General features: G+C 40.4%; 3 protein-coding genes and 1 pseudogene across 3 annotated transcripts; 1 reads left to right on the plus strand and 3 right to left on the minus strand.

The window, feature by feature from the left end:
- Positions 1-24,180: 24,180 nt before the first annotated feature.
- On the minus strand, positions 24,181-25,150 carry LOC121973046 (LOB domain-containing protein 15-like). Its single transcript, XM_042524644.1, has 3 exons — positions 25,006-25,150; positions 24,673-24,913; positions 24,181-24,576 (listed from the first exon to the last, which is right to left on the minus strand). The coding sequence occupies exons 1-3, from the start codon at positions 25,017-25,019 to the stop codon at positions 24,190-24,192; spliced, it is 642 nt and encodes a 213-aa protein (XP_042380578.1). The 5' UTR covers positions 25,020-25,150; the 3' UTR covers positions 24,181-24,189.
- A 1,880-nt stretch (positions 25,151-27,030) lies between these two features.
- On the minus strand, positions 27,031-28,494 carry LOC121969219 (peroxidase 4-like). Its single transcript, XM_042519185.1, has 4 exons — positions 28,252-28,494; positions 27,986-28,177; positions 27,732-27,897; positions 27,031-27,656 (listed from the first exon to the last, which is right to left on the minus strand). The coding sequence occupies exons 1-4, from the start codon at positions 28,459-28,461 to the stop codon at positions 27,262-27,264; spliced, it is 963 nt and encodes a 320-aa protein (XP_042375119.1). The 5' UTR covers positions 28,462-28,494; the 3' UTR covers positions 27,031-27,261.
- A 16,186-nt stretch (positions 28,495-44,680) lies between these two features.
- LOC121969097 (probable methionine--tRNA ligase) lies at positions 44,681-45,710 on the plus strand. The gene is made up of 3 exons (XM_042519022.1): positions 44,681-45,151; positions 45,228-45,329; positions 45,486-45,710. Exons 1-3 carry the CDS (start codon positions 45,146-45,148, stop codon positions 45,708-45,710), a joined length of 333 nt encoding a protein of 110 aa, XP_042374956.1. The 5' UTR covers positions 44,681-45,145.
- Positions 45,711-65,467: 19,757 nt separating this feature from the next.
- The window catches only part of LOC121969098, a 14,290-nt pseudogene continuing 7,668 nt past the window's right edge, over positions 65,468-72,089 (minus strand).

Consider the following 72,089-nt stretch of genomic DNA (forward strand, 5'->3'; position numbering starts at 1 on the left):
CTGATCTCTGACTAATTTTAGTTTAAAACACCTCAGATGACTTGAGGCATTTAGAAGCTCATAAAAGCTTTTGATTCAAATGTAAATCCATTTGATTACCTCTCCTTCAAATGCAAAAATTGATGGAGAAATTCTAATATAGAAAAAAAGGATCATATTTGGAGCTGTTTTTCTAGCAAAAAGGTTTTCTATTGACCAAATTTACTTGGATTCCGACAGCTGCTCATCACTGTGCTTGGCACTATCTTCCTTATCCTAACAGTCAAAATGAACAATATGGCAATTCCAAACTACTTTTCTTGTTTTATCCAGAAAGATTTGTACATTGCCAGGATCATTAAAGACACCAAGCATCCACAAAGGCTTCATTGTTTGACTTCTTTTAATTGATGGGTAACAACTTTTCCTATAAGTGCAAACTAAGTGGCAAGTGGTGGAATTGATTATATCAACTCACACCAAAGACTTAAAAATACAATACCAAGTCAAAGTTCAAGATAATAAATTATAACTACAAGTGCCAAATTATAGGTAAACTGATTAGTGCTTGCTTGAAGATTGTGGTGGCTAGCTAGGCATGCATTTGTCACCACAATGGACTAAAGAAACAATTAAAATCAAATTTCCAATATCACACGCCTAAAAATCCAAATTTACTTTCAGCATCTTTTGGTTGGGGCACTAAGAGTATTATGGGAAAATAAATTTGAAACACTTTTCAGCAAAAGATATTATGGGAAAATATTACATGGGAGAGTGTAATATGTAGTTTATCTCTAGAACCAGCATCACATTATTCAGAATTTAAGTTACTGCTATAGATTTGAACTAGAAGATGAGTTGTGTGCATTTCTTTGAGTAGATTAATCTGTCTGCATCCTAGTTTAGTTAGTGCTAAAGAACTTAGTAACAATCAGTAAACAAATCACTGACAGCTTCATTGTGCAGTGGTTTCACTCTATCAACTTTAAACATCTCAACTTGAAGAATGGCATTGTTTTAGCTACTGAAACACAAATTGAGATCAATAGAAAGTCTACAGGAGATGTCTTATGCGCAATCTCTGTCTACAGATCCAACCAAACCACTGCAGCTGAACAAATAAACCTCCAATAATAACTTTTGAAATGATGCTAATAGGATAACACAAACTTGAAATCACAAACTTTTAGTTGTAACAGAGATTGTTAAAGGACCATTTTGATACGGTAAACTTGAAATCAGTTTTTTCATATACTTGAAACCAGATAACAACAAACAGCAATGATACATTTGAAATGATAGATTTAAGTAATGATTTGCTCCTTATTTTTTCAGATCAATCAGTTTGCAACACATAAACTTTGGGTTGTAAATGTAATAAAGAGTGCTAAAGGACAGTTTTGATATGGTAAACAACATAACAAGTGTATATAATCCACATATTCCAATCTTTTCCTTTTCCTAACAAAGCGGGGAAAGAAAAATGATAAGATGCAGACAACAACCACCTGACCCCATGTAGAAGACGATTAAGCGTTCTTCTCCTGGGCAGCAGCAGGAGCTATGATCCTCCACAGGTACCTCCCACTCGCCATATCGACGCATGTCCAGAAGGCCGAGCAGATCGTCGAGCGCACCTGGTTCGCCGAAAATCATCATCAAAAAGGAATTTTGGAAACTAAATTAGCAACATTGAAACAAAAAATGTGATCTTTAGGTGACCTTGTTGGAAAGGGTAAGCTTCTCTTTAGGGGGTTCTTCTTCCTGGGGCAGTTCGTTGAGGTCAGGCTGGGCCTTGATGTTTCTGAGGAGAAAGAAAGCAGCCAAAGTGGCCGAGAGGAAGATCAGAAGCACTCTTAAGGGGCACATTCCTCTTATTACTCCAGATCACTCCAAGCAGCTGCGCGGCGAGCAAAGATCGAAGAACCGAGGAACTCCGATTGCAAAAGGAGAGATTTGGGGATGAATTAGGGAAAATAAAAGAAAAGAAAAGAAAAGCGGAAGGTAGCCGCCTCCCAAAGTTAGCTCGCCCGTCTTTGTTGACTACTCTGGATAAGGGAAAACGACAATGAATCACATACCGCGCTATATAGTGGAAAAGGATTGAAGCGATCGTTGTATTTGGTGGCAGTAATTGTAGGATGGAAATAAATCGATTTGGATCGGATTTTATTTTATTTTATTTTTTACCCATCTTTATATCCAATTTCACATTCTTATTCTTCCTACGTATTCAATATTTAGCTTTATCCTTATTATTATCTACAATTTTTTTTTTAATTATTCTAATAAACTTATGAATATTTATTAAATTCTTGTATACGTTATTTTTTTTTATCTCGCTCTTTTTGATCCGCTGACAATTTTTCATAGAAAAAAGTTGAAATACTTATTGATGGCCAAGTAAAAATATAAACTAAATTTTTTTTAATCAAAACTAAGTTAAAAAAATTTCTTTCTAAATAAAAAATGAGTAGAATTTTATCACATCTATCTTATATCCAAATTTAAAAATACTCATACTCAAATACTTGATTAATTAATCGGATTTAAAATTTTCTTCTATAACTTTCTCCATTTAGATGTTGTCATCCCTAAGTGGTTGAGTTTAAGGTGATTAAGATTTTTTTTTAAAACTATTACAAGTATCTAGTTAAGGAGAATTCTAAAATAGAGATGTGTTAACTTAATATATATTGAACTAATTAAGGATATATATATATATGAGGATATAACGACTAGAGTATAGACTTCAAGATGAGTAACTAAAATATTTCTAATGAATATAGGGTTATATTAAGGATCAACCCTAAGTCTCTATCTTTTTATACTAATTATAGATGAATTCACTGCACATATTTAATACACAATATCGTGGTGCATGTTGTTTCGGATGATATTATTTTGGTAGATGAAACATCTGAAAAAGTAAATGCTAAACTAGAATCTTGACGGGAAATACTAAAAGAAAAATGTTTTACGTTTAGTAAAATAAAGATCGAATATATGGAATTTAAATTTATCAATATTAGATATAATGAGACAATTGTTAAGATGGAAGATGACGAGTTATCCGAAATCGAGAGCTTTAGATATTTAGGATCATTTTTTCAAAATAATGAAAAAATTGAGAGATATGTCTTACATATAATACAAGTAGGATGATTGAAATAAAGGAGAGCATCGGGTGTTTTATGTGACTATAAAGTACTTCTAAAATTTAAAGAAAATTTTTACAAAACTACAGCTAGACTTGCTATGTTATATAGAGTTGAATGTTGAGCTATGATTTGAGTACATAAGCAGAAGATAATATTTGCAAAGATAATTAAGGATGTTAAGATGGATGTGTGAACACATGAGAATGGACAGAATAAGAAATGAAAATATTAGAGAGAAAGCTGGAATTGCATCTATTGAGAAAAAATTCTGAGAGACACATTTAAGATAGTATGAACATGTACTTAGACGATCAATAAATACTCTAGTTAGACAATGTGAAATTGTGACAAACACGCATATCAAATGAGTAATAGGAAGATGAAAAAAAAACTTGGTTAGCAACAATAAAACAAGATAAAATTTATTTAAATATAGATGTTGAGATAATTGAAAATAGAGCTCAATGGCGTAAAAAGATCTATATAGCCAACCTCATCTAGTGAGATAAGGCTTGGTTGTTATTATTGTTATAGTACAAGTATATAGTTCTTCGAACTAATTAATTCTGGAATGATCGATCTAGTTTTATAGAAGTTTTTTATTGACCATTAAAGTAAATATATAACTGCTCGAAATAGATGATCTATCAATCTAAGTCATCTTATTGGTGGAAAGTACTCTATAGTGCATTATAGATGAGAATTAAATCATGAGTACTTAAAAAATTATATGAGCGATGTTCTTGTTCGAAAGCGGAGAAGATGGCAAGCTGGGGATATAGGTTGAAGGTTGATGAAGTGAAGACTCCACGTGGTTCTGCATCACAAGAGGTGTTAGTATCGAGCCGAGAAGGAGTTCTCGGCGTTGGCCCTCCAACCTCAAGTCAGTTTCCGACAAGTGAAAAATAGTAGAGAATGAATTATAGCTAGAGCATGTGGAATAACAAAGTTGCGCATACCTCCATATGTAGATAGGAACCCCTTCTTTTATAGTATCACTGTAGTGTCTGCGCACGCATCTCAAAGTGAGCACACGTTTTTCCAAACGTCTTAGGAAAAACTAAATTCAAAAAGTGTCTCTAACATCTTTCCTTGAGGCAAATCCCTGATGTGATAAGCTGGAAGTTTCTATCGTAAGATTTGCAAACTGAACATATTTTGTTGTCAGTGGCACAAACCTCCAAAAGGATACAGGGAGGTACATAGGTAGTGTTAGAGTGTATCACTACTAGAAAAGTCATTTTTAACGACGAATATTAACGACGGTATCAAATACCGTCGTTATTGGTGGTTCAATAACGACGGAATTTAGTGACCGTCGTTGATGTATATGCATTAACAATGGTATTTTATCCCGTCGTTAATGCTTTATCATTAACGACCGTATTTTTTGTTTTAGTCGTTAATGTCGTACCTTTAACGACAGGATTTCCTCCCGTCGTTATTGCAAGACCTTCAACGATGATTTTTTTTCTCCTGACGTTATTACTTTTTCAATTTTTCATTTACCTTCAATGATATTTTTTTAATGACACTTATTTTAAAATGTAATTATAAATACTCTATTAAAATATTTATTAAATTTAATTATTTTTTAAAAAATAATATCAAATTAATATCAAAGGTAATCCTAGTTATTTTTTTATTTATTTTCCTATTATAAATATGATCTATTATTATATTTTCTGAATGACATTTAATTTTAAATATCATTATTAATATTTTTTAATAATATTTATTAAAATAAATTATTTTAAATATTAAAAGAATCATATTAGATAATTTATGATGACAAACTTAATTAATGTTCACCATATTATAACATATCCTAACCTAATTACCTCTAGTGCCGATCCTTATTTTTTCTCCTTACACGCCGATTTCCTTCCTAGCTAACACATGCCGCTGATTCTTTCTGCTCTCGCCGATTCTACTTTTGCCTTCGTCGTTATTCTCACCGACGCTTACATCCTTGTCGCTGATCCTCTCACTTTCTCCTCCCTAACCTGCTCTCACCCGTCGCCGCTCCTCTCACACATGCTCACGCATCTCTGTCCATGTCGCCACCACTGCCAGCCGCCGGCCTCCATCGTGCGTCTCCACCACGATTCAGCATCACTCCCTGAAGCTTTAAAGGTCTTTCCTTGTTACCTTTCGTTTTCTTCTTTAAAGGTCTTGCTTAATTCCTGCACAAGATTAATTAGGTAATATGAAGTGAATCATAGAAAAACAGAATTGGTAGTTAAATTCCAACTATTTTTGTTACCTTTTGTTTTCTTCTTTAAAGGTCTTGCTTTTACCTACTGCATTCTCTCAAATGTCTCTCTTTTTGTTTCTACTATGTACTTATTTATTACTATTTATTGGTTGAAATTGGTAATTTGAACATAAATGTTCATAGAATAGCACAGATTACCATCTTCGAGCATGAAGCTAAGGTAGTAGCTTTACTAGAAGTTTTGGAAAGTATACTTTCTTTGTGGATTCACATATTTATTGAAATAGTAGATTGTATTTTTTTTATACTTGAATTTGTAGCCTACAGTTCTTATTATACTTGAATTTCACTTGTGGCACAATTCTTTATTTATGAGTGTTAAATTCAGTATACATACATTTTAAAATTCAACAGGGTTGGATTATTCATTATTCTTGAAAATCAAATGCTTAGAATTGTCAATGCTTGTTGTTAAATTGAAGGTTTGATTAGTTTGTAACGGATTCTCTTACCAATTTTGGGGCACTATTTTATAAACTATCAAGTTTAACTATCTTGCAGAAAGAACGTAACTAATATCTGGTGATCAAAATGGTAACATTAGAGTATGGGATCTCACTGCAAATTCATGCAGTTGTGAGTTAGTAAGTACATTTGTTTTGATATGAGATTTGATTGAAAAAAAATATTCAGATGTTAACTTGAAATGCTATTATTTAGTAATAAATTAAAAGGGATATGTCCCAAATTCACTTGCCCATATTACATAGTTGCAGGTTCAGTCTGATTGTGATGTGGGATGGAAGCATAGTTGTTGCTGCAAATAATCATGGAACATGTTATGTCTGACGCTTACTAAAAGAGGTATCAAGTTTTGTTTGTTTCAATAATTGATATCATTTTTGTCATTTAATTTACCAATCTAGGATTTCTTTTGTATTACAAGCACATAATGGCTACATCTTAAAGTGTTTGCTTTCTCCAGAATTTTGTGGTTCAAATGAGTAACTATTAGTTGTCATTACTCTGTTATTAACTATTAAATAAATCTGTGGTGGTTGTTTATTATTACTCTTATTGGATTTGATAATTATCCTGTTTGAAATAGTTGCCTCGTTTACCAATTGTCAATTTAAGTACCATTTCTAAGAGATTCATGATTTTAAATCTTGACATGTGATGTGTTAGATTACTTTTAAGCATCTTGCTACTGCTAATCACACTGTACAAATATGGAATGTAGATAGCTTTACCTTGGATAAGACTTTAACAGGCATGCAAATCGTTATCTAGTGTAGTGGATCTTTGGTATACAATACTAGTGGTATTTTACTTTAAACTAAGGCTTTTGTTAAATTGGTTGATAATCCTTATAGAGACCTTTATTTTGCAAACCTTTATATTAGTCAAAAAATGTTTGTGCTAAATGCTGTTTAATATTTATGATCCTGTCCGAATCAGGAGTCAAGGGACGCTGGGCACGTGGCGTTTCCTGCGGAATCCTCGAATGCTCCGGTGAACCTGCAACAAAACCGGGCCGGGAGGGGTGTCCCGGCGACGGCCCTCCGACGCTCAAGTCAGGCGAGGAATAACAAAAAGGTGGTTCCCAAATCAAGATTTTTTTTTTCATACCTCCGGTGAAGAAATGGAGGCCTTATATAGACCTTTGGAGGAGACCCGAATGCCCCGGTCAAATCAACAACATGCCTTTGACCATGCTCAAGTATGGGTCTGTCAGAAGGGCCATGCCCAAATATGGATCTATCAGGAAGATGTTCATGAGACCATACTGCTACTGTACCGACCATTTCACGATGTGACGGCGAGATCCTCCATCGTGCGATTTTGTGTACGGCCTAATCATCAGACATGCTCCTGCTAACATCCCAGATCCAGGGCCGAGCGGATGAGCCGCTCGGCTACCTTTTACCCTCGCCCATATTTCTGCCGAGCGAACTCCCGCTCGGCCCTTATGCTTCTGCCGAGCGGACTACCGCTCGGCCCTTCGATCTCCCAGCCTTGACGTCGGAAACCCAAGCCCTTGGATGGGTTAACTCTAGCTCCGCTCGGACCTACCCCAGCTGCTCGGCTCGCTTAGTTAGCCTACCCTGGGTCTACTGCCGGATCACTTGCCTTCCCTTCAAGTCTAGTCGAAGGAGGCAGTAAGTCCGACTGACTGGACTGCGTGTCCGAGCGGGTAGTCGTCGCCTATAATATTCTTTGAGCCGTTCGGTCCTTACATCAGGTTAGGCCGTTCGGCTATTCAATTGGGATGCCTTGTCGTTCCAGATAGATGTTTATTCGCCTGCATTTCCCGAAAATCGCGCAAAATCTTTCTCATTAAATCACAGCATGCGCGGTATGACGCGCATTAATTGCACTCGGTGACAGAGCGCCACGTGTCGATCCTGGTGTGGCGGCGACGTCATTTACGAGGGGATGCGCCCGTTTGAAATGGACGGCCCGATGGCGTCCTTGTTTCTCGTGCCTTGGATCGGACGGTGGAGGCTGACCTGCCTCTGCAGTATAAAGTCTTCCTCTCCTTCCTTCGCCGCACGCTTGTTTGCGTGTTGCCTTCTGTTCCATTCCATTGCTGCGGCCTCCGGCGATCTAGTGTCTGGGTTTAGGCGGCGATCCCCTCATCGGTGATTCTTCCGACCTCTTTCCTTCCCCGTGAGTCCTCTGCCTTCACTTATTAGGTTTTTCCTGCTCCTTTCGCCCCTTTCCTTCCCCTTTCTTCAATTTCTCGCCATTCTTCCACTTTTCTGAGATGGCAAGCTCCTCCGCACCCGCTGGTAGCGCTCTGGGCCCTTGGTACTTGACCATGGAGAGCCGATTCGATGAGGAGCACGCCCGGCGCCTCATCCGGACATATGAGCTTCCTGATGACCACGAAATAATCCTAGCCGACGCGACCGATCGGCCACATGACCCGCCGACCGGCTCTATTTGTCTCTTTTTAGACCAATTCCAGGGCGGCCTCAGATTTCCCACTCATTCTTTTATTTTGGAAGTTTGCAACTACTTCCGCATCCCGCTCGGCCAGCTTGTGCCGAATTCCTTTAGGTTGCTGAGCGGGATGGTCGTCCTCTTTAAGTTGCACAGCATTCCTCTCGACCCTAAGATATTCCATTTCTTCTTCTACCCCAAACAATCAGAACCGGGCACTTTTATCTTCCAAAGCAGAATAGGCTTCAAGTTTTTTGATAACATGCCGACCTCCAACAAGCATTGGAAGGAGTTCTTCTTTTACATTCGACTCCCCGATCGGCCAGCATTCCGAACTAAATGGCAAACTGCTGTGCCGACCCAGCCGGAGCTCGGCAAATTCAGAAGCAACCCGGCCTACCTTCATGCGGCCAACTGGTTATCTGGTCAGCGGTACAAAATTGACCAGCTGCTGCTCAAAGGGGTCTTGTACATTTTTGGGTTGTCTCCCGTTCGGGCCAATCTCCCATACCGCATGGGTAAGGATTCTTCATTCCCTTCGCTTTTTTTGTCTAACTGATTTTAATTTTTTCCCCTGCAGCTGAAGTCATGTGGCGCTCTAAGGCTACTGCTCATTTGAAACTGAAGTCCAATGAGATTGAAGCGGCCACCAAAAAGGAGCTCGCCGAGCGGGGTCTTATCCCTAGCCGCCCGGCAGGTACAGGAGAGGGAGGGGCACAGTCCGCCCCTGAAACAGAAGCTGCCTCTTCCGATTCTGCGGCGGTTGAGGCGGAAATCGATCCTGTTTCCTCGGCTCCCGCCGAGTTGGGCGTTCCGCATGTCGAGGATCCCCCATTGGAGATGCGGCGGAAACGTCGAAGAGACCTGAACCCTCCGCCGACCCAGGAGGAGGGACTACAAGCGCCGATCGGCGTGACTTCGCCCGACCGCACGCCATCACAGATCGGGACCCCTATGGCGTCGCCACCGGCACAGCCTTCTGGTTCTCCTCCCCGGACTCGTCGTCGCCTGCGACGGTTCGGCGAAACTTCCACTATAGGGGAGTCTTCGGGCCAGGCTACCGCAGCTGCCGAAGCGGCGTCCGGCCATCCAACCATCAAGACCACCCTCCGATTCCCATCGGAGGAGTATTTGCTATCCGCCGATCGGCCGTCGAGCCCTGTTCACGAAATAACCTTGACGGGTCCGCTCGCCAAGCTCTTCGAGGACGCCCAGATTCAGGCGGCCCTGATGACGCCTAAGCTACTGCGATAATTGAAGATCTAAACTGGTACTAAACCCATCTTCGCTATTGTTTGATTCACGATATATTTTATTTTACTGAACAAATTGCCACTAGCCGTCGGTAGCCGAGTTAGAGGGCCTTCTGGAAAAACTTCAAGTGTCGGAAGGTTCCACGGCCGAGCGGGAGAAACGAATCCTCGAGGCCGAACAGAAAAAGGCTGCCGACCTGGCTAATGAGGTGGCCAGGCTAGAGGCCTTGGTGAAGAAGCGCGACAAAGAGGTGAAGCGCGCTGGTAGCCGGAAGAGGCAGGCGATCGCTGACCTGGACAAAATGAAAGTGGAGGTCCGTGCGCTAGGTCAACAATCCAAGGATCTGGAGGCCCAGCTGAACGCCGAACAGGAGGCCCGTTCGGCCGAACGCACAAAGGCTGAAGCAAACTTGAAGGCCCTCCAAGATTCTTTAACTGGCTCCCGGGCGGTCCTCAAAAAATATAAGGAGGAAGAACCGAGTCGCCTGGCTGCAGCGCGCCAAGAATACCTTCAGTCAGAGAGGTTCGGCGTAAAGTTTGGGGGCCACATCTCTTCTACTTTCGCCGAGGCGGTTAAGGTCACCGTGGCGTATCTGAAGAAGAGCGGCCACCTTCCTGAAGGCATGCATATTCCCGCCTCCGACCTGACGGCCCTGCTTGATGATATCCCCGATGCTTTCTTTAATTTCGAGGACCCGGAGTGATGTGCGTCATTTAAGCACTCTTTGTATTTCATCCGCTGGGCGGATGTTAAATTTTTGTAATTGCCGCTCGGCGCAACGGCCTTTGTTAAAATTGTTTACCCTTCATTGCCTTTGTATTCTTGGTGCTCGTTCGTAGAGTCAGTTAAGCTCTATTCGTTTAAATCGCTTAGAGGATTCACACTGCTTGTATTCAGCAAATGCCAAGTGTTGGCAAACTGAAAACCGGTCGGTGAGGCTCTCGATGTCTAACGACAGTTTGTCGGTCTCGAGACTACACTCCCGACGGCACGGGGTCTTCCCATCGAGCGTTTGGCTCGGTCCACATCCTCCCGGCCGAACAGCTCGGGGGTCTTCGGCATCGAGCCCGTGGCTCGGACATAATCCTCCCGGCCGATCGGCTCGGGGGTCTTCGGCATCGAGCCTGTGGCTCGGACATAATCCTCCCGGCCGATCGGCTCGGGGGTCATCGGCATCGAGCCCGTGGCTCGGACATAATCTTCCCGGCCGATCGGCTCGGGGATCTTCGGCATCGAGCCCGTGGCTCGGACATAATCCTCCCGGCCGAACGGCTCGAGGGCCTTCGGTGATAACGCGACCTCGAACGGGGGAGAGAATATATGATATGCTGGTCCGTGCAGAGGTCCAGCCCGGGAGGTTTATAGTCGCCGGTCCGACTCTTGGTCGTCGCCATTTGTCGCCGGTCCGACTGCGTCCCGACTCTTGGTCGGTCGCCCGTGATTTATAGTCGCCGGTCCGATTCGTTCCGACTCTTGGTCGGTCGCCCGGTGATTTATCGGCCCGTCTGCGTCCCGACTCTTGGTCGATCGCCCGTGATTTATAATCGCGGTCATTGCGTCGACTCTTGGTGGTCGCCCGTGATTTATAGTCGCCGTTCATTGCGTCCGACTCTTGGTCGATCGCCCGTGATTTATAGTCGCTGGTCCATTGCGTCCGACTCTTGGTCGATCGCCGTGATTTATAGTCGCCGGTCATTGCGTCCGACTCTTGGTCGGTCGCCCGGCGGTTTATAGTCGCCCGATCGCGTCCGACTCTTGGTCGTTGCCGCCCGGTTTATAGTCGCCGATCGGCGTCCGACTCTTGGTCGATCGCCGGCGGTTTATAGTCGCTGGTCCGGCTTGCGTCCGACCGGGTGGTTTATAGTCGCCGGTCCGATTCTAGCTCTTCCGCTCGGGTGATTTATAGTCGCCGGTCCGATTCTGGATGGTCTTCCGCTCGGGTGATTTATAGTCGCCGGTCCGACTCGATTTTAACGACGGTGCTCGTCGGTCTTGTGATCGGATACCCGGCCGAACGGCTCGGGCCTTCACATCGCGCTGGGCTTGCATATAATCCTCCCCGAGGTAGTCTCGGCTATAATGTACCTTGCCGAGCGGCTCAGGCATTCGCTCCTAGGCAATAACCTCCCTCTATCACCCTGAACAGCGCAGGGTTTTAGTTTCCCATCCTGCCATAATAGTATGCAGCCCGGCCGAGCGGCCTGGGGTCTACAAGGCAACGATGCTTATGTTCTATACGCAGCCCGGCCGAGCGGCCTGGGGTCTTCTAGTGCTGATGATCTGGTCTTATTTTTGCTCCTCGGATTTTTCATTTCTGCATTTTCAATAATCAGTCGAAAAATGTACACGTAGTGGTTTACAGTGATACCCCTTTCACCCCGCCCGGTAAGGCTGGAGGTGGTTCGCGCTCCACGGCCTATCTAGTTGTCGACCGCCCTCATCTTCCAGATAATACGCGCCCGAGCGGAGCTTTTCGATGATTTTGAAAGGACCTGCCCATGGAGCCTCCAGCTTACCGACGTCGCCGACCGGCTTGGCCTTTTTCCAGACAAGATCGCCGACTTGGAATGATCTGGGAATGACGCGTCGGTTGTAGTTTTGTTTCATCCGCTGACGATATGCCATCAGCCGAACTGACGCCTTTGCCCTTTCCTCTTCGACCAAATCTAGCTCCATGTTTCTCCGCTCGGCGTTGCCCTCATCGTAGCATTGTATCCGAGCGGATTCAACGCCGACTTCAACCGGGATGACGGCCTCACCGCCATATACCAAATGGAACGGTGTGACTCCCGTCCCTTCTTTCGGCGTCGTCCGGATGGCCCACAAGACGCTCGGCACTTCATCTGGCCAACTTCCTCCCAAATGATCGAGCCGAGCGCGCAGAATACGAAGGATTTCCCGGTTGGCGACTTCAGCTTGACCATTGCTCTGAGGATAGGCCACGGATGTGAAATGTTGCTCAATGCCGTAGCTATTGCACCAATCTTCTAACATTTTCCCTGTGAACTGCCGCCCGTTGTCAGACACTAGTCGGCGAGGGATGCCGAACCGACAAATGATGTGTTGCCAGATGAATTTTTTCACCATTTGTTCCGTAATCTTTGCGAGCGGCTCGGCCTCCACCCACTTGGAGAAGTAATCTACCGCCACTAGTAAAAATTTCCTCTGCCCGGGCGCCAGCGGCCATGGACCTACAATGTCCATACCCTACGGATCGAACGGACATGTGATGGTGGATGCCTGCATCTCCCCTGCAGGTCGGTGGTAGAAGTTGTGATACTTCTGACATGAAAGGCAGGTAGATACTGTCCGAGCGGCGTCTGCTTGCAAGGTTGGCCAAAAGTACCCGGCCAAGAGGATCTTCTTGGCCAACGAGCGCCCTCCCGGATGACCGCCACATGATCCTTGGTGTACTTCCCGAAGGATGTACGCTGAGTCTTCTGAGCTCACACATTTCAACAAAGGGCGCGAGAAAGCTTTCTTGTACAGTTGATCTCCGATGAGTGTAAACCGACCGGCCCTCCTCCTGAGAAGTTGGGCTTCATCCCGATCGGCAGGTGTTTTTTCCGAGCGGAGGAACTCTATGATGGATGTCCTCCAGTCGTCTGGAAATGAGAGCCCCTCCATCCGATCGACGTGCGCCACCAGCAGCGTTTTTTCAATCGGCTGTTGAATGGCGATCGGCGTTATTGAGCTCGCAAGTTTGGCTAATTCATCGGCCGCCTGGTTCTCCGTTCGGGGAATCTTCTGAATAAGCACTTCTCGAAAAGTAGCTTTGAGTTTTTCAAAGGCTTCAGCGTAGAGCTTAAGCCGAACGCTATTGATTTCAAAGGTGCCAGAAAGTTGTTGAGCGGCCAACTGTGAATCGGAATAGAGGATCACCCGACCGGCACCCACATGCCGTGCTGCCTGTAATCCGGCTATAATGGCCTCGTACTCTGCTTCATTGTTGGTGGTCTTGTAGTCCAGCCGGACTGATAGGTGCATCTTTTCTTCTTGCGGTGAGATGAGCAATATCCCAATCCCACTTCCGAGCCGAGTGGAAGACCCATCCACATATATCCTCCATAGAGCTTCCAGTTCCGGCCTCTGTACCTCGGTCACAAAATCAGCCAAGGATTGGGCTTTAATCGCCGGGCGGGGCTGGTACTGGATATCAAATTCGCTTAACTCTGTTGTCCACTTGATAAGTCGTCCGGACGCTTCTGGATTCAACAGGACTCTTCCGAGTGGACTGTTCGTCCGGACAATGATTGTGTGGGCTAAGAAATACGGTCGAAGGCGCCGAGCGGCTAGAACCAGAGCAAAGGCCAACTTCTCGAGTCCGGTGTAGCTTTCAAAATATGGCTCAGAAAATACACCGGCTGCTCTTCGTCACCTGCCCTCACAAGTGCCGAGCCTACAGCATGCTCAGTTGATGACAGATACATATACAGTGATTCCCCGCCGATCGGCTTGGCAAGTATAGGCAGGGAATTTAGGTATGTCTTCAACTCTTCAAATGCTCGGTCACACTCCTCATCCCACTGGAACTTTGTAGCTTTTCGCAGGATCTTGAAGAAGGGCAGGCTCCGATCGGAGGTTCTAGAGATGAATCTGGATAAAGCAATTATCCGACCGGTCAACCTTTGCACTTCTCTTGTATTTCTTGGGGGCGGCATGTCTTGCAGGGCTTTCACCTTGTTGGGATTTGCTTCGATTCCCCGCTCAGTCACTATATACCCCAAGAAACGCCCTCCTTTAGCTCCGAACAGGCATTTTTGGGGATTTAGCTTGACTCCATATTTGCGCAGTGTTTGGAAGGTTTCTTCCATATCTTTGAAAAGATCAGCCGCTCGGACGGATTTGATAAGGATGTCGTCCACATAAACTTCTAGATTCCGCCCGATCTGCTCCTTGAACACCTTGTTCATCAGGCGTTGATAAGTGGCCCCGGCATTCTTTAATCCGAACGGCATCACGTTGTAGCAATATGTGCCGTCATTCGTTACAAAGCTTACTTTTTCTTGATCTTCCCGGGCGAGCGGCACTTGATGATACCCTTGGTAGGCATCAAGCATGCAAATTAATTCGCAGTAGAGTCCACCAAATGATCTATCCGGGAGAGGATAAAAATCCTTGGGGCATGCTTTGTTCGGTCTCGAAAGTCGATCACCCTCCACTTGCCGCGGCTTGGAGACCAAGACTCGTTGGCCCACCGGGAACCGTACCTCGCGTGTGTGGCCCCTTAGAAGTTTTCTACTTCCGCCGGATAATGGTATTACGCTTTCGTGAAGTCCCTTTTCTCTGTTTCATCGCCGAGGCGTCCGGTCGGACATGCAATTCATGCGTGCCAGGCTTGGCGAAATGCCGGGCAACTCATGTGTCGACGCAAAGACATCATGATTCTCCTTCTGTTTTTCCCCCAGATCCGCAGCGATGAAAGTGGTGGCTTCCGATCGGGTCGGATGGATCTGAACTTCCTCCTTTTCATCATAAATTAAAGCAGGGGGTTTCTCAGTTATGGCGTGTACCTCAATTCGGGGGACCTTCCGAGCGGAAGAAGCTTCTGCTCGGATCATCTCTATATAGCAACGTCGAGCTGCTAGTTGATCTCCCCGCACTTCTCCAACTTTGTCCTCCACGGGGAACTTTATCTTCTGGTGGAAGGTTGAGACAACCGCTCGGAATTCGCCGAGCGCCGGTCGTCCCAGAATGACATTGTAAGATGATGGAGAGTCGACCACCACGAAGTTTATTGTCCTGGTCCTCCGGAGCGGTTCTTCTCCCAGTGAGATGGCCAGCCGAATCTGTCCGACCGGCTGAACTTCATTGCCCGTAAACCCGTAGAGCGGGGTTATCATGGGCAGCAGCTCGGTTCGATCAATTTGCAACTGATCGAACGCCTTCTTGAATATGATGTTGACCGAGCTCCCTGTGTCAACAAATATGCGGTGAATGGTGTAATTTGCTATTACCGCTTTAATGAGCAACGCGTCGTCATGGGGTACTTCTACTCCTTCTAAATCCCCGGGCCCGAAAGTGATTTCTGGTCCGGTCGCCCGCTCTTGGCTACAGCCGACCGCGTGGATCTGCAGCTGCCGGACGCCCGCCTTTCTTGCTCGGTTGGAGTCTCCTCCGGTCGGCCCGCCAGCAATAACGTTGATTTCGCCCCGGGAAATATTGCTCCTGTTTTCTTCCTCCCGAGTGGATGGTCGGGACCGTTCCCTGACGCCCGACGATTCTCTTGTCTGGGTGATCGGTGCCGATCGGGCGTCTGGTGATGTTGCCTCTCCATGCGGGTCCGGTCGGCTTCCTGAGCCCTTTGCCCTCTGTCACGGGGAGGAGACCGGCGTTCGACCCTCCTGGGAACGTGATTAGTCACGAAAGGAAGATCCCGGCAATCTCTCGTGTTGTGCGTGTCGACTGGTGGAAGGAGCAGAACATTGGGGTCCATCTCTTCTTTGGCTTGGGCCGAGCAGCGGCTACCTCTTGCACATGTGACCTGACGTGGGGGGATCGGATCGCTTCAGCCCTTGGTCCTCTGGGCGGCTGATGAGCGGTATGTTGTTTCCGCTCGGACTGAGGAGGCCGCTCGGCTGGAGTTTCTTTTTTCCTGGCCGCCTGTGCTTCTTCCACGTTGATGTACTCGTTAGCCCGATGTAGCATGTGATCATAATCCCGGGGCGGCTTTCGGATGAGCGATCGGAAGAAATCTCCATCCACTAGGCCTTGTGTGAAGGCGTTCATCATGGTTTCCGAAGTGGCCGTTGGAATGTCCATCGCTACTTGGTTGAATCGCTGGATGTAAGCTCGAAGCGATTCCCGGGCCTCTTGCTTGATGGCGAACAGGCTCACGCTCGTTTTTTGATAGCGCCGACTGCTGGCGAAGTGGTGGAGGAAGGCCGTCCGGAAGTCCTTGAAGCTTGTGATGGATCCGTCCGGCAGCCTCTGGAACCATCGTTGAGCCGATCCCGAGAGAGTGGTGAGAAAAACTTGGCACTTTACTCCATCTGTGTATTGGAGCGTGGCGGTGATATCAAACTTACCCAAATGATCATCCGGGTCCGTTGTTCCATTATACTCGCCGATCGTAGGGGGCACGTAGTGCTTGGGCAAAGGATCTCGCAGAATGGCTTCCGAAAATTGGCGGTTGGTCCGCTCGGGAGATGAGTCCGTCCGGGGGGCTTTCCCTTTTCTATCATCCCGTCTTGGCATTTCGTCTGAGGAAGAGCCTCTATCTCTTCGAGCTGGTGCTGCTTCAGGGGTGCGAAATAGGGCCCGATGGAATGCGATGGTGGCTTGAGGTGCTTCCGCTCGGCCACCAGACGCAGATGTCGCTTGTTGTTCCGCTCGCTCGGCGGATGCTTTTTGTTTTTGCTCCACGAGTTTGGCGGCCCTTATCTCGACCAGAGCGTCGAGTTCCTCCCTTGAAAGCGTCACCGTGTGCTGTCGTCCAGCCTCGTCCATTGTTTCCGATCGGAAGCAGGAGCGTTCCCACAGACGGCGCCAATTTGATCCTGTCCGAATCAGGAGTCAAGGGACGCTGGGCACGTGGCGTTTCCTGCGGAATCCTCGAATGCTCCGGTGAACCTGCAACAAAACCGGGCCGGGAGGGGTGTCCCGGCGACGGCCCTCCGACGCTCAAGTCAGGCGAGGAATAACAAAAAGGTGGTTCCCAAATCAAGATTTTTTTTTTCATACCTCCGGTGAAGAAATGGAGGCCTTATATAGACCTTTGGAGGAGACCCGAATGCCCCGGTCAAATCAACAACATGCCTTTGACCATGCTCAAGTATGGGTCTGTCAGAAGGGCCATGCCCAAATATGGATCTATCAGGAAGATGTTCATGAGACCATACTGCTACTGTACCGACCATTTCACGATGTGACGGCGAGATCCTCCATCGTGCGATTTTGTGTACGGCCTAATCATCAGACATGCTCCTGCTAACATCCCAGATCCAGGGCCGAGCGGATGAGCCGCTCGGCTACCTTTTACCCTCGCCCATATTTCTGCCGAGCGAACTCCCGCTCGGCCCTTATGCTTCTGCCGAGCGGACTACCGCTCGGCCCTTCGATCTCCCAGCCTTGACGTCGGAAACCCAAGCCCTTGGATGGGTTAACTCTAGCTCCGCTCGGACCTACCCCAGCTGCTCGGCTCGCTTAGTTAGCCTACCCTGGGTTTACTGCCGGATCAATTTACTATTCATCTCTTATTCTTTTTATTATCTCTTTTGTTTGTTGAAATTAAATTGTAGGTCTAATATTTTGTATATCAAGATTTCTTTATTATTTTAAAGATCTTATTGTAATACTCATTTTTTGCATATTTTTTATAGGTATTGGAGGTTTGATGCGAAATGGATTTTTTTGGAGATCTTAAGAATGCCAAACATTTTTATATATGAAGACTTTAGAGGAATGAATACTCTTGATGTAAATGGATTTGAATTTTACAAGTTTAAGGATGTAAAGCATGAACTAATGGATGATATTTTAATAAATATGGTATTTTTATTTTTAATATATTGTGTTTTGACTTTTGTTAGCCTTATTTCATTAATTAATATTTTGACAGGTTCGGAAAAATAAATTGCGTATAGATAATAAGAATGAAACAAACACATATAACGACGGTATTTTTTATCGTCGTTATAGCTTTAACAATCATTAACCGTCGTTATTATTAACGGTTGTATTTCTGATCGTCGTTTTTGCCATTAACGACGGTATTTAAATCCGTCATTACTATCATTAACGACGGTAGTGAATACCATCATTAAGAGCTATTAACGACGGTAGTGAATACTGTCGTTAATAGCTATTAACGATGGTATTTTATTTCCCGTCGCTAATTAATTCCCGACGGGTACTTTTAGCTACAACTTCCTACGATATTTAATCCCGTCGTTGATGAGTTTTAACGACGGGAATTGCCCTTTTAACGATGGAAATCCCGTCGTTAAAGGGTCTTTTTTTAGTAGTATATATACTAAAAGTCTAGCTTTTGTAAATATTTAGATTGAAATAAAGAATCACATTGGTCAAATATCTACATTTATATGCTAAGTGTAGTTGTTCAATTAATTTATATTGTAGATAACATTGTGTGTGATGTCACACACAGAAGATCATGTTATCAGTTCCTTATAAGTTATAAAAAGTAGCTCACGACTAAGAAGGAAAGGAACAAACCATTGGAATAGTCGTAGTGTAATTTGGTATTAGTTTATCTTAACTATAAAATTATACTAGTACACTCTGAGTGTATTGAGTAGGACATTTGAGGTAGTTTCTTTTATACTAACTATATAAAAGAACAATGCCTCTATTATTATGGAAGTGTGTACTCTTAATCATGATATAATAACAACCACGTATATGTAATATTTATTTTTTTAATTTATCAAAGGGTGTGATTTAGCTCGTTAAATCAATAGGCCCGATAAGTCGAGAAATGATATTATTTATATGGTGTGTTGTTGATTATAGAATGAAATTGTGTCCTAGTAATCTAGGTCGATAATGTCCTCTTGAGGAGTTCATAAGGATTGTCATGTAAACTCTGCAGGTGGACTTAGTTCGACATGACGATAAGGTTGAGTAATACTACTCTTGGAGCTAGATATTAAATAAGTAAATTGTCAGTAACTCATTTAATTAGTGGGCATTCAATATATTAAACACAGGGAGATCAACACACTCATGATAAAAATGAGCTCATATAGTAATATGAGATTGGTGCGGTAGTGCAATAATAACTCTTTGGTGGAATGAGATATTATTGATGAACTCAAGTTGTGTGTTCGGGGCGAACACGGGAAGCTCAAGTTCATTGGGAGGCCAAAACCAATTCCTCCTCTCGGTCCCTGTCGTAGCCTCTTATTTATAAAGTTTTATACCCACCTTCTTACCCATCCATAGGTGGTCGGCCAAGTCAAGCTTGGAGCCCAAGCAAGGGCCGGCCAAGATAAGCCTTGGATGGATCAAGTGGTGACCGACCCTAGCTTGGAGCTCAAGCAAGGGTGGTCGGCCACAATTAAAATAAAAAGGATTTTATTTTAAAATCTTTCCTAATGTGGAAGACATGATTTTAAAATAGAGTTTTAAAATTAAATTTTACCTTTTATAGTTTCTACAAAGGATTAAGATAAATGTTTGATATCTTTCCTTATTTGTATATTGAAAGAAAGATTTTAATTTTGGAGAAAACTTTCCTTATTGTAATCATCCACATGTTTTAATAGAGAGATTTTAATTTATAAAAGTTTCCTTTTATAACCAACCACGAAGGGAATTTTTTAAAAGAAAAATTTTTATTTTAAAAATTTTCGGAAACAAATTAGGAAGTTTTAATTTTGTGTTTAAAACTTTCCTTGTTTAGAATATTTGAGGTGGTCGGCCATTGAAAGAATTATAAGGAAGGTTTTATTAAATTTTCCTTCTTAGACATTGGCAAGGAAAATAAGGAAATTTTAATTATATTTTAAAATTTTTCTTATTTGCCAAGACCAAGGAATATAAAAGAAAGGGTAGAGGTGTCTCACCTCATAACAATACATCTATTATTCCTCTCCTCAATTCCTTGGTGGTGGTCGGCCCTCGTCTTCTTCCTCATATCTTTTCTTCTTCTTTGGTGACCGACGGCATCAAGCCTTAGAGCTTGGTTGGTGGCCGGATTTTGCTTGGAGAAGAAGTAGAGAAATGATGCTTTGTTTCTTAGCATCCCTTGGAGCTTGGTTGGTGGCCAAAGTTCTTCATCTCAAGGAGATTGTTGGTGGTCGAAACTTGCAAGGAGAAGAAGGAGGCTTGGGTGGATTCTCATCTCGGTAGATCGTCGCCCACACGACGTCCGAGATAAGAAGAGAAATACGACAGAAAATCGTGAGATCTATAAGTTACAAAAGGTATAACTAGTTATTAGTTTCCGCATCATAACTAGTTTATTCTTTTGTTTAGATCTTAAAATATCAAACACAAGAGGCTAATGATTCTAGGTTATCGAATTTATGTTTCGATTTTGTATTTCTTTTATTTTTCGATCTTATGATTCGATTATTCTTAATGGTTAAACCTAGGGTTACTATAAGGAGATTAAATATTGAATTCCGTTGAAAGACTTTATCTAGGAAGTGGTGGATGATCTCATACCCAAGAAGGCCTAGTATCTCGCCATGTTTAACCTGGAAGCCGATCTTTGAAATAAATATTTAATCAAATTTGTAACATAGGTGGATTTGGATTAATAATGTTAAGCATCGTTTGCGATCCAAGTCTAAACATCTAAGAACAGATAAGTTAAATTTGGAATCAATAATGTTAAGTTCTGTTTGTGATTCCAAATTTAATTTCTAAAGAACACAATAGGTTGTTAGGAAAGGTTCAGGACTTGTACAAAATTTTTGTACAAGAGAACCGGTACGATATTGCGAATAGCAACCAATAGGTAGGCCCCATTGTAGGTCGATCGGCCGCTGCTCGACAGGGATGTGCCCTGCTAGACTATGCTGCCTAGAGCAATCTTCCTTAGCTTTTTCATAATTGGAGATCGGACAATAAGTCGGAGCAAGCTCAGCCAGGCAGAGACTAACACCCTGAAGTAGTGAAGGTGGGGAGCTTCTGCTTGTGTTACTGTGCCTATGATCACAGCCTCCTTATATAGGAGCTCAGATCAACGGCAATGTTAATGGTTGAACCATTACTTGTCCGGACCTTGGATTTGTACCTTCCTACGCATCCACGCGCGAGAGAGAACCTCTCCCCAGACATTTGTTCACATCTTTAATGCATGTGAATTAATATAAACCAACCAACATGCCATGAAACTCTCAATGTGAAACTAAAGTTTTATTCACAATGAAACTTCTATCCTCTTCCACCTCTTCTCCATTCACATATATTCAACATTTACTTCTATTTATTAATTTTGAAAAAAAAGAAGTTTTCTTCTAATTCATCGATAAATGCACAATTTTTGTATATTTAAAAATTTATCTTCAAAATATTCATCCTATTAATTCAAAATATTCATATAAACATTCTTATTGTATTATTCTTTCTCGAAGCTAACTGTGTTTTTGTAGTTGTATTTCTATAGTGGTGATTTTACAACTACCACAAACATATAGTCATTTGATGAACCACCTTAGCATGCATAAAATGAAAGAAAAATCTAAAAATTTATAAAATCCATGAATACTTTCAAAGAGTTTATATGAGTTATGTTCAAAAAAAAATAAAATTGGTAGATAAATTAGAGAAAGACTGTCTATCATCAAAAATGATCAAAAAAAAAATAGACAGAATTCTAAATTCCTCTTTGTGGCTAACAATGAAGAAGAAAATCTTACTAAACAACAGAATTCTTAGACACATGTGTCTAAGACAATTTGTCTTGTCCTAGTCTGGACATGGGCAGCACTCACTAGTGGCAATTGATGCTTCTATCTTATCCATCCTTAACGTCATGGGACTCAACTAGTTTTGACTATTCCTTCCGAGGAAATACAGTTGATGGATTAAAGAAGAAAACAAGAACAAAGTCAGCTATTCAAAATGAAAAACAACTCAATTGTTAATCTTAAATTGACTCTAATTAGCATTAATTACCCAACTATTCAAACTTTAAGGCCAACATGAACTATATATCCCACCAGGTTGTCTCGATCGTACGTTAATCATAATAAAAAAATGCTGATATTAAAAATATTAAAATTTAAGAAAATTTAGTGATGGTTGAATTAGATTTAGAAGTTTCACATGACCAGTCATGAGCTGATATAATAATAATAATAATAATAATAATACAAAGAACATTGGAGTTTTGATGCCACAAGTTAAAGCAACCCTGATGGCGGATCAAAAGGTCATTGCGGGTGTTTAGTTGATTAGAAGATGATCATTTTATTATAATAAAATAATGGATCAATTACTATTAGGCATATGCTCTCAGAAAAAAAAATTACTATCGTTCTTTAATCATTTGATAAGATATTTTATCGTAATTAGGAGATTAAAGTCATACGTGTTTCAAAAATATACATATTTTAGAGATTAAAGTCATATTAAATCTAATTAGGAGATTAAAGTCATGCGCTTTTCAAAAATATATATTGATTATGTTCGAAAGTCGAAGAGATAGAAAGTTGGAGTTGTGACGCTCCCACCGATCATCTATAGACTCCGCTCTGATCTGTAATACAGATGACGTCAGTATCGAGCCAGGGAAGGGGTCCCGGCGTTGGCCCTCCGACACTCAATTTAGTCATCGACTATGAAGAATAAGACGGAGCAACAAGAAAACTGTAGCGCAAATAGTGAATATCGCATACCTCCGTCGATACTTGGACCCTCTTTTATATAGAGCTCCTGTAGCGCATGTACACGCTCCCCAAGGTGAGCACGCTTCCCTGAGTTTTCCTGAAAATACTTGTTAGCAAAGTGTCTCTGACACGGTACCTTAACAGATCGAGCATATCTTTGAAGTGACGGTGGAAGTTTCTGTCGTACGATCTTTTGGCTGTCTATGCCCGGTGTTAGCGGCACTAACTCCCAAAGGGATATCAATGGATACCAGAGAGAGTATGTTGCTAGGCCGAGCGGACTGACCGCTCGGCCAGAACTTCACTGTTCCTGTATCTCGTCCGCTCGGTCAAAATCCGACCATGCTGCCAGGTCGAGCGGGGTAGTCGCTCGGCAGAAGTTTCACTCTGCCAATGCCAAGTCTCGTCGTCTCACCGAGTGGGATGACCGCTCAGCTCGGCTTCTGCACATCGTCTCCTCCATTGAGCGTCTGTCATTTGACTCCTCCTTGTGTCGAAGACGACAGCGGATCGGGACCTTCTCCCTCCGGTCGAGGTATGGTCGCCGGATCGACTGATGATATCTGAGTATTGACCATCTTGATTTTGACCTCCACAATAATATCTGTGTTATGTAGGGTGAGGCCTGAGGCCCCTCCATTATAGATATATATATATATATATATATATATACACTTCTCATGAGATTTTTTTTAATATCTATGCCATTTTAAATGACACTCTTTTCAACTCAAAATAAATAAGATAAAATTAAACTTTGATTTATTATTATTATTTTTAATGCTCGTTTACACATTGCATTGGGCATTTAAAAGTCCACTTTGCCTTGTCGCAACTTGGGCCCATTGGATTGCTAATTGGGCCGAACTAGCAGGATGGGCGGAGAATTGAAATGGGTTCGTGAGTGGATAAATAAAATTCATTATTTTAATAGAATTAATATATCTAACAATTATATATAAAAAATATTACAATAAAATATTTTAAGCATCCTCTGTGGTCCATCTTCTCAGGCTCAGTAAAATAAGTTCCAGTACCAATCAATGAAGTCATGGTTGTTGTGCAGATTCCGAAGTATCAATATAATATTTACACTAATTCTCACAAGCTTGCATTCTGTGTTAGTTTTTATTATTATTATTTCTAGTTTCCATCTCAAGGATTCTTTGTTCCCCTCTCGAGATTTGATTTCATGAGTTGAGGATTGATTAACTCCCTTCGATCCGATTGAAACTCCATTTTATTCAAGATAAAAAGGAAAAGAAAAGGAAATCAGAGCTAAACTCTAATGAACTATCTATCCATTCCACTGTAACTTAAATCAACCAAAATATGAAAGATTGTGGTCTCTGGCAATGGAGCTCGGAGAATTAATCGAACGGTAACCAGAAACGCCGTCAAGGAGGTGAACGGCCGGCGGGGGAACCACAGCGGGAGGCGGTGCAGCCACGTCCGGCGACGGACCGAGCAAGGCCGACGTCGGAATGACGACGACATTGTTAGCGGCGGCGGCGGCGGCGGCCTGTTGCCTATATTTATGCTTCAGGATCTCTGTTCTCACCGCCTTGAGCTCTGCTTCCAGAGCCTGCACCTGCTGCTGCAGCGCCGAGATCGCCCCCATGCACCCGTAGATCGGATCCCTCAGCCTCAGGTTCGCCTCGTACACGAGGCTGTTGGCGGCGTCCGCCCTCTGAGGCTCCGGCACCTCCTGTTTAATTTCCGACGTAGAAGAATTCAATACGCACAGAAAAAGGAGAAGAAAAGAAAAAAAAAATCAAGAGAGGATTGCATGCGACCGGCCGACCATCAGCATCTTGGAGACGTTGCTCGCGCCGAAGACTCTGTGGACGGAGGCGAACTTCTGGGGCTCGTGCGGGGAGAAGTAAGGCGAGAAAGGGCAGTCCTGCGCGCACCGCCGGCGTAGGAGCTTGCAGGCGGCGCAGGGGGTGATGGTGTTGAGGTTTGTCCCGGCCGCGCCTAGCTGCCGGCCGTTGTTAGCTCGGTCCGGGATGCTCAGGGCTTCGACTTCCCTCTTGACCTTCTCCCTGACCCAAAAACAAACATCGATTCCTTTAGGAAGAAAAGGTATAGCTAGATAATCTTAGATCGATCATAATAATTAACAGAATAATTGTACCTTGGGGAGGACATTGAGGCATGCTCCTCTCGTGGAGTCTATGGGAGAAGAAGGATTGAATTAAGTAGATGAGGTCGTATCATGGAAAGAGAAATTAAACAATATTGATGAGCAGAGTAGAAGCTTGGAGAAGAGGAAGAACAAATTTTTGGGATTGAGAGAGGAGGAGGAGGAGGAAGGAAGAGGAGGTGCTTTTATTGTATTGTATATATTTTTCTCAACTCTCATGGCAGCGATTGCTTGCTGCTCACGTGGATCTCTCTCTTCTCCGAGATGTTGACTTCTGCAGGAGAGTGATCAAAAAACTAGGGGCAATAACAACGCAGGTTACAGTTGTGTTATCTCTGTGTTGTGTATGTAATTTTATAGAAACATTTCTTCTTTCTTTCGAACAGAATAAAAAAGCATCTCGAGAAAAAGAGAAAAAGAGCAGGTCCAATAAAAGTCATTTAATGTGTTCTATAAAAAGATTTTAGGATTGTTTTTAAAAAAATTATTCAAATGCAAATTTAGACGCATCTACATATAAAGAGAGATCAAGGCTCTAATTAATTAACCTACTTCCATAAGCATGTTGTGAGGCTTTGAGTGTTCCCTCGGGATAAATAGTTTGTTAATATATATGGTGGTGTTGTCATTTTGAGATTTGGAGTCAAATCTTGAGTAGAAGTATGGTGTTTGTCTATCCCATATGTTATTTAATTGTTCAAGGTTAATAGTCATTTGTGTTTTATCTCTTTCGTGTTGGATGACTAAAATATTAGAGTGAGCGAATCTCCTTTTATACTAATGTGAGGTTTTAACGAATGTACTAAGAGCATCTCCAATACAAAGTTTTTAAAGAGGTTTATAAAATGGAAAAAACTAAATAAAAAAGTTCTAACCATTATGGATGTAAGGTTTGAAGTTTGTTGTTAAAGAGCCGTAGTGAAATTTCAAAGCTGTTTTTTTTGTTGAAATTGATGTAATATACATGTAATCATGTCATTACATATTATAAAATGGAGCACACAAAAATCATTTAAAGTTCTAACTTTTAGAGATGTTTCAATAAGTTTTTAGAATGTTGATGTGGCATATTGAGATCGTAAAAAAAACTTTTGTAAAACTCCAACTATTGGAGATGCCCTAAAGGTCAATTTACTTTTTCTCGAGGCTACGGTGGAGTGGAAGGGAGTCAAGTTGTCACCCAAGTATATACAATTTGATCTCTAGTTACGGTGCATTTATAGAGATTTTTCTTTCAAATAGGGCATGTAACTACGAGATGTTAGGCTTTTGGATAGGGGTGTAAATGAACAAAGCTGCTTATGAGTTATTCGAAACTCGATTCGATAAAAGTTCGTTTGAGTTCGTTTAATGAGACTCATTAAGATAAATAAACCAAGATCAAGCTTCACAGTACTCGGCTTGTTGGCTTGTGAACATGTTTGCTAGTAAACTCATGAATTAACTTTTAAATGAAAATAATAATAGTTTTAATATTAAATTTATAGATTTTATACTCTATTTATAAAAAATCTAGATAAATAAATTAAATTTATTTATTAGAATAAATTTATAAATTTTAATAAAAATATTATAATGTTCTCTAAATATATAATTTAGTTTTTAATGAATATTTAAATTTATAATTTATATTTATTAAGCTTGTTTAGACTCGATAAAAATTCGAGTTTGCTCATGAGTCATGGATATATTCATTAAATAAAGCTCGAGCTCGACTCATTATAAATGAGTCAAATTCAAAGATTCAAGAATTCAGATCGGTTTAATTACACCCGTACTTTCGGGACATCTATCTCAAATATTTTTTGATTTACCCTAATGATCTATAGAAAATTTCTACGGAGCTGGATCGATGGACCAGGTTCAATATTTCCTAGTTCAATATTTTGTTTATGGGGCTTTGACGAACTGAAGGTCAATTTACTTTTCTAAATTATAATTTGGCTCAAATACAATTTGATTCTAATGGCCTACTCTGCTTAGAGTTGCATGGGCTAAGTTGGTTGAGATAGCTCTCAATACAAAGTTCTCTCCTAATTACAATTTATTGTGAGCTAATTGCTTGAAATTAAAATAGACAAAGTTTGTCACTTTCAAATTCAACATGTATGTTATAGTTTACTCTTAATCTTCTTAATTAAGCTAGCTAGCTGCCATGTTTGACTTCAATCCCTGAAGCTTATTCTCATTGAAACAGAATTAAGAAGGAAGGAACATCAATGAGGACCCATGCACAATTGCAACAGCCTAGTTAACCTTCCTGCAGTTCTTCCTAATCTCACCATTGGAGCCCGTGAGGGGGCTGATGTCCCCCATCTTGATCATGGCGGCCGCGAAATCAGCGAAGAAGGAGCTCTGGCTGTTGCCGTAGGAGCTCACCTGCGAGTCGGTGGATCCGCCATTGTAGAGCTCTTGATCCGAGTGCAGCAGACCCTTCTTGCCAACAAGGTTCTTGTAGTAGTTGTTGTCGAAGCCCGCGGGAGTCTGGAGGTCCAGTGGCGCCAAACTGTTGTCCCCGGAGCCGCCTGATGCGCTCGGGCAATTCGACTGCCTTGTTTGCACGAAGGAGGGATCGACGTTGCTGTCATTGTAAATGTGTGCCCTGAAAGAGGTGCATCTTGCCTGCCCAATCGTGTGCGCACCTGCAATGTCCAAATTATACAAACCGTTGCTCGAATCACCGACGAGGAAGAAGAAGAAGTTCAATCCCTGCTTACCAGAGAGCGCCACCAAGTCCTTGGTCGAGAGGCCCTTGTTCGAGAAGGAGGACGCGAGGTTGGCAAGTGAAGAATTTGGCGGCGGAATGTTGCTGTTAGCAGCCGATAAGCTCGCTGTCTTCGAGTCTCTCCTCCCTAGTTTCACATCCCAAGTAGGTCCTCCGAGCTACAAATTAAACACACGCACTCGAATGATCAACCCTGTTCTTTCGAGTCATCGAGTGAAATTAAAGTCGGAACGTATGTATGCTTACGATCACGACAGAGTCCCTTGCAGCAATCGCCAATATGTCCGCGCAGGAGACAGCACCCGGGCACGCGTTCTCTACCGCAGTCTTTATGCCGTCGACGACGTCGAAGCCCCTCACCGAGTTAGTGTTCGGCTTGGCGGTTTTCTCCCCCGTAAAGCTCGAGGTGTCGTCCAACAAGATCGAACCGTCGCACCCCTGCGATGCCCCTGCTGCCGTATTAAGATCGATTCAAAAGCTTAATTGAATTTGGGCAAGAGGATTTTACGCACGTTCACGAAGCAATCGTGGAAGAAGAGGCGAAGCAGAGACGCGCCCATCCGTTTCTCGCTGTTAATGGCGGACTGGACCGCGCCTTTTACCGTGCTCGAGAGGCTGGGGCAGGAGTAGCTGTAGTAACTGGTAGAGAGTTGAGCAGAGGAGGTTCCCGAGAGGAGGACGAGTGCTGCAAGAACAGCGAAGGCCGCCGGAGAAGAAGCCATTGTTCCTTCGATCGGCCTCTGTGATGGATCGATCGATGTGGAACTTGAGAAGATCGAGCATGCTCTTTTATATACCAGCATGGCAGGGGGAGTGGGTGCGTGTGAACGTGTGAATCTGTGGGATTGTCAACTTGATAAATCTCATTGATTATCCAACTAATTTTTAATTTGAGGATTGATACGGTACACGATGGTGAGGTCCGATAAGACATGATAGTTCGGAGTCAAGGGGATATGACAATCAAAAGTCAAAGGAACGTGTCAATCAGAAGTCAAGAGGGTGTGACAATCAACAGGTATGGAAAAAGGAAGTAAAACCTAATGACGACGTTGGCCACCTGATTCCCGGTCGGGTTCTCATAGATCGAACCCCCAGGTTGAGGATACCTAGGTAGGTAGTCGAGGAAATACTTGGTCGAAATCTGACTGGTCGGACTTTCGCGACATTATTGTACCGGAGCCGGGTGCACTCGGCAAGCTAACTCCTAGGCAATCAACTCACGGTCAGCTCTTGGATGATCTCTCCACAGCTCCCGACCCTCACAGTTTTGGCCAGATGGTATACCCGACTGATCATCTCGAGCTGCTTTATTCATATCCAATCAGGACAGGAGGCGCTACAGGACAACAAGGTCAAAAAATCGTAACCGCATGTCAGAGAATAACTGCTGCGTGTCAGGGAATATTTCAACGGTTTGTAATCACCTGCAAATGGAACTTTCCTTCAGTCTATAGGAGGATGGCATGTGTCCTCCAGCACCCGACAAGTCCGGACACCCGATATTCTCTAACATCAGTCAGGCTCCAGAAGGTACGCACTGTCATATAAAAAGGGAGGTTTTCTCCCTTTTGCAGGTACGCTCTCTCGTACATTCGCACTTATCTTCTACTTTCTTTCTGCTTCGTACACTGTTATTTTGGAGAAAAAAATATTTGACTTGAGCGTTTGAGGGCTTGCTCCAGGGCCTTTTTCCCTGATTTCTCACCTCTAACGCTCGTGTGCCCGTCTGAGTGTGCGTAGAGCTTAGGTACCGCCGACACAAACATCACCGCCCATCAGTACCACGTGGAAGTCCACTTTTGGAAGCACATTAAAAAAAAGTGTCTCAGTCGTCCCTCCATCAACACTAATAACAATTCATCTAATCTTCATTTGACTTAGATTCCCGACAAAATCAAAAACTTTTAGTAAGTAGGTTCGGAAGCAATTATTGGATGCATGCCTTCTCGAGGAAGTCAATAGCTTTGATTGCAAAAGCAATGTCGCAATGCCGACCATTGAAGGTGCTGATTGGTACGAACAGATGGTGATTTTCTTCTGTTAATTGTGCTTGCCTATCTAGTTGACTCAGTCAGTATACAAACCCTAATCGCCATTCACACAGACTTGTGATTCAGTTTGTTGCATGAATGTGGAATCGAATGCCCCTAGGCAAAGTAAGCAAGAAGATCCAGCAAAGTAAAGAACTTGATGCATGAATCATCATTTCAGCTGGATGGTAATATAATCAGTAGTAATCAAAGTATCGTTTCTCTCATTGCTTTTAGAAAATGGCAAAAAAAAATTTAAAAAAAGTGGTTGTTAAAGAGTGGTCATCTAAGTCAAGTGTGGAGTCCTACATGTTTTGACAATTTGGCATGAATTCAATATGTGAGGCATGTGTTTCCCACTAGCTTTGAAAAAGTATAATCAGTATTAGTGATCAATTTCTCCTTTGCATCCCAATCAATCATTAATTATATTGAAGTCTACCTCTCCACAATCGTAAATTATTTACTCAATTTTTAAATATTTAAAGGCCACGTCTCAATTTTACTAAATTAACAGATAATTTTTTTTAATAAAAAAATTATTTTGATAAGCTATCTTTTGTGAATTAAATTGGTCATCTCAAAATTAATAAATGCAAACTCTATGCACGATGCCAACTAATATACAGTGCTTCAAATGGGAAGAGAAGAATTGTGCAACGTGGAAATGCGGCTCATGCAGCATGTTAAACCTTTCATCTAAGCTTCACTATAATCAAACAACTATATATGATTAATTTTATATGTGCACATTGTTGAAATTTCTTATGAAGTAAAGATTAACCTAAAACTGATTATCTTACATTTAAAAAAACCAATGCATTCATTTTTTATATGTTGTGTGACACAATGCGTAAAGGAGTGGTTGATAAGGTCAGGAGGTCAAAAGTCAAAGGAACGTGACAGTCAAAAGTTAAGGGGACATGACAATCAATAGTCAAAGGGACTTGACAGTCAATAGTCAACAATCAAGAGATCGTGATAGTCAACAGTCAAGGGAAGACGAGAGTTAGACCGCCTCGCGTCATCAACTGTAGAATTCTTGGTCGGTCATAGGCAAGGCAGGTCTCCAGATATGAGATGTAAGACGAAGTTTATGTAGGACCGTGATCGTTTGATAGAGGGGGGGTGAATATCGATTCGAAAACTCGAGTGTAAAGTACGCAGCGGAAAAGTAAATGAACACAATTGATTTTACTTCGTTCAGAGCCTGTGACGACTCCTACTCGAAGGCCCGTGGTCGTTGACCACTTTCGTTGGACAATCACTAGCAATTCGAATATGATTACAAAAAGAGTACAAGAAATGCTAATGAAACAAAGTGATACCGACAAGGAAATTAACCAAAGAAGAAGGAGCACTTTGTCGGAGCTTTGTTAGCGTCGCAGGAGCGTAGAGCAGCAGGGCAAGCAGTCGAAGAGTTCTCAGTTGTGTTTGAAGCTCCATCCCTGGGACTTCTTTTATATGCTGCTCCGAGCGCCTGGATCCCTTCCGGGCGCCCTGGTGCGACGTGGCAGGTCTAATCAGCGAACTCCACGTGGCGACGACTCGGCCTGGATAAAATTCACCTCCGGGCGCCCGGATCCCTTCCGAGCGCCCGGACCCCCGGACCCCCGGACCCCCTATTTCCAGAAACTTCCTTTTCTGCAAAACAGAGTTAGTCCGAGGCAAATATATATTCTGCAAAACAGATTGTTAGCACAACTAAAGTAATATGATTTAACAAGAAAAGAGTATGACTTAGATTCCGTCTTTCCGAGACCGGAATCTAGTCACGATCTCGACTTAGATATCCGAAATGGATCTAAGCCGGATCGACGCCTAATGTTCCCTTCCTGAGAACGCGTCCTCGCAGTCACTCCCCTCCAGTGACTTACCTCACTTACATGCCAAACGTCCGGTCAGCCCGTCGACCCGTCTGGACTTCGTGCCAGCTATCCGGTCAGCCCGTCGACCTAGCTGGGCTTCGTGCCTAAGCGCCCGGTCAGCCCATCGACCTGCTTGGACTTCATGCCAGCTATCTGGTCAGCCCGTCGACCTAGCTGGGCTTCGTGCCAGACATCCGGTCAGCCTGTCGACCTGTCTGGACTTATCCTGCACACTCGATCAGAGTGTTAGATCAACAATAAACCTAACTTAACCTATTTGTCATTCATCAAAACCTGGGTTAAATCGTTAGTGCTAACCGCACCAACAATCTCCCCCTTTTTGATGGAATGACAACCTGGTTAAGTTAGTGAAGACATTTGCAAGCTAACATCATTATGTGGAGGTTTTTTAAGTTAGTTTGTATGTTCAATTGGTTCGGCTAACTTAACCCACCTAACCCTCCCCCTTTGGCATTCATAAAAAATAAGCATGTTTAAAGTAATAAAAAAATATAGACTACAGACAAAGTAAGTAATCATGTCAAGTTAATCTGGGGGAGTTAAACTTAGTAATTTATCTTTTTGTAAAAGAGCTAAGTTTTGAGACAAGTTTAAAAGATCTATTTTTCAAAACTAGGTAAAAATGTTTTTCTAAAACTGAGTTGGTAAAGGATTCAACTTTCAAGACTTAAGTACATAAAAGATTTGATTTTTTAAAGCTAGTGTTCAAAAATAGGTGTATATAAAAAATCCAGATTTAAAGGCTAAGTTTTGTGAAAAAAATAGTTAATTTTTCAAGTATAGCTTTTAAGGTTAAGTTTTAAGAATAAGTTCTAAATTTCAAGAAAAATAATTTTTTTAAAACATGTTTCAACTCTTTTCGAACATAAGCAAAATTTCAAAACTAAGTTTTAAAATATATTTCAAGATTGATTGAAGTTTAATTTTCAATACTAAGTTTGTAAAAGATTAAAAACTTTAAAAAGACTTAGTTTATAAACTTACGCTTAGTTTACAAAAATTAATTTTTGTAGAATTAAGTAAAGTCAAGTTCTCAGAACTAGATTTTTAAATTCAATTTTCAAAACTACGTTAAATCTAATTTTGAAATTCAATAACTTAGTTTTCAAAAATAGGTTTAAGAAATTTTAATAAAAATGTTTTTTTAAAAAAAAAATTGAAAAAAATTTAATTGATTCCTCCCCCTGGACCTGACATTAAATCAAATGTCTAACCAGCTAGTTACTGACTGACTTATCAAAAGATAGCAGCTTTCACTTGGTTAGTCAAGTTAAGGTCAATCTTAACTTGATTAATATATATTTTGTTTTTAACGCCCAGACTTATGTCGATGCACTGAAATAAGCATCTTAAGTCTTAGGCAAGTGGCCTATGCATCTCACCCCATTCTATTTTTCGGCAAACACAAGCAAGGTAAGCCTAAGGTTTTGGTGAGATGCTCAAAACTAGTCCTATGGGTACATGTTCTTTAAGGATTTTGAATTAGTTTAAGGCTAAAAGTTTATTTCAAAATCTAAAAATTGGAAGGTTTTAAAAACTGACACATGTTTGAACTTATGAGTTAAAAACATTCATCTTTGAAAAAATTTCTGAAATTCAAAATTCCTAGGCTACTAAGATAGAACATAATCAATGCAGGTCTGAAATATCACTAGATAGATCCAAAATATTTTACAGGTAGTGTAGCTACAGAAGTGAGTCATAACTAGAGCTACTGAGATGATGAAGGGGGTGGTCCAGATCACAAGGATCGGAGAAGCGCCATCAGCTCAGTGTGTCGGGTCTCCCCGGCAGCTCGTAACTCGGCAACCTCTCGCCGTATGTCCCGATGAAAATCAGAGTTCTCCTGCTGGAGACTCGTCATAGCTCTCTCTAGTCCAGTCATACGGTCGGCTAGAGTGCGGGGAGCGTGACGTGGTGCTCGAGCTGGGGGCGGTGGTGGAGCCAGTGCGGCTTCCTCTGGAAACAGTGCAAGCATGAACTCGTCCACCTGTGCGTCTGGATCGGGCTGGTGTTGTGCCCCCCTCCGCCAAGACATAGTCCCGTCATCCCTATCTACGTGGATACCAGCTAGGGAGAAGTTCCGAGCTGCTATAACATCGAACTCGGTCATATAGGCAATGTCTCATCTAGTGACATCAATGTGCAACGAGGACATATAGGCTGTCAGAATGTGACAGAATGGCATGTGGACTCGTCTATCAGTCACGTATCCAGCCGAGTAGATAATGGTGGAGAAGATATGTAGGCTGATGTCAATATCTAACCTATGACTCAGGGCATAGAGTAAAAATGAATGGAATGGGCGCATCACAGCGATGTCCCGAGTAGTCAGTGGTAAAATGCAAAGGACTAAGACCCTATAAAGAGCGTAGTCCTGGACTCGAAGTTCTACCGACCTAAACTGGGTCACAGTGGGATCTCGCTCTCCCCCAAAAAATATGAATAAATCGTATCGAGAGTAATATGTGAGTAGGGATCTCCGAATGGTAGATCCCTAGAAGGATAGTGTTGGTTGCTACTCGGAAAACCTAGAGGTTCCACTGTACAAAAATTTTATACAAAGGTCTGAACCTTTTCCTAGCTACCATGTGTTTTTTTAAATTAAATTTTGGATCGCCTGCGGAACTTAACACGTTTGATCCAAAACTTAATCTATTTGTTCTTTTAGGTTTAGACTTGGATCTCCTGCGGAACTTAACATGTTTGATCCAAATCACCTAAGTTATTAATTCCATTAAATATTAATTTCCATAATTGGTTCCCAGTACTGACGTGGCGAGACACATGGCCTTCTTGGATATGGGAACAACCACCGCCGACTAGACAAAACCTTTTATGGAAAGCTAATATTTAATTTCCTAAAATAACTTTAGGTCAACTAAAAAGAACAATCAAATCACAAGGAAAAGAAAAACAAAAGAACACTATATCGAAAACAAATTCGAAACACTAGAATCGTATGCCTCTTGTATTTAGTATTATTTCCAAAAATAACTAGTATGATGCGGAAAGAAAAATTACTAGTTATACCTTTTAGAAAAATCTCTTGATCTTCTACCGTATTCCTCTTCTAACCTCAAACGTTGTGTGGGCAACGATCTTCCGAGATGAGAACCACCAAGCACCTTCTTCTTCCTTGCAAGTTTCGGCCATCAAAACTTCTTCTAGGATGAAGAGGTTCGACCACCACCACCATGCTCCAAGGGATACTAGAAACGAGGCTTGCTTTCTCTCCTTCTTCTCCTTCCTTGATCCGGCCACAAACAAAAGCTCCACCAAGAGATAAGTTTCGGCCAACAAGAGGAGAGGAGAGAAATAGGGCCGGCCACCAAAACTAAAGAAGAGATAAAAGAAAAGAATAGAGATCATTCACAATGAAGTCTTCTCTACCCCCTCTTTTATAATCTTTGGTCTTGGCAAATAAGGAAATTTTAATAAAAATTTCCTTAATTCTTTTTCCATTGAAAAGGAAAAATTATTTAATTAAAAATAATTTTCTTTTTCAAATACAATGGTCGGCCACCTCAAGACCCAAATCAAGGAAAGTTTTAATTAAAACAAGAATTAAAACTTCCTAATTTGTTTTCGAAAATTTATAAAATTTCTCCAATAATTTAATCCCTTCATGATTGGTTTATAAAAAGGAAATTTAATAAATTAAAATCTTTCTTTTAAACATGTGGATAAAAAGAAAGTTATCTCTAAAAATTAAAATCTCTTTTAATCTACAAATAAGGAAAGATATCAAATCTTTTCTTAATATCTTGTAGAAATTTATAAAAGAGAATATTTAATTTTTAAACTTTCTTTTAAATCATGAACATGGTTAAAAAGGAAAGTTTTTCTTAAAATTTAAAATCCTCCTTTAATCAACAAATAAGGAAAATTTTCAAATTTTAAACTCTCTTTTAAACATGTATATGATTTACAAATAAGGAAAGTTTTTACCAAAAATTAAAACCATCCTTTTAGACTACAAATAAGGAAAGAGATTAGTCTCTTCTCTTAATCTTTTGTAGAAAGCTATAAAAGGAAATTTTTAATTTTTAAACTCTCTTTTTAAAAACATGACATCCACATAAGAAATAATTTTAATAAAAATCCTTTTTAATATTCTAGTGGTCGACCACCTAAGCTTGGGACCCATGCTTTGGCCGGCCACCTACATGGCTCATCTACTTGGTCTTGGCCGGCCCTAGCTTGGGTTCTAAGCTAGCTTGGCCGGCCCATTGGATGGGTAAGAAGGTGGGTATGCGGTGGGTATAAATCTCTATATACTAGAGGCTACGATAGGGACCGAGAGGAGGAATTGGTTTTGGTCTCCCGATGAAATTAAGGATCCCGTGTTCGCCCCGAACACACAACTTAATTTCATCAATAATAATTCATTCTACTAAAGAACTATTATTGAACTACCGCACCAATCCCAAATTACATTTTGGGCTCCTTCTTATTATGAGTATGTCAGTCTCCCTGTGTTTAAGATAACAAATGCCCACTAATTAAGTAAGTTACTGACAACTCACTTAATTAATATCTAGCTCCAAGAGTAGTACCACTCAACCTTATCGTCATGTCGGACTAAGTCCACTTGTAGGGTTTAACATGACAATCCTTATGAGCTCCTCTTGGGGACATTCTCAACCTAGATCACTAGGACACAGTTTCCTTCTATAATTAACAATGTTAGGACCGAAAAGTAGTTAGAGGGGGGGGGGGGGGGGGGAATAGCTTCGCGTGTGCTCGTCATGCTTCGTTGCTTGTTTCTTCAAAGTGATGCGCAGCGGAATACAAAGAAACAAACTACAACAATGCTAACAATAGGATTTTACTTGGTATCCACCTCACAAGAGGTGACTAGTCCAAGGATCCACGCACACACACACACCTCCACTAATAAACACTCCTTTTCGGTAACTACCGAAGGCGGAGAAGGCCTACAAGACTCTCAATACAAGTAGAAGAAAGGGTAGTAAAGAATAAGCAAAAGCTTACAAGATATGCAGTAAAAACCCTAGCTACTTCTTCTTGTCGTTGCAACTCGCCTCTTGACTTGGATGAACCTCCAAGAACCTTCAAGAACTGGCGGTGAGGAGCTTAGAGAGTGCTGGGGAGGAGCTGTGATGAATCTGGAATGAATCGGTGAAGTTATTCCGAAGGAAATGAATGCCTGTGGCTTAAATCGAGGCTAACGGTCGAATCCCGATCGATCCAGAGCGCCTTTGTGCTCTGGAAAAACTTCTGGATCGATCCAGCGCTTAACGCGCGAAGCAGCAGCGTCCCAATCGATCCCTGATCGATTGGGACCTCTGGATCGATCTACCGACCGATCCAGAGGGGTTCTGTTCGCGGGGACTCACCGGATCGATCCACTGATCGATCCAGATCTGTTGGATCGATCCACGAATCGATCTAGATCTGCTGGATCGATCCACGGATCAATCCAAACCTGCTGGATCAATTGGCTGATCAATCCAGATCTTGGTTTTTGCCCAAAACCAAGCTCAAAGCCCCCTAAACCAACATCTAGTCAACCATGACTTGTTGGTACATAAGACCTAGCATCCGGTCACCCTTGACCAGCTAGGACTCTCTCACCAAGTGTCTGGTCAATCCCTTTGACCCACTTGGACTTTTCTCTTCTTGCCAAGTATCCGGTCACTCCCTAAGACCTACTTGGACTTTTCTTCCTCGTGCCAAGTATCCGGTCAATCCCTTTGACCTACTTGGACTCTCACCAGATGTCTGGTCAACCTTGACCCATTTGGATTTCTCTTGCCTGGCTTCACTCACCAGGACTTTCCCAATTGCCTAGCTTCACTCACTAGGTCTTTCACCTGGCTTCACTCACCAGGATTTTTCTCCTGCCTAGCTTCACTCACTAGGACTTCCCAATTGCCTAGTTTCACTCACTAGGTCTTTCACCTGACTTCACTCACCAGGATTTTCCTCCTGCCTAGCATCCCAGTTAGGACTTCCCAGTCAAGTATCCGGTCATCCTTGACCTACTTGACTATTCTTCAATCAACCTTGCATTGTCAAACATCGAAATCCAAACCAAGACTCAAGCTTGGTCAACCAGGTCAACCTTGACCTAAGGAATGTTGCACCAACAATCTCCCCCTTTTTGATGTTTGACAATACCAACACTATCACTTATAATACCACATGTAAGTTAGGCTAATCCCATAGCCTAAACCTTCTTCATGCCACTAGGTAATGAATACATAAGTTAAGCCCTTCATTCTCCCCCTAAGAGGGCAAACTCCCTCTAGGTGATAAAAGCCTAACTTACTCCCTTTCATTCTCCCCCTATTGGCACACATCAAACCATGCCCCATTTTTGGGCACACATCAACAGATTCACTTGTTGAAAACTCTCCCCCTGAAGAGTTGCTCATCGTCGTTCACAACTTCACTCGTTGTGATCAGCACGATAATGAAGGTCCCATACCCTTCATTAACCTTAACCCTATATTCTCCCCCAATGTAGGCAAATGCCCATCCTTGAGCATTATCCACTTGAAACAACTTGAACAAAGAGGATATCCACTCCCCATTAAAGTTCAAACGCTCAACCTTGAGCATGTTCTTAATGGAAGGTTAACCACCTTTCAAGGTTCATGAAAAATAATTTTTATGTCTTTAAAGAGTCCCTCCCCATAAAGACATGGTGGTAACTTCTGTCATTGCACCAACAATGACTTGGAATCCCCAAAACTTTAGGAAACCCAATTTTAGAAGTTTTGAGGTTCAAATATTCAAAATTTGAAACAAACCTCAACCTAAACTTCAACTTAGCCTTCCTTAACCAATCCATCCATGTTTTCCACACGAAAACGCCCTTTTTATGTATACAAATGTATTTTCAGGGGTTTGGAATGGTTACCTAGACTAAAATAGGTTCAAAATGCTGAAAATAAGCTTTCCCAGCCAAAATCAGCATCTTCAATTGATTGGAGTTGGGTTCCAATCGATTGAACCCTGCTGAATCGATCCACTGATCGATTCAGGCTTCTTGGATCGATCGGCTGATCGATCCAGCGAGCTTCTGCTCGCGAGAAATGCCTTCTCAATCGATCGGTTGATCGATTGAGGCACTCCAATCGATCCACTGATCGATTGAAGGCCTGAAATTGCTGAAATTCAATTTCAGCCAATTTCAGAAACCCCTAGAAAATTCTACAAAATTCCAAAAATCGTAAAAATTTGTGTAGACATTATTTAGGGTATAATTTATCATGGAAAAATAGTTTTCTATGAAAATACATTATATTTTCAAAGATTGACACAAACTTGAGAACTTGTAAAAACTTTAGTGTTTTCTTCAAGTTTGTGTCTAACTATTCAATGGTGATTACTATCAAAAGATAGCCTTCACCAAGGTTTTCCAAAATCATTTTAAAAACATTTTCAAAACCAATATCCCACCATGTTCCTTGGGCTTAATGCACATGACTTGTACATTAGCTTTCCCAATGATGGGAAAACACATAACTATGTGTTTTGATGAACCTAAAACTCAAAGAATGCACTAAATCAACATCTTGAGTTTTGTTCATCTTCCTAACATCTCACTTGTATCTAATGTGCACTAAAACACATACAAGTCACCTTATGGTCCTTGTGAGATGTGAGATTTTGGTTTTGCCCTATTCTAGGGATCATGCATAACTATCTAGGCATTTTAGAGATATTAGACATCCACCTAGGATGTCACTTGTTAATAAGTGTTGTTAAATGTCATTTGTCCTTAATTATAAGGAATTTAAACATAATGCATGATTATGTTATGGCATACATCAAAAGGAAATAATTTTCAAAAGAAAATAGCCTATAACTACATGATGTATGTATGTCATGACATGATATTTTTGAGTTTTTTTTTCATAATAAGTCATGAATGCACAAATAAAACATGATGTCATGGCATATAATGGGCAACCAAACATGGCAAGATTTTGCATAATTAAAATATACCTAGATTATCTATCTAAGTATCCTTAACCCTTAGCTAATCCTAAAGCATAAATCCTAGATTACCCAATTTCCTTAGGAAAATGCCAAAACCCAACTTGACATTTCTTTAATCTCTTGAATTAATTATGACAATTAAAAATTTAAAACATTCCTCAAATGTTGGCATATTACATTTTCCCATAAGAGTAATCACTTTAAATTAAGGCTTAGATTTGCCTTAAATTCCTAAGGCAATACCAAAATCCCAATTTGGTATTTCTTAACACTTGATTTCTTGTGCCATTTAAAGTCATCTCAAATTTCTTCCTTTATAGCACATTTTACTCTTTCCAAGAGTAACAATAAATCCATTTCATTTTCAAAGGTTAACAAAAACCTTGAAAATGCTCATTGAGTGTCAATTTCTTCAAAGTTAGGTTAACTACCCTTCTTCTTAGGGTTGACACTCTCTAACCCATCTATGGGGTAGAGAAGATGCTCCTAGGAACCCAACACCTATTGGTGCTCCTTGGATGCTCTAGGTACTCACTAGGGATAACTTCCCTAGATACCTTCCTAATGACCTTGTTGGGCTTCTTAGAAGTCTTGGTCACTTTTTCTAGGTCAACTCTAGGGATTGCTTCCCTTGTAACCTTCTTTGTGACTTTCTTAGACTTCTTAGAAGTCTTAGTCACATTTGTTGCAAAAATACTCTTAGGGATAACTTCCCTTGTATTTTTGGCTTGACCACTAGACCTAGGGTTGGTTCCATAACTATATGGAACCCTATGGTAAGAGATTACATCCTTCTTAGCCTTTGGTTTGTATCCCAAACCCCTATGGCCATTAGATGACCTTTGTGCTCCTAGACCTAGGCTATGCTCATTTTACCCTTTTAGGATATTTTCCATCCTTTTTAGGGTCTTTTCCATTTTATCAAGCCTTGACCTCAAGACTTGATTTTCTATCACTAAGTCCTTAGTTTTTGGTTTTCCATTAAATTTATGAGCATTTTTATTTCTAGGCTTGTAGCTAAGGTCCTTAGTGTGTTTGCCTAGATTTTTATCTACCTTCCTAATCCTAGGTGTGGTAGTTTTAGCATGGTAAGCTACATTATTTTCCTTAATTTTACCATGCTCTCTATTCTTATGGTAAATATTATTAAAATGATATAAGTTAGAACTAGCATGCTTTTTACCATAATGTAAAGGGATAGACTCAATAAAAGTTACCTTCCTTTTTACCTTAGAGGCTCCCCCTTGACTTGAGCTTCCTCCTTGAGCCTTGACCATCTTCTTCCCCTTAGGGCATTGACTCCGGTAATGCCCCTTTTGATTGCAAGAGAAGCACACAATGTGCTCCTTGCTCTTCTTTGTTCCGGGGATGGTCTCCTTTAGCTTCTCCTTACCCTTAGGTGCCACTTGGCCCTTCTTCTTGGCCAATTTAGGGCACTTGCTTTTGTAGTGCCCATGTTCCCTACATTCAAAACATATAATATGATTCTTATTATTAATTGAACTATTTATACCTTCTTGTGTAGGGGTGGCACTTGCTCCTCCATTTGATATGAATGTAGAGGCTTCCTCTTGATCCGAAATCGATTTCCCTCCAATTGATTTATCTTGACTTGTGGAGGTGGAAGCTTCTTCATCCTCTTCTTCTCTTGACCCGGATGTGGAGGATTCTCCTTCTTCTTGATCCGGTGTCACCAAGAGTTGCTCCCCCTCAATCCTAGAGGTGGAGGCTTCACCTTCTTCTTCATCCTCTTGTACATGAAACAAGGAATATGCTCCTTCCTTGCTCTTTTGATTACACTCCTTGAGAATGAAGCTTCTTGGATTTCTTCTTCGAAGTTGAGCATCTCTCAACTTCGGAGTCCTCCTCTTGATCTTGCTCCAATGAGTCACCCTCTTTGGATTCTTCTTGGTTAGGTACAGTGGAGGGGATCTCATGAGACTTTTCCAATTTGCTCCATAGCTCTTTGGCATCTTCAACTTCTCCAATTTCCTCCAAGATGTTGCTCGGCAATAGATTGACCAAAAGCTTGGTCACTTTGTCATTGGCCTCACATCTTTGGATTTGTTCTTGGCTCCATTTGCTCCTTTTGAGAACTTTTCCCTTTGAATTCCTTGGAGCCTTAAAACCTTCCATTAGAGCAAACCATTGCTCTATCTCCATCATCAAGAAATTTTCAATTCTTGATCTCCAAGAATCAAAGCTTGTGGATGTGTATGGTGGAGCCACCCTTATATCAAATCCAAGTCCATCTTGGAATTGCATCTTGAAGTTGAGCTTCTTGAATTCTTTGACTTTGATGAATTTGCTCCAACTTCTTCACCCTCTAGCTTTGCTTGTTATGTTTGCCCCTTCCGGCGGTGATTCCGGTGAAGAGCAACCTTGCTCTGATACCACTTGTTAGGACCGAAAAGTAGCTAGAGGGGGGGGTGCTCGTTGCTCGTCGTTGCTTGTTTCTTCAAGTGATGCGCAGCGGAATACAAAGAAACAAACTACAACAATGCTAACAATAGGATTTTACTTGGTATCCACCTCACAAGAGGTGACTAGTCCAAGGATCCACGCACACACACACACCTCCACTAATAAACACTCCTTTTTGGTAACTACCGAAGGCGGAGAAGGCCTACAAGACTCTCAATACAAGTAGAAGAAAGGGTAGTAAAGAATAAGCAAAAGCTTACAAGAGATGCAGTAAAAACCCTAGCTACTTCTTCTTGTCGTTGCAACTCGCCTCTTGACTTGGATGAACCTCCAAGAACCTTCAAGAACTGGCGGTGAGGAGCTTAGAGAGTGCTGGGGAGGAGCTGTGATGAATCTGGAATGAATCGGTGAAGTTATTCCGAAGGAAATGAACGCCTACGGCTTAAATCGACATTAACGGTCGAATCCCGATCGATTGGAATGCTCCCAATCGATCGGGGAGGCTTTGGATCGATCCAGAGCGCCTCTGTGCTCTGAAAAAACTTTTGGATCGATCCAGCGCTTATCGCGCGAAGCAGCAGCGTCCCAATCGATCCACTGATCGATTGGGACCTCTGGATCGATCCACCGATCGATCCAGAGGGGTTCTGTTCCCGGGGACTCACCAGATCGATCGGTGGATCGATCCAGATCTTCTGGATCGATCCACTGATCGATCCAGATCTGTTGGATCGATCCACGGATCGATCCAGATCTGCTGGATCGATCCACGGATCAATCCAAACCTGCTGGATCAATCAGCTGATCAATCCAGATCTTGGTTTTTGCCCAAAACCAAGCCCAAAGCCCCCTAAACCAACATCTAGTCAACCATGACTTGTTGGTACATAAGACCTAGCATCCGGTCACCCTTGACCAGCTAGGACTCTCTCACCAAGTGTCTTGTCAATCCCTTTGACCCACTTGGACTTTTCTCTTCTTGCCAAGTATCCGGTCACTCCCTAAGACCTACTTGGACTTTTCTTCCTCGTGCCAAGTATCCGGTCAATCCCTTTGACCTACTTGGACTCTCACCAGATGTCTGGTCAACCTTGACCCATTTGGATTTCTCTTGCCTGGCTTCACTCACCAGGACTTTCCCAATTGCCTAGCTTCACTCACTAGGTCTTTCACCTGGCTTCACTCACCAGGATTTTTCTCCTGCCTAGCTTCACTCACTAGGACTTCCCAATTGCCTAGCTTCACTCACTAGGTCTTTCACCTGACTTCACTTACCAGGATTTTCCTCCTACCTAACATCCCAGTTAGGACTTCCCAGTCAAGTATCCGGTCATCCTTGACCTACTTGACTCTTCTTCAATCAACCTTGCATTGTCAAACATCGAAATCCAAACCAAGACTCAAGCTTGGTCAACCAGGACAACCTTGACCTGAGGAATGTTGCACCAACAAACAACACACACTATAAGTGATATCATTTCCCAACTCATCGGGCTTATTGATTCATTGAACTAAATCTCACCCATTGATAAATTAAAAAAATAAATATCAAATATATGTGCTTGTTATTATATTAGGATTAAGAGCACACACTTCCATAATAACTGAGGTCTTTGTTTCTTTATAAAGTCAGTATAAAAGAAACAACCTCTATTGGTCCTACTCAATACACTCTAAGTGTACTAGTGTAATTATATAGTTAAGATAAACTAATACCTAATTACACTACGACCTTCCAATCACTACAACAAAAACATTAAAAGACAATGGTTAAAAACCGTTGTCGTAGGCCCTTTAAAACCGTTGTAACTGGCAGTGTTGTTAAAAGTGGAGGCTACGATAACGGTTTTAAACCGTTGTCTTTGAATGAAAAGACAACGGTTTAAAACCGTTGTTGTTTAGAGCATTTTTTATTAACACTGCTAGTTTACAACCGTTTTTGGGGCTTTGACAACGATTTTTAACCGTTGTCTTTGAGGGTGATAGACAACAACAACAGTTTTAGATCATTGTCTTTTAAATTATTATCTTTTAATACCAATATATCATATTTCAATATAAATATATAATAAAGAATCATAATCACAAAAGAAAGAATATTTTCCATATCAATGTCATTCAAAATGTTACTTATACAAGAATTATATTACAATCACAAAAGAGAAAACATGTCTAATATTCAAATAAAATTTATCCCAATACAAATAAACAAATAAACTTCATTTACAACTAATGAATAATTGTCAAAAGACTAGAAACTTGTGATGGTGGTTCATGCCATGTAGGATTGCAAGTAATTATTGTCAACTCAAGCCCCATCAAAATCTTCAACTTGTAGAATTTCATCGGACTCCTCTTTCTCACTTGCTGATTCTTCCATATCAACCTTTTCCAATATTCTGGATTTTTGTGAATCAAAGTATGTGAGCAAAGCACCAAAAATAAAAGGGAAGAATATAATACCTGTAGAAGACGTAAAACAGGGTTGATAGCTGAAATTTGGAGAAATGTAGTTGCTACAATCACAATAATAGATTTGATAAATCATACTCTTCAAGTACCCCATTCATATCGGCAAATAAAACCACAACATAAAACTTTGTCAATAGAACCTGCAAAATATAAACATATATTAGAAGAGTTCATCTTTATCTGAAGCACTAGTAACTCTTGACCATATACAATTTTTGATACAAGGAGAAAGTTTCATGAAGGTTTATCCTAGACCTGCAAATGAAGCTACTTTTTAGTGTTGTATTAATGTAAATGGTTTTCCAAGTTTTGAAGTATTAATAAAACTCGACTTAATGAAGTTAAAGCTTATCCTAGAGCTCAATAAGTTTCTCATGTGACCTGCTGTAGGAAATTCTAAGAAACAACATAACAAGCCTTCTGGCAGTACAAAAACGAAGTCTGCTGAAACAGAAATTTCTGTCTCAAGACTTGACATACCTGTTGGCCTCATCAAAAAAGTTCAGAAGCACCCAGATGCAGATTCACTCTATGTTGAAGAAATTGATGTCGGTGAAGAATCCCCTCGAACAGTTGTTAGTGGCCTCGTGAAATATATTCCTCTTGAGGAAATGCAGGTTTATTTTGCTTCCCTTTTCAAATTTTCTTCCATTTGGATGTGAATTTCCTATGTTCTCTAAATCACTGGTGCAGAATCGGAAGGTTTGTGTCCTTTGTAACTTGAAGCCTGCAACCATGAGGGGCATTAAGTCACAAGCAATGGTCTTGGCTGCATCAAACGATGACCACACAAAGTTAAGTCGTTAACTCTGCCTCCATTCTTACAAGTCTTTGCTTTTACTAACCTGTTAGTTTTTTAGTATTATAATATTGGTTGGTTTACCTCGGAAATTATCATCTTTACATGTGATCATTCATCAAGAACGACTAATGAATTCATTTTGTTTCCAGGTTGAGTTAGTTGATCCACCATCATCAGCCAAGGTTGGTGAACGAGTGACCTTTCTGGGATACTCAGGCGAACCAAACAGCGTCTTAAACGCCAAGAGCAAAGTTTGGGAGAAGCTGCAGGTTGATCTGCAGTCTAATAAAGAGTGGTTGCCTGTTATAAGGATGTGCCTTTCACAACATCTGCTGGTGTTTGTAAAGTTTCATCTATCACAAATGGAGCCATAAGGTAGACAATCTGCCTTTTTACATTAAGGTCCAATGCATTATAAACCAAAAATTATAACAAGTATGAGGTCAAAAAAGTATTGAACAACAAACATAAATCTTAAATGAGTTTCATATGCTAAATAAACTCCATCAAGAAACTACTACTTGATTAAAGGATAAAATTTCTAGTCTTAGTGAAAGTGCAGGCTCAACTTGCAACTTTAATCAACTTATTCAAGCAATAGCGAATACAACTAGATCAAGGGCTTCATGTAATTCCCACTAGTGGGTGATTCTTAATCAACAATTATTATCTTAAAGGAGAGATCAAGGGATTCTCGGATAAATCTATTGTAGCATTGCATAAACTAAGCTAACTAAGCTCTGACAGATCTTGTTTCGCCATCAAGTTTCTAGAAACAAAATAAAACCATTAGTGTGTTTAAGAAAACAAAGACTTCTAATCTATCTGTCAAGCGCCCAAGAGGTATGCGTTTCATCAAGACTAATAATCTGTGAATAAAGTCAATAGGAGATTAAGGACTAAGATTAAGGGCACTTTCAAAGAGGAACAATTATAACGTCAAGCATAAGGAAAAATATAGAATTAAGTAAATTATACAGTAGCCCAGCACAAGTGACACAATAGACTTCTTCCGAGACAACTAAGATATTAACAGACTTATTTTGCACTCATTTCTATCTCAAGAATATTCCATTAAGAGGGAAAAAGCTAAACTAGATGCAAACTAACCTTTCCATTCGGCATTGCAAGTATTTCTTTGATTCGCTCGATCTCTACGATTAGAAAAATGAGAAGGCAATAAGAAATAATCATAAGAAATCTAATACATAAAGGAGTATAAAAGAATCTGACAATGTTTACTCGCATTGGAAGAATAAATTATATCATTGGATTATAGCACCAGAAAAACATGCTAATTACATCAATTTTTAATCTCTAAAGTCAACACAAGGATGTCACTAGATGCTAACCAATTTGCACTTGTCACTAGATGCTTGAAAGATCTTAAAGTGAAAAACTATGGAAAATTGGCAAATATTAATCAAAGGACTACATAATGGAGAGAAAGAATAGCAACATCTAATAGTTATCACACATTGCAATAAACTATGAGAAAGGTAGCACACAGATATAATTAGAAATTCTTCACAATTCTAACATGCTTAAAAAAAATCAGTATGGGGAAGTATTAGCAAATAAAGGACTAGATCTAATTAAATGAGTCAAAGAAATCACCTTCTCACATGTCTCTCGTTCTACTGTGAAATCTTACAGCATAGTTACACAGATCTAATGGATCAGAGCCAGGTCAAAAATGTAGCAGACAATCTTAATTCATTACAGGAAAGATGTGTGATGAGAACCATATCCACTGTGGGTCTCAATTACTTCAAGCTGGCGGAGGGCAATCCAAAGCACTCGCTTAGCTCTATAATTCAATATTCCAAGTTCGCATATCTTGGATGTTCTAACATCTACACCTAGAAGATATCCAAGCATAACAGGTCAATGTCAATGCATATTGAAGCTAGAAATTAGCAGTTTGAAAGGATAGCAAAGAGATTCATCATGTGCATTGAGCTTGTTAGCACTTCTAAGGTAAAGGTGCCACAACAATAATCTTTTAGTCTATACCATGAATCCAAACATACATCTTATAGGGAAATTGAATCTGCTTGGAGCTTATTCATGAATAAGCACCTGTTGTCAACAATAATCATATTGAAGCTTTGGAAGCATCTTATACATACACAAACAAAAGGGAAATTGTAGATGAATTAAGGCATGCTTGTACTATAATACCTTGTCTTCAGGCACATGATCATGTGAGTGATCTCCATGCCCTTCCCAAGGATGACGCCAACCCTGAATAGGTGTTTGTACAACAGTTATATTGAGATGACCAAGGTATAGGATGATATTCATAGTAAGGTAATTTACCAAGACTACTGGTCCATCTTGCTTGGCCCTATAAAGAATCCAAAACCTGCAAAGGAATGTATATTCACATGGATCATCATGGTTATGTTTGAAAAAAATGAAAGCATTATTTAGAAAAAACCAGCATTTAAAAGACATTTTTTTAATCTGTCATTTGATTTAATGTTTGCAAGGAAAAAGATCTCGGCAGAAATATTATTGTAGAAATTGGATGAAAATTGTTATTTGTTTCATCATATTTGTGTCAAAGTCAGTAAAAGTCGTGAGGTGTTGAATTGAAATGCCCACATAGTAACCCATAGGGAGAAAAACATGTCAGGAATATATTACTTTTGCAATAAGATAAACACCAGAACTATCTCTCCACTTGAGCATATTAACAAACATGATCTCTGCCTTAGACATGTTGAAGTTCCGCAATCACAAAAATCTGCAGAGAAGAATAGAAAGCTATAGCATCAATAGTAAAATTCTTTCACACGATATAGAACTAGGACATGTATGATCAATATAATAATAAGAAGGATTCAAAAAGAGAAATTTCTTCCTGCTACTTAACAAATGTATTCTAGCCATACTGGAGAAGTGTATGGTAGTCATCATACTTCTCAGGTAGCTGACCCTTCGATAGTAGTGTGTCCCTCAACGACTTCACCACTTTCTCCTCATTCGGATCGTGGACGCCTTGGAACATCGTTGGAAATGCATTGCTTTTGCTGACCTTAGTGAGCGATTTCTACAAGGACCTGAAGGTCAATTTTGAAGTCAAAGGGGGCTTCTTCTTCTCGGGCTCCGGAAAATGCCAATGCGATTCCAAAGGTCCGTAGAACGTGTTTGTCCTTCTCGTCTGCTTCTGTTCCTCAGTGGTCGTCGAATTCCTCCTCGAAGAGTCACCATTGGACCTGGCTGTAGGATAGTTACCCTTCCACCAAGAACTCATTTCGCTTACCAGCTTTCTTTATCTCCTAAATTTCGCAGAATGCCTAGTTTTGACAGAAGATGGAGGTGGAGGTTGGAGGGAAAAGCCTGGCTTCCCTGGAATAACTTCAAGCGCTGAGTGGAAGCCATGGAAAGGAGATCGCCCTCCATCTTCAAATGATCTGTAGAAGAAAAGGAAAAAGCAAAGAATATGAAAGCGTGCGATGGACAAAGGAGCGATCGAGTCGAGAGAGGAATAAAACAGAAGTGCTGCTTGATCTTAGCAGTGCTCCAAGGTCGTCGAGGTCGCGGTTGGTACAATCCGTGGCTGCAGATCAGAGGTATGCGATGAGGTTTAGGATGCGTCGACAAAGATCGCCACGCATTGAAAACCTCTAAGCCTTCCATTCTACTCCAATCCCACAGCTGCGCGCTCACCATCACCATAGAAAATGAGAGAGCAAGTGAGAGGTTTTAGGGATCGAGAAGGTAAAGGGGCAGAATGCAGCGGCAAAAAATTTCAGAGAGAGGGAAAGACAAAACGCAGCAGCGGCAAAAAATTACGAAGGGGAAAAAGCGGCGAAAGAAGAAAAACAACGCTATTCAATAACACTTAATAGACAACGGTTTTCAAAAACCGTTGTCGTAATCCCAAAAAAAGCGCACATAGACAACATTTTTCAAAAACTGTTGTCGTAGCCTTTAAAAACCGTTGTCGTAGCCCCAAAAAAACATAAATAGACAACGGTTTTTAAAAACCGTTGTCGTAGGCCAAAAAAAATTGCTAAAAGACAACGATTTTTGTTAAAACCGTTGTTAAAAGGTAAAAAGACAAAGATTTGGTATAAAACCGTTGTCGTTTGAGTGTTGTTGAATGCAGATTTTCTTGTAGTGATGGTTTGTTCCTTTCCATTATGGTCGTGAGCTACTGTTTATAATTTATAAGGTACTGATAACATGATCCTCTGTGTGTGACACCACACACCATGTTATCTACAATATAAATTAATTGAACAACTACATTTATCATAAATGTAGACATTTGACCAATGTGATTCTTATTTCTAGATAAATGTTTATACCAAAAGCTAGACTTTTAGTATACACTCTAACAATCTCCCACTTATACTAAAAGACTAAGCTGCCATATCTGCTGCCATACATCTGATTCCCATGCCTTTCAAAAAAACTCTTGCCTTAAGGACCTTAGGTTATCATCTGAAGCAATCTAGGCGGCAACAACTTCTCCTCGTTATACAATTTCTCGTATTGGGTAGTACTTGCGCTCTATTGTGTTTACTTGCCTTATAGACTCATGGTTTCTTCGAGTTTGTTACTGCACCATTATTATTACAATAAATTGTAATAATCTTTGGGCAAACTAGAAATCATATCTAAGTCTATCTTGAGGTAATTAAGTCATTCAGCTTTTATGGCTACCTCAGAGGCTTGCCATATACTCAGCTTCTATGGTGGAGTCCAGAAAAACACCTATGCTTATCACTCTTCCATAGTTATGACTTTTCCTCCTAAAGGAAACACAAAATCCCGAGGTCGACTTATTATTTTCCCTATCCGATTGGAAGTCAAAATCCGTGTAACCCACAGGGACCAAATTAACTGCCTTGTAAGCTAGCATATAATCTCTAGTTCCTCTAAGGTACTTTAATATATGCTTTACTGCGGTCCAATGTCCTTGTCTAGGGTTACTTTGATATCTGCCAACTATGCCCTTGGCAAAACAGATTTCTGATCTCGTTCATAGCATACATTAGGTTGTCTAACTGCCGAAGCATAAAGAACTGCCTACATGTCCTCAATCTCCTTTGATGTCATCGGAGACATCTCTTTAGATAAAGACACTCCATACTTAAAAAGTAAGAAACCTTTCTAGGAGTTTTGCATGCTAAAAACGAGCAAGGATTTTTTCGATGTATTAAGCTTGGGATAAGTAATACATATATATTTTTTCTTGTGATTCCTTATTACTTTGATCTCAAAAATATATACATTCTCCCAAGTCCTTTATATCGAATTATTTGGACAACCATACCCTTACTTCTGACAACATTTTGATATTGTTTCCAACTACCAAAAATGTTATCTACGTATAGTACAAGAAACACCACCACGTTTCCATCACACCTTTTGTATACACAAGACTTATCCGTTTACTCAATAAATCCATAGGTCTGGATTACTTTGATAAACTGGATGTTCCAAGACCTTGAAGCTTTGCCTCAGTCCATAAACTGATTGAGCTTGCACACAAGATGCTCTTAGCCCTTTACAATGAACCCTTCTGGTTGCTTTATATGGATGCTTTCTTCAAGACTTCCATTAAGGAATGCTGTCTTGACATCCACTTGCCAAATAGATAAAAGTATCCAGATAGACTTAAGCATGGCTACCAGTAAAAAAGTTTCCTTTTTCATCTAGCCTTGCTTTGAAAGTTTCTACCTTCCTGTCTATCCCTCTTTTCCTATTATAGACCTTTTTATACCCAAAGGCTTTTACACCATTTGGTGGTTCTACAAGCTTTCAGATTTTATTAGAATACATATATTCTAATTCTGTTATTCATTACTCTTTGCCAAGATATTGCATCTTTATCTTGGAGTGCTTTGTCATATGCCCGGAGATCAGGTTCATGTTCTCCAGGGATCGAGTCCAAAAACTCTCCCAAAACATAAATCTTTTTAGGTTGCCTAACAACCCTCCCACTACGACAAGACACTTTCTGCAATTGTGTATCATTTGTGATACGTGTTGCAGTTTCCTTGTGGTATCTCATCTTGTACAATTGGTACTAGATTAGACATGTCTTTTATTATTTTCTTATGGGCACGTGGTTTATTACATAGTCCTTTTCTAAAAATCGGTCATTGATGCTAACAATGACCTTCTGATTTTTAAGACTATAAACCTACTTTCATTTCTCTAGGATAACCCACAAACAAGTGAATTCCTGTCCAACTTATCATTGTCTCTCTTCAGCATATGTGCTGGACTACCCGAATCCGAATATGCTTCAAAATAGGCTTACACCTATTCAGCAATTCTATATGAGTAGAGAGTTCTGACTTTGGAAGGTACTATGTTCACTTCCTTTTCCAGAGTATATCCTTAAAATGAATTTGGTAAAATAACTCATCATCAATCTACTTATTTCCATAAGAGTCCTATACCTTCTTTCTACTACACCATTCTGTAGAGGTGTACCAGGTGCAATTAGTTTGGATTGAATCCCTACTTCTGATAAGTGACTCCTAAATTCTCCCAAGAGATACTTGCCACTATAATCTCACCATAGTGTCTTTTTACTTTGTCGTTTCTCCACATCAGCCTAGTACTCTTTGAACTAATCAAAGTACTTAGTCTTGCGGTACATTAAGTAAATTTATTTGTATCTTGAATAGTTGTCTATAAAATAGACGAAATATTCAATACTACCTCTTGTCTGGATAGTCATAGGATCACACAAATCAGAATGAACCAATTTCAACATATCTTTGACTCCATACCCCTTAGACTTGAAAGCTTCTTGGTTATTTTTCCTTCCAAGTAAGACTCACAGGTTGGAAAGATTTCCACTACTAATGAATCTTACTCAAGTTAATATAACCTAGCCTTAAATGTCAAAGATATAATTGGTTCATTTCCGAAGGTTACTTTCTCTTAAAGTTAGAAGATGTGTTACTAATTTCCATTTGTTGCATCGTGAGAGTTATTGGATTTATAAATTGCCAACCAACGTACCAGAATAGATAACTTCCCTCTTTTTCTTAATAACAACTTTGTTACTAAAAGAGGCAGAATATCAAGTTCTTTGAATAGTTTAGAAACTGAAAAACTAGTTCTTTCTAAACTTGGTGCGTAAAGACAATTACTCAAAAATCCATGTTTTATTCTTATCAAAAGATAAACATCTCCCACTGCAACAGCTACCATTTTTACAGTAGTGCACATGTGGACGGTGTTTTAATTTTCATTTAGTTGTCGGGTTTCCTGGAACCCTGTAATGAATTGCGGACATGATTGATGGCATCTGTATCTACACTCCAGGTTTTGGTAGATAACACCACTAAACATGTTTCAAATAATGAATTAAATACACCTATATTGTTCTTAGTTCTAAGAAGACAGTCTACCTTAATGTCCAAGTGCTATTTCCAATCATTACAATTGGGACTACTAAGTCTTTTCTATAGTATGACTACTAGGGATTGACAAACATTTTCAATCCTAAGAATCACAAAAATATTTGGTCAAGATCAACTCCTTAAAATCTCCATGAATTTTGTGTATACAAAATCGAAGAGGAGATTTTATTCCTTAATTTTATTATCTCGTCAACTTTACTTTATGACGAATAAAATTAATAGTTGATCTGTCTTTGATCAAATATTTGGTCAAAACTTTTTGAATTTAAAATAACATTGATTCCTCAAACAATATTATTTAAATTCACCAACACCTCAAACACCGTGAATTTTGCATGCCACGTTAGTGTGGACGTATACAAATTCAACATTTGTAAAAGGAGGGTTTTAACCCATTAATTTTATTATCTTGTCAACCTAACTTTTTGACAAATAAAATTAATAGTTGGTATCATTTGGTCACACAAATAATAGCAGTGACTCCGATGGGGAGGATACTATTAGATGTGTCTAAGTGTATACCATTACTTGACACTAAGTCCATTAATAAGATTATGCCCCTTCCGTTGGGGAAGATCACACGCTCTTAATTAACTTCCTATAGTCATCCAAAAATGGAAGTCTGTTCTAGTGATCCACAAACAAGCTCATCCGTTATGGAGGAAGGCACTCAGAGCCAACGCGCAAGCTTGTTTTCATCACTTACAAACCAGTAATGGAGACCATGAGATTTACTTAAAAATCCCTCTCCCACTTAGTTATTTATAAATGAGGAATTTTAACTATGCTAGTCTACTAAATATGTAAACCAACATGCACACACAGCACAATATAAAAGTAATAAATAGAAAAACTAATTTTCAACTATTATGGCTTTTATCTCTAGTTGTCCTCCGTGTGTTATCATCCCAAGCTGCTGCCATATTTGGCCACCGCCACCGGGTCTAGCTGTCGCATCCATCTTGCTCCTAGTTCCGCTGCGCCTCTGATCCTTAGAAGGTTTCACGCTTTGCAAGATTCAATCCGCGACATAAATAGAATTTTACATTTTTGATCCTATATTCCATAAAAGGAATGTACATGTATTTAGATCAAAAATAAAATCCTAATAAAACTAAATACAGCTCCTGCTGTATTTTATAATACAATCATGCGCACACATATAAATGTCCTTGACATATCCAAGGGTCTAATCACACACATAATAACTAAAAGCCATAATAGTTGGATCCTGCATCCACAAAGTTAGCACATCCTACTATTAACCTGCCTAAATTATGTATGACATGTGCATAATTAACCTAATACCAAATACACAGAGGCAAAACCCTAGCTCTGATACCAATTGTTAGTTGCTACTTGGAAAAACTAGAGGTTCCACTGTACAAAAATTTTGTACAAAGGTCTGAACCTTTTCCTATCTACCATGTGTTTTTTTAAATTAAATTTTGGATCGCCTGCGGAACTTAACATGTTTGATCCAAAACTTAATCTATTTGTTCTTTTAGGTTTAGACTTGGATCTCCTGCGGAACTTAACACGTTTGATCCAAATCACCTAAGTTATTAATTCCATTAAATATTAATTTCCATAATTGGTTCCCAGTACTGACGTGGCGAGGCACATGACCTTCTTGGATATGGGAACAACCACCACCGACTAGACAAAACCTTTTATGGAAAGCTAATATTTAATTTCCTAAAATAACTTTAGGTCAACTAAAAAGAACAATCAGATCACAAGGAAAAAAAAAACAAAAGAAGACTATATCGAAAACAAATTCGAAACACTAGAATCGTATGCCTCTTGTATTTAGTATTATTTCCAAAAATAACTAGTATGATGCGGAAAGAAAAATTACTAGTTATACCTTTTAGAAAAACCTCTTGATCTTCTACCGTATTCCTCTTCTAACCTCAAACGTTGTGTGGGCAACGATCTTCCGAGATGAGAACCACCAAGCACCTTCTTCTTCCTTGCAAGTTTTGGCCATCAAAACTTCTTCTAGGATGAAGAGGTTCGGCCACCACCACCATGCTCCAAGGGATACTAGAAACGAGGCTTGCTTTCTCTCCTTCTTCTCCTTCCTTGATCCGGCCACAAACAAAAGCTCCACCAAGAGATAAGTTTTGGCCAACAAGAGGAGAGGAGAGAAATAGGGCCGGCCACCAAAACCAAAGAGGAGAGAAAAGAAAAGAATAGAGATCATTCACAATGAAGCCTTCTCTACCCCCTCTTTTATAATCTTTGGTCTTGGCAAATAAGGAAAATTTAATAAAAATTTCCTTAATTCTTTTTCCATTGAAAAGGAAAAATTATTTAATTAAAAATAATTTTCTTTTTCAAATACAATGGCCGACCACCTCAAGCCCCAAATCAAGGAAAGTTTTAATTAAAACAAGAATTAAAACTTCCTAATTTGTTTCCGGAAATTTATAAAATTTCTCCAATAATTTAATCCCTTCATGATTGGTTTATAAAAAGGAAATTTAATAAATTAAAATCTTTCTTTTAAACATGTGGATAAAAAGAAAGTTATCTCTAAAAATTAAAATCTCTTTTAATCTACAAATAAGGAAAGATATCAAATCTTTTCTTAATATCTTGTAGAAATTTATAAAAGAGAATATTTAATTTTTAAACTTTCTTTTAAATCATGAACATGGTTAAAAAGGAAAGTTTTTCTTAAAATTTAAAATCCTCCTTTAATCAACAAATAAGGAAAATTTTCAAATTTTAAACTCTCTTTTAAACATGTATATGATTTACAAATAAGGAAAGTTTTTACCAAAAATTAAAACCATCCTTTTAGACTACAAATAAGGAAAGAGATTAATGTCTTCTCTTAATCTTTTGTAGAAAGCTATAAAAGGAAATTTTTAATTTTTAAACTCTCTTTTTAAAAACATGATATCCACATAAGAAATAATTTTAATAAAAATCCTTTTTAATATTCTAGTGGCCGGCCACCTAAGCTTGGGACCCATGCTTTGGCCGGCCACCTACATGGCTCATCTACTTGGTCTTGGCCGGCCCTAGCTTGGGTTCTAAGCTAGCTTGGCCGGCCCCATTGGATGGGTAAGAAGGTGGGTATGCGGTGGGTATAAATCTCTATATACTAGAGGCTACGATATGGACCGAGAGGAGGAATTGGTTTTGGTCTCCCGATGAAATTAAGGATCCCGTGTTCGCCCCGAACACACAACTTAATTTCATCAATAATAATTCATTCTACTAAAGAACTATTATTGAACTACCGCACCAATCCTAAATTACATTTTGGGCTCCTTCTTATTATGAGTATGTCAGTCTCCCTGTGGTTAAGATAACAAATGCCCACTAATTAAGTAAGTTACTGACAACTCACTTAATTAATATCTAGCTCCAAGAGTAGTACCACTCAACCTTATCGTCATGTCGGACTAAGTCCACCAGCAGGGTTTAACATGACAATCCTTATGAGCTCCTCTTGGGGACATTCTCAACCTAGATCACTAGGACACAGTTTCCTTCTATAATCAACAACACACACTATAAGTGATATCATTTCCCAACTTATCGGGCTTATTGATTCATCGAACTAAATCTCACCCATTGATAAATTAAAGAAATAAATATCAAATATATGTGCTTGTTATTATATTAGGATTAAGAGCACACACTTCCATAATAACTGAGGTCTTTGTTTCTTTATAAAGTCAGTATAAAAGAAACAACCTCTAATGGTCCTACTCAATACACTCTAAGTGTACTAGTGTAATTATATAGTTAAGATAAACTAATACCTAATTACACTACGACCTTCCAATGGTTTGTTCCTTTCCATTATGGTCGTGAGCTACTGTTTATAATTTATAAGGTACTGATAACATGATCCTCTGTATGTGACACCACACACCATGTTATCTATAATATAAATTAATTGAACAACTACATTTATCATAAATGTAGACATTTGACCAATGTGATTCTTATTTCTAGATAAATGTTTATACCAAAAGCTAGGCTTTTAGTATACACTCTAACAATCTCCCACTTAAACTAAAAGACTAAGCTGACCTATCTGCTGTCATACATCTGATTCCCATGCCTTTCAAAAAAACTCTTGCCTTAAGGACCTTAGGTTATCATCTGATGCAATCTAGGCGGCAACAACTTCTCCTCGTTATACAATTTCTCGTATTGGGTAGTACTTGCGCTCTATTGTGTTTACTTGCCTTATAGACTCATGGTTTCTTCGAGTTTGTTACTGCACCATTATTATTACAATAAATTGTAATAATCTTTGGGCAAACTAGAAATCATATCTAAGTCTATATTGAGGTAATTAAGTCATTCAGCTTTTATGGCTACCTTAGAGGTCTGCCATATACTCAGCTTCTATGGTGGTGTCCAGAAAAACACCTATGCTTATCACTCTTCCATAGTTATGACTTTTCCTCCTAAAGTAAGCACAAAACCCCGAGGTCGACTTATTATTATCCCTATCCGATTAGAAGTCAAAATCCGTGTAACCCACAGGGACCAAATTAACTGCCTTGTAAGCTAACATATAATCTCTAGTTCCTCTAAGGTACTTTAATATATGCTTTACTGCGGTCTAATGTCCTTGTCTAGGGTTACTTTGATATCTGCCAACTATGCCCTTGGCAAAACAGATTTCTGATCCCGTGCATAGCATACATTAGGTTGTCTAACTGCCGAAGCATAAAGAACTGCCTACATGTCCTCAATCTCCTTTGATGTCATCGGAGACATCTCTTTAGATAAAGACACTCCATACTTAAAAAGTAAGAAACCTTTCTAGGAGTTTTGCATGCTAAAAACGAGCAAGGATTTTTCCGATATATTAAGCTTGGGATAAGTAATACATATATATATATTTTCTTGCGATCCCTTATTACTTTGATCTCAAAAATATATACATTCTCCCAAGTCCTTTATATCGAATTATTTGGACAACCATACCCTTACTTCTGACAACATTTTGATATTGTTTCCAACTGCCAAAAATGTTATCTACGTATAGTACAAGAAACACCACCACGTTTCCATCACACCTTTTGTATACACAAGACTTATCCGTTTACTCAATAAATCCATAGGTCTGGATTACTTTGATAAACTGGATGTTCCAAGACCTTGAAGCTTTGCCTCAGTCCATAAACTGATTGAGCTTGCACACAAGATGCTCTTAGCCCTTTACAATGAACCCTTCTGGTTGCTTTATATGGATGCTTTCTTCAAGACTTCCATTAAGGAATGCTGTCTTGACATCCACTTGCCAAAGAGATAAAAGTATCCGGATAGACTTAAGCATGACTACCAGTGAAAAAGTTTCCTTTTTCATCTAGCCTTGCTTTGAAAGTTTCTACCTTCCTGTCTATCACTCTTTTCCTATTATAGACCTTTTTATACCCAAAGGTTTTTACACCATTTGGTGGTTCTACAAGCTTTCAGATTTTATTAGAATACATATATTCTAATTCTGTTATTCATTACTCTTTGCCAAGATATTGTATCTTTATCTTGGAGTGCTTTGTCATATGTCCGGAGATCAGGTTCATGTCCTCCAGGGATCGAGTTCAAAAACTCTCCCAAAACATAAATCTTTTTAGGTTGCCTAACAACCCTCCCACTATGACAAGGCACTTTCTGCAATTGTGTATCATTTGTGATACGTGTTGCAGTTTCCTTATGGTATCTCATCTTGTACAATTGGTACTAGATTAGACATGTCTTTTATTATTTTCTTATGGGCACGTGGTTTATTACATAGTCCTTTTCTAAAAATCGGTCATTGATGCTAACAATGACCTTCTGATTTTTAAGACTATAAACCTACTTTCATTTCTCTAGGATAACCCACAAACAAGTGAATTCCTGTCCAACTTATCATTGTCTCTCTTCAGCATATGTGCTGGACTACCCGAATCCAAATATACTTCAAAATAGGCTTACGCCTATTCAGCAATTCTATATGAGTAGAGAGTTCTGACTTTGGAAGGTACTATGTGTTGGTGCGGTTAGCACTAATGATTTAACCCAGGTTTTGATGTATGACAAATCAGGTTAAGTTAGTCTGTTGTTGTCTAACACTCTGATCGAGTGTGCAGGAGAAGTCCAGACAGGTCGACGGGCTGACCGGATGTCTGGCACGAAGTCCAGTTAGGTCGACGGGCTGACCGGATAGCTGGCGAGAAGTCCAAGCGGGTCGACAGGCTGACCGGACGCTTGGCACGAAGTCCAGCTAGGTCGACGGGCTGACCGGATAGCTGGCGAGAAGTCCGGGCTGGCCGGACGCTTGGCGAGAAGTCAGCGGTCGACGGTGGACCGGACGCTTGGCGAGAAGTCCAGACGGGTCGACGGGCTGACCGGACGTCTGGCAGGTAAATGAGGTAAGTCACTGGAGGGGAGTGACTGCGAGGACGCGTTCCCGGGAAGGGAACATTAGGCGTCGATCCGGCTTAGATCCATTTCGAATATCTAAGTCGAGATCGTGACTAGATTCCGGTCTCGGAAAGACGGAATCTAAGTCATACTTTGCTTATCTATAAAACTGTGCTAACAATCTTTGTTGCAGGGTAAATTTGCCTCCGGACTAACGTTTGTCTTGCAGGACGGATTCTGCGGGAAAACAGGGTCCGGGCGCCCGGAAGGGATCCGGGTGCCCGGGAGGGAAATTTCATCCTGATCGCGCGTCGCCACGTGGAGCTCGCTGGTTGGACTTGCCACGTCTCACCAGGGTGCCTGGAAGGAATCCAGGGCGCCCCAAGCTTTATATAAAAGAAGGGTCAGAGGGGAGCTTCAGTACAACAACGAAAAGAAAAGTCTTCCACTGCTCTGCACTTCTGCGACGCTAACAAAGCTCCGACACTACGCTCCTTTCTTGTCTTTATTGTCGGTATTTGCTTTTCATTTTCATTAGCATTCATTGTACTGTCTTTTGTAATCATTATTTCGAACTGCTAGTGAATTGCCCAACGAAAGTACTCACGGAGTACGGGCCTTCGAGTAGGAGTCGTCACAGGCTCCGAACGAAGTAAAAAAACACTGTGTCTACTTTACTTTTCCGCTGCGCTTATACTCGATATTCACCCCCCCCTCTATCGAATCTAACGGTCCTACACTATGTTCACTTCCGTTTCCAGAGTATATTCTTAAAATGAATTTGGTAAAATAACTCATCATCAATCTACTTATTTCCATAAGAGTCCTATACCTTCTTTCTACTACACCATTCTGTAGAGGTGTACCAGGTGCAATTAGTTTGGATTGAATCTCTACTTCTAATAAGTGACTCCTAAATTCTCTCAAGAGATACTTGCCACTATGATCTCACCATAGTGTCTTTTTTACTTTGTCGTTTCTCCACATCAGCCTAGTACTCTTTGAACTAATCAAAGTACTTAGTCTTGCGATACACAAATAGGCAATCTTCGGATAAACTTCTAAGCTTGGTGAGTCACATGGACGTCATTAGTAGTAACCAACCTTTCGAGGTTTTCCGTATAGTCCTATCCACGGAGCTTAGTACTAAATCTTGGTCTAACTGGTTAGGATTCATTTAAGGGTAGCTTCGGTCAGTTCCACTTGACCAAATGCACCAGATCGAAATCATATCTTTCTAGACATGTGATCCCCAAGCTTCCCTAACGTACTATTATACAAAAACTTCTCCAGTACCATGATTCAAGTTAAACTTGGTCTCTTTTCAACTAATCCTAATTACCCTGCCGGGTTAGTTAATTTTGGAGGTGTCAGCTATTCTGGAACCTCCCCCTGAATTATTGACCTTTAATTTAAATTTTCGTTTTAGGTTTGTGTTTGTTTCTTTTATAGTTATAATTAACTTGGTGATAGTTTAAATTTTGTTGAGTTTTAAATTTTGAATTTTTCGATTTAGGTTTGTATTTTGGTTTTTTATTTGGTTTAATTGAGTTTATATAATATACTTTTTCTTTAGGTATATAATATTGATTAAGTCCTACTTGCGTGGTCAGACACGCTTTTGGAACCCAAGCTTGATTAGTTGATTTGTATTGAGTTATTAATGACTTAAAAGTTTTATTTGAGTTCGACTTGTATCCGAGTCCGGTTTTATTATAACATGCTTTTTGATTGTTCAGGATTAAGTCAAGATTTTTTGATCTTGTTGTAAATTTTTCTAGCATTTCTTTTAAATTGTTAATATCATTTTTTAATGATAAATTCTCCTCCTCAAGTGTTAGATCTTGAGTTAGATTTGAGTTTTTGATTTGTTCCTTGAGGTTTTGATTTTCCTCAAGAAGTGATTTGTTTTCATTTTCTATTTTAATTAATTTACTATTTAAACAGGAAATGATTCTAAAAATTTTTTTGTTTAAATTAAGATATACATCATTCGGGCCTTCGGAAACGAGTATGGACTCGTGGCTTGTTTCGGGTTCAGACCCGTCTTCATCTTCCGTCTCGTCTTCTGTTTCAGCTTCGCGGGCCATCAGTGCGAGGTGGCTCTGATGTTTCTGCTCTTCTTCCTCCGATTCGTCCGAGGAGTCGTCCCACGTTGCTTTGAGGGCCTTCTTTTTTGTTGGCTTCGGTTTGTCGAACTTCAGTTTTGGGCATTCGTTCTTGTAGTGTCCCTTTTTATTGCAGCCGAAGCAAGTCACGTTCTTTTGTTCTGAGGGAGAACTGATCTTTTGAAGGTCCTTGTTGCTGAAGCTCCTTTTTCTCCTGGTGAACATTTTTCTTACCAAGTTCACCAGGTGTTCTTCGTCTTCGGAGTCTTGGTCGGAATCTTTTTCATATGCAGGCTTGCTCTTCTTTTCTTTGGAGGAACCTGCAAATAAAGTTATACCTTTCTCGACTCCAGCATTAGTTTATTCATGTAATTCTAATTCACAGAAAAGCTCGTCTAATTTTAACTTAGAAAGATTTTTAGAAATTTTGTAGGCATCCACAATTGATGCCCACAAACTATTACGTGGAAAAGCATTTAATGCATACCTTATTAAGTCTCTATTTTCCATCTGATGTCCTTGATCCTCGCGTGGAGCTGATTCGCCGTTTCGCCTTCCTGCATTTTTATATTAAGAATTTTATTTAAAAGCAGGTCTCGTTTTGTTACCTTGGCATCGCTCGTTCCCTCGTGCAGCTCGATCAATTTGTCCCACAGCTCTTTAGCATTTTTGTGTGGACCGACTCTGTTCAGTTCTTCTCTTGTTAATCCGCACTGTAGAGTGTTGATCGCTTTATTTTCTGTTGACGCCTTTTTCTTCAAATCTGCTGTCTAGTCTTCAAGATCCAGTATATTCCAGGAGTTGCCCGCTGGAATTTTATAGGGTCTCGTAATGCTCATCCACTGGTCGAAGTCTGTTTTGAGGTAAACCTCCATGCGCTTCTTCCAGTACGGAAAATCGTCCCCGTTGAAGAGTGGAGGTCGTACTGTGCTGAATCCTTCTGTCTGAGACATTTTAGTCCTATGCACAGAAGAAAGAAAAGAAAAACAAAAATCCCAAGACTTGGTCTTGGATTAGTAGTGCAGAAGAAGAAAAAATAATAGAAGTACCTAAATTGGTGTTGCACCAATTTAGATTTAATTGCAACGAAAATATTCAAAAAAAATGATAAACCAGTTTGGAATTAAGTGTAAAACAGAAGACCGAAAAAAAAAAAAAAAGGTTTCACCCCCAGTCTGATTGGTGGTTGCACCAAATCAGAGCGGTACCTGCTCTGATACCACTTGTAGGACCGTGATCGTTCGATAGAGGGGGGGTAAATATCGATTCGAAAACTCGAGTGTAAAGTACGCAGCGGAAAAGTAAATGAACACAATTGATTTTACTTCGTTCGGAGCCTGTGACGACTCCTACTCGAAGGCCCGTGGTCCTTGACCACTTATTTTGGGCAATCACTAGCAATTCGAATATGATTACAAAAAGAGTACAAGAAATGCTAATGAAACAAAGTGATACCGACAAGGAAATTAACCAAAGAAGAAGGAGCACTTTGTCGGAGCTTTGTTAGCGTCGCAGGAGCGTAGAGCAACAGGGCAAGCAGTCGAAGAGTTCTCAGTTGTGTTTGAAGCTCCATCCCTGGGGCTTCTTTTATATGCTGCTCCGGGCGCCTGGATCCCTTCCGGGCTCCCTGGTGCGATGTGGCAGGTCTAATCAGCGAACTCCACGTGGCGACGACTCGGCCTGGATAAAATTCACCTCCGGGCGCCCGGATCCCTTCCGGGCGCCCGGACCCCCTATTTCCAGAAACTTCCTTTCCTGCAAAACAGAGTTAGTCCGAGGCAAATATATATTCTGCAAAACAGATTGTTAGCACAACTAAAGTAATATGATTTAACAAGAAAAGAGTATGACTTAGATTTCGTCTTTCCGAGACCGGAATCTAGTCACGATCTCGACTTAGATATCCGAAATAGATCTAAGCCGGATCGACGCCTAATGTTCCCTTCCTGAGAACGCGTCCTCGCAGTCACTCCCCTCCAGTGACTTACCTCACTTACCTGCCAGACGTCCGGTCAGCCCGTCGACCCGTCTGGACTTCGTGCCAGCTATCCGGTCAGCCCGTCGACCTAGCTGGGCTTCGTGCCTAAGCGTCCGGTCAGCCCGTCGACCCGCTTGGACTTCATGCCAGCTATCTGGTCAGCCCGTCGACCTAGCTTGGCTTCGTGCCAGACATCCGGTCAGCCTGTCGACCTGTCGACCTGTCTGGACTTATCCTGCACACTCGATCAGAGTGTTAGATCAATAATAAACCTAACTTAACCTATTTGTCATTCATCAAAACCTGGGTTAAATCGTTAGTGCTAACCGCACCAACAGCTTAGACTAGTTCCTGGCCTGCTCTCGACTAATCGGATTTTTCCGGCTCAGACTTTATAGATGGTCTTGGTATTTTTACTAAAGACAAATCTCGACCGACTCTTCAAAGGTCAAATCGTGAAAGATGGGTCCCTCGCCACAGTCTCAGATAAAGCTCGATCGATTCGCCACAACTCATCATCAAGGTTCAGTCCTGGTAGCACATCTGAGCGGTCATCCCAAGATGGTTGTAGCTAAACCTAAGCAGGACGGAAAACACTAAGCGACAACAATATCAGAGAATCGTAACCTCCTGTCAAAGAATAACTGTCAGACGCCAAGGAATATTCCAGTGATCTGCCACTCCCTAAGAGTGGAACCTTTCTTCTACCAATAAGAGGTCGCCGTACAACCTCTCTCACCTGATAAATCCTGACACTCGACATTCTCTAACAACAGTCAGCATCTAAAGGTATGCAACGTCATATAAAAAGGAAGGTCATTTTCCTTGGCCAGGTACACACACATCTGCACTCGTCTTCAACAGTACTTTTTTTCATCATACACTGCTTTCTGGGGAAAAAGACCTAACTTGAACGTCGGAGGACCTACACCGGGGACTTTTCCCCTAATTTATGGTCTTTAACGCTCCAGATGATTGTTTGAGTGTGTGCAGAGTCTAAGTACCACCAGTTCTCCTACCACAGACTTTGGGGGTTCCACTTGTGGGTTCACCTTTCCGACGTGTGTACGCAAGGTGTGTTAAAGTCACCTCTCCGTCAACACCAACGCCATCTCCGTCGTCCTTCGTCTAACTCAGATTTCGGATATAATCATTATATAAGGTAAGTGCCGTAGGGAAAAAACTCCGAGTGCGAAGTTCAAATAAAAGAATTACAAAAAAAGAGATAGGAAAATAATTTGTAAATAAAGAGGAGTCACCTTCAAGTTTAAACGAAAATAATTTATTTATTCAAATGAAAACCAACTTAACATCTATTTAATATTAACCATCTTCTTTTTTTGCAAGAACCCTAATACTTATTTAAATAACCTAAAAAATAAGAAAAAATCTAACAGAAATAAAAAAAAAGCTAATCTTAAAAAAAAATCTAAACTAACTTTTAAAATCTAAACTAATTTGAAAAAAGAAATTAAACCATACAAAGAAAGAGATAAAATTTATATTAATTTCTAGAAAATGAAATTAATTCTAAAAAATTGAAACAAATAAAGGAAAAGTCAAAATATCAAATCTAAAGTTTTGACAACCTAATTAGCTGCTCATCCGAATTTCGAATAAAGTACAATCATGTCAAGAGACCACGAGTTAATCATCTTCTTTGTAAATAATCTCGATTGTCCTTCTTAAAAACCCAAAAGAGAGGTTAATTAGTAGCCTTGTTTTCTTTTCTTCGTAGTTTGAAGGGGAACATAGCTATACCGAGGATATGAATTTATCATGCTATTGGATGCTGTTACATCATACATACTAAATTGAAAAGAATTCGTCCTCAAATTTATAACAGTATTAGAGGTTCTCAACTCGATAAAATCAATTAGCCGATGTTAGGGAGTCCGGATCCTCTGCGCCCGCCTCCCGTGCGCCCTCTGCGCTCGTCGCTACGCGACAAAAAATCCACGCGCTAAGCACGTGCGTTTCTCCGATCAACAAGAATGCTGATCGGTCTTGTTGACCGATCAGCATTCCAAGCAAACTTTTTTTAATTTTTTTTTTTTAAAAAAAAGTATTTACTCTTTTTTATTAGGATTAATATGGATCGAAGTATATTGGACTTGTATAATTATTATATGTATTAGAAACGTTTTTATTTATTATTTTATTTTTTAAAAAAAAATTAAAAAAAGTTTGCTTGGAATGTTAATCGGTCAGCAAGACCGATCAGCATTCCTGCTGATCGGTCTGCTGACCGATCAGCATTCTTGCTGATCGGAGAAACGCACGTGCTTAGCGCGTGGGTTTTTTGTCGCGTAGCGACGGGCGCAGAGGGCGCACGGGAGGCGGGCGCAGAGGATCCGGTCTCTGCACTTCCGCTGTATAAAAATGTCCATCATGGACCCACCACGATCATTTATCTTAGTCATTGTATCTAGCATGACATCATATTCAAAATGAAGTTGGAGTTGCAAGACTAGTGGGAAATCAATGAACATAACACCTTTGGGAGCATCCTGTATCCCATGATTTTCTGCTTGATATTTATTTTTGCCCTTGAGTCGCTCTACCTCAATACACTTTTCAGTTGAGGCACAAACATCATGACAACCCTTTACTTCTAGCTGTAGATCTTAGAATGATGCTTTTCTGGTGGATTTGTAGTCAACATTAATGCCTTCAATATAGCTCATGGGGTGTCCTTAATTCAAACAAATGTTGGATTGCTCCCTCAACCACAATTCCCTTCATCTTATCTTCTAGTTTTTCACATAAAACCCCGTTGAGTTGTTGGACATCATGTTGCATGAAAGAATCATATGTGTCCCAACCAAAAGATTTTGTCAATTCCTTTGTTGTAAAAATGTTGTCTCTATAATGAAGTTTATAGAAAAGACTTTTAAGAGCCAAGGGAATGCTTCCAGATGTCTCTGTTGTTGGTACATGATACACAACCTTTCTGCAATATGGAATATGATACATAGTCTATAGAAGAGAGTTCATGTAACAAGTCGCTCCTTGACTCTTAAGGCCAACATAATCGGTTTTTTTTTTTTTATAGTCATAACTCCAGTAATCTTCAACCTTACGGACACCAATTTCATCCTTAATTACCCACATATCATTAACAAGATATCCTTTACTGGAATTGTAAAGTTCACTTAGAGACATAATTGAAGTAAACCTCCGATCTCTTTAAATTTCTCGTCCATTAAATTGATGTGGTGTATTTCTTCTAATTGTGTACTTCCTACGAATTTGATTGACAACTGCAAGGGCGAACTGTGCATATCTGCTCCAGCCATATATGGTAAAGTGGTTGAATAAGCAACATCAAGGTATATCGACAAGTGGTCTACAATATTTCCCTTGAGAAAAATCAGCACTCGCCACTGTTGATTTTCTGGTGTAGTTGCTTGCTGGACTGATGTAATTGTTGAATAAGTCCCATATTAAGAGTTTTTTGACATTTTTGTTGATTTATATTGATTCGTATACATTGAAGGTGTGAATAAATGCATGCGGAGAGACTCTCTTTCACGCGTGGGTGCGCAAGGGGTGTAAATCCTGGGTCCGGATTGCACTAAACCAAGTTGACTCGTGCTAAGCGCGACCTGCGCACACGAATGTCAGACCGGTCGTGGCAAAATTTGCTCAAGCGGAATACATTAAAGAAAGATTAATGCAAAATCAAAACGGTGAGTAATGATCATTTTTTGATCATTAATGTTGTCCTTCGGGTGCCACTCCGTGACCACGAGTTCACGATGATCGTTGTATCCTGAGAAACAGACGACCCGAGTAAACCTCGAAGTATCCTGAAATTATCTGCTCAGGTTATTTCGACTATAAGTTGAATTTAAATTCCGTGTAAGTTTTAAATTCAACTAAGTCCTCTAAAATCTCCGATATCAGATTGTTTGATTTCTAACAGTAATTTCCTATCGGCTGAGGTTCCTCTGTAAACTCTAGATGAGGTTTCCCATCGTCCTCTTGGTCAAGGGTTGGATCAAGCCCAAGAGAAGTGCTAATCTACTGCTCCTCCTGGTGTTAATTTTCCTCATCAATTTCTTCCTCGTCACAAATTGGCTCCCTAGTTGACTTGGTCTCATCTTTCTCGTAAATTGGATCATCGATAATTTCGATCTTGTTGTCCGTATCTTTTTTTCAAGAAAAAAATTATTTAAATTAAAATAAAATAACTTACGACCATTAAAATCTCAAGCACAATGTGAGACTCGTTAGTCAAAATTTGTCTGTCATGATCTCGACCACGTGCCTCAAGATCTTCAAAATCTTACGCCGCCCCCAGGGCGTAGCGCAGACGGTGGGCGCATGGTATCTCTGGCGTAATGGCCAGAGGTCGATTCTCAGGAACTGACGACCTGGGGTTTACCCCGCCATGCGTCTATGGCCTGTGTACCTGCATGAACCTCCCTCCATATCCGTGGAGCCGGCACTAGGGGGGTCGTTAAGGTAGCGGATCTACCTTTTTTTTTTCAAAATCTTACGCCATTAACAGCAGGAATGACTCCATGATTTGTCTATGTAGACCTTCAAATATTTGATCTTAGTGCTATGATCATAGTGCAAGATTTCCTTAGCCGGAACTTATCTTTCACGACCACGACCAAAACTACGATAATTACCCATGAATCTAAGGCTCTTATTCCAACTGACACAGGGGAAGAAACTCAACCAAACTCAACATCCATTCAATATTAACCACCTTCTTTTTATTAAAGTCCGAACCCTTTATTAGATAACCCAAAAAATAGAAAAAAGGTCGTAAAAGAAAAGTCGCAATGAAAAAAATAAAAAGAACTAATTAAAAAAAGTCTAAATTAGTTTTTTTTTTAAAAATTAATCCTAACAAGAATGAGAGAAAATATATTGATTTTTAGAAAAAAAAACAATTCTAGAAATTTGAAATAAATTAAAGAAGTAAAAAAAACAAATCTATAGTTTTGACGATCAGTTAGCTGATTCCATCTCGTCCGGACTTTGAATAGAATGTAACCATCTCAAAAGGGTGGGGTTAATCATCTTCTTTGTAAATTGCCACAATTGTCCTTCTTCAAGACCCAAAAGGAAGATTAGTAGTCTTGTTTTCTTTTCATCGCAACTCGAAGGGAAACATAGCTGTCATACTGTTGGATGCTCCTGCATTAGGAAGGCCTAGGGAATATGGAGAAATCAATAGTCAAGGTAATGTGATGATTAAATGTCAAGAGAAGGTGACAATTGTGGTCGGTAGATTTCTCTGAGACTTAATCTCCCACTTCTCTTTAGTACAACTCCTAGTTTAGTTCCAATCGATTCCTTAACCCGATCGAGTCACTAGGGCTCAAACTCCCACTTTAAATTTAATCAGTCGATATCTTAAATTTAATTTTAAATTAAACAAATTAATTGAATTAACTTATTTTTTAAAATAAAATTTTGAATTAACCGGTTTAAACTTCTAATTTTCACCCGTGAATTAATTCAGTTTAATCAATATTTTATTTGGTCTTAATAATATTACGACCTTTTTAATTTTGAAAGTTTTCCCCCATTTTTTATAATAAATTTAAAATAAATATAATATTTAAGTTATTTTTAGAAAACCAAAAAAAAAGTTATTTTTTTTTTACAAATCTCCGCGCTTTTATTTCTCTTTGTATTTCTCCAACTTGAAAATAGAGATTGTAATGTGCAATAGAACTAAAAGTTTACCAAACTAATAATTATATTACAAAATCTAAAATTTATAATTATCTAATGTCATCTATGTTGGATATTGGGGCCTTAAATGGACCAAAACGATTTAGAGTAAGGAAGACATCAATTGTTGAAAGTCGTAATTGACTTCAAAATTGAAATCTACGATTCGCGTAGATAGATTTAGACTATTAATTTGCTCAAAACCGATTAAGGGTGAATGAGAAATTAATGTTTAAAGTCAGCCCAAAATAACATTTATTATTCATTAATAAAGTGCATGAGAGAATAGTCCCACATCGAAAATTCTCGATGTGTATTCTCTACTTATTAATGAAGATGTGTTAATGGAGTTAACACAAAAATAAAAGGACAGATTACCCCTTAGCCCAGGGCGGGCAGGTGCTCGCACCTGTGAGCCCGCCACCCGCCACATGCGCACGTGCGCAATGGGCGCTTTGTAGGCGCACTTTGCACTTCACATCCACTCACCCAAAGGACAATCAACCTCTTCATTCAGTATAAATAGAACCTCTTCTACTAGAAGGTTCGCTGGTCTCGGAAGTCGGAGTGCTACGATTTCGAGACGTTCGTTGTCGTTGTATCTTGGGAACGAATTGCAACAATCCGTTATGCACCGTAGCGGAGCAATATCGTTTACGGAGATAGTGTCGAACACTAGCCTCGACGATCAGTTTGCATACTCCAGAAGCTACCAGAGGATTCAACAGTCGTAAACGATATTTCCTGCAAACTGATATGGCTACCAACGACATTCCGACGGCTGTTCCGACCGCCATTCCGACAACCATTCCGCACGGAGAAAAGCCAGAGAAATTCACCGGAACCGACTTCAAAAGATGGCAGCAGAAGATGCTGTTTTATCTAACAACGCTAAGCCTTGTACGGTTTTTGCACGAAGACACGCCAGCTGCTACGGAAGGTAGTAAGGCTGCTAGCGATGCGTGGTCTCACGGAGATTTTCTGTGCCGCAATTATATACTCAACGCCTTGGACAACACGTTATATAACGTATATTGTTCTCTGGAGACGGCGAAATCTTTGTGGGAATCCCTTGAGAAGAAATACAAGACCGAAAATGCTGGATTGAAGAAATTCATCGTCGGTCGGTTTTTGGATTTCAAGATGGTGGACTCAAAAAGCGTCTCATCTCAAGTCCAAGATATGCAATTAATAGTGCATGATCTGGACGCCGAAGGCATGAAGCTGAACGAGACATTCACAGTTGCTGCGGTAATTGAGAAGCTCCCTCCGTCATGGAAGGATTTCAAGAATTACCTAAAGCACGAGCAAAAGGAGATAGGGCTGCAAGACCTGATCCTGAGGCTACGAATAGAGGAGGATAATCGAAAGTTATCCGACTCCAGATGAACCAAACGGACTATAGACGAAATGTCCAACCTGGTCGAGCCGAACGCCAAAAAGCCGAAGCAGTTCAAAAAGAAGGCTCAAGCAAAGAAGTTCAAAGGCTCCTGCTACAACTGTGAAAAGGCAGGACACCTATCCAAGGACTGCAGACGCCCAAAGAAGCCAACCAAGGGGCCAAAGGATGTTGCGAATCATGTCGCAACCTCTCTTGAGGACTTGGATCTCACTGCGGTTGTATTTGAAGCCAACTTGGTGGATACCAACCCAAAGCAGTGGTTCATTGATACTGGAGCAACTCGTCATATCTGTTCCGATAAAGCGATGTTCTCCAAGTATACTCCAATAAATGGCAGGAAGCTCTATATGGGTAATTCCACGACGTCGCCAATTGTTGGACTCGGAAAGGTTGTTCTGAAGATGACGTCCGGAAAGGAGCTAACACTCATTGATGTACTTCATGTTCCCGACATCAGTAAGAACCTAGTTTCTGGAGCGGCATTGGTCAAGGCCGGATTTAGGCTAGTGTTCCAGTCAGACAACTTTGTACTTACGAAGAATGGTGTCTTCGTAGGAAAGGGGTACCTAGAAAAGGGTCTATTCAAAATGGTTGTAATGCTTGTACTCCGAAATTTTGATGGTAATAAAATAAATGCTTCCAGCTATGTTGTTGAGTGTTTTAATTTATGGCATGATCGACTCGGACATGTGAATAATAATACTCTCAAACGTCTCGTCAAATTAAATTTATTACCAAACGTCAATGTTGACGGAACACACAAATGTGAAGTGTGCGTGGAAGCGAAAATGACGAAACTACCTTTTCATTCGGTGGAAAGGACAATAATTCCTCTAGAGTTAATACATAGTGATCTATGTGACTTGAAATTTGTGCAAACTAGAGGAGGTAAAAATGTTTTATTACTTTTATCGATGACTGCACAAAGTTCTGTTATGTCTTTCTTTTAAGAAGTAAAGACGAAACCCTAGAGGCATTCAGAACCTATAAAACAGAAGTTGAAAACCAACTTGACAAACGAATTAAAATAATTCGAAGCGATAGAGGTGGAGAATATGGTGCACTGTTTGATGAATTTTGTACAGAATCTGCCATTATCCATCAAACAACAGCGCCTTACTCACCTCAATCAAACGGTGTTGCCGAACGTAAAAATCGGACACTAAAAGAAATGATGAATGCCTTGGTGATAAATTCAGGCTTACCTCAAAACTTGTGGGGGGAAGCAATATTATCGGCAAATCACATTCTCAACAGAATCCCTCATAAGAAAAATGATAAAACTCCATATGAACTATGGAAAGGCCGCGAGCCATCGTACAAATACCTGAAAGTGTGGGGGTTCTTGGCAAAGGTCGAAGTACCTAAACCAAAGCAAGTAAAGATCAGACCTAAAACGTTCGATGCGATATTTGTCGGATATGCCCATAATAGTAGTGCATATCGTTTCCTAGTTCACAAATCAGACATTCCTGATATACATGTGGGAACAACCATAGAATCTCGGAATGCGATATTCTTTGAAAATGTATTCCCAAATAAAAAGGGAAACGTTGAAAGTGATAACAACGGAAGTTCAAACAAAAATGACGTTACCGAACTTAGCTGTTATAAAAGGACTATTGACGATCAAAGTGAAGAGCCACGTCGTAGCAAACGGGCTAGAGTTGAGAAATCGTTCGGGCCAGATTTCATGACTTTCATGTCAGAAATGGAACCAAGAACATTAAGTGAAGCTCTCTCTAGACCCGATGCTCCAATGTGGAAAGAAG

Source organism: Zingiber officinale, chromosome 4A (assembly GCF_018446385.1).
Source record: "Zingiber officinale cultivar Zhangliang chromosome 4A, Zo_v1.1, whole genome shotgun sequence".
Taxonomy (NCBI): domain Eukaryota; kingdom Viridiplantae; phylum Streptophyta; class Magnoliopsida; order Zingiberales; family Zingiberaceae; genus Zingiber; species Zingiber officinale.

Bases quoted from the DNA above. Each gene is read 5' to 3' on its own strand.
- LOC121973046 (XM_042524644.1), bottom strand. The intron at 24,577-24,672 runs GTCGGCCGGTCG...GAAATTAAACAG, and splicing joins ACGTCTCCAAGATGCTGATG to GAGGTGCCGGAGCCTCAGAG.
- LOC121969219 (XM_042519185.1), bottom strand. From the start codon at position 28,461: ATGGCTTCTTCTCCGGCGGCCTTCGCTGTTCTTGCAGCACTCGTCCTC. The intron at 28,178-28,251 runs GTGCGTAAAATC...GGGGCATCGCAG, and splicing joins TCCACGATTGCTTCGTGAAC to GGGTGCGACGGTTCGATCTT. The intron at 27,898-27,985 runs GTAAGCATACAT...TTTAATTTGTAG, and splicing joins CAAGGGACTCTGTCGTGATC to CTCGGAGGACCTACTTGGGA.
- LOC121969097 (XM_042519022.1), top strand. The intron at 45,330-45,485 runs TTAAGTCGTTAA...TTTTGTTTCCAG, and splicing joins CAAACGATGACCACACAAAG to GTTGAGTTAGTTGATCCACC.